Consider the following 72,089-nt stretch of genomic DNA (forward strand, 5'->3'; position numbering starts at 1 on the left):
AAGACGCGGATATATGGGGCTACTACGATACTGCAATCTACTATGATCGTGACGTCATAAAATCATTGATTTGCGAAATCTTCAAAAGAAAAAAATATATCATGTTTCTTTAACCAACGACTCTCTGAATCACGAAGAACATTAAAATATATCATTCTTTTTAATTACTTAATCTACATCTTTCTAAATATTCAAACTTCAGAACGTCTCAATATAAACATAATGTTAATTCAATAAAAGCAGTGACAAAATTAGCAGTCCAAGTTATAATTTCCATTTGTTTTAAATAGCGCCTAGGGCCATTCCATGGTAGCAGCGACCGTGGAAATCTCAGAATATGCAATTCCAAACGGATACTGCAAATCGGTCGATTGTAGTCACGAAACATGTTTTTAAGACTAAAGTAATATCAATCTTGAGAGGGTAATACAACAATAAGAGTTTATCATTTAACATTTCATCACTTTAGACTCGATTTCAAGCGCGACAACGATCATTAAATATTGTAAACTCGTAAATGCTTCTAATATGTTCATTTAAACCAAATTCATGAACCCATACCAAAACTTTGTATTACCTTTAAGTTCCATGAAATCATGAATGTGTATAACAACAATGCATACATTAACATATTTCATATTGTGGTATTAATAAAACCATCTGATACAGCAGGAAGGGGTAAATACACGATGTTGTTTCTTCTAGGATTTTTTTTAGAGGATTAATACAAAATAAAAGATTTGTTTTGAATGGGATTTATTACAAGTAAAAGAAAACAAATAGAAAGAATCAATTTCAAAGTGTTGAATAGCGTATTGCCTGTGGAAGGCAATATATGTAAATGAAGATTGGAATGAGTGAAGATGCAAAATGCAATAGTTGTCAAGCTGATAGATAAAGATATGATACATGCTTTGGTTACGTGTAAATTAAATAAACCTTTTGAGGCATATGTTACCTGGTTGATTAAAAAAAAATTCACAAGCAAATTGTCATTAACATTGATCTTTTGATAAAAAAAAACGAACATAACGAAATAGACGATTTTATTACCATAGCTTTGTAGCCAGTTTATATATCTATTTTGTTACGAAATAATAAGATTGTTGATAATAGAAAATCTAGTTTGAGTTTTTTATTTGCTTCTGAACTACGAAAAAAGACTGGAAGTTAACATAAAAATGTACTGGTAAAACTTTGTTTAGACTTTATCTGATTTTGTTTGATATTTGTATTTGAATGTGAAATGAAAGTCTTCAGTTTATAAATAAATGCTATTGAAAGAAGAATAACAAAAACCATGAGCCTTTGTGTCTTGAGAAATCTTAAAGCATTAAATAAAATTATAATCCAATGTCATGTACTGAATGTCAGATAAAGAAGCTACATTATTTTTTTCCACCATATTCGTCTCTGGGATAGGAAGTAAAGTGACTCTCACACTCTGCCGTGTAGGCCTACCGTGTGCCACCGTGCGCGAAAATGTCTGCGGACGGTGGTTCGTTATCAAAGCGGGCAACACGTTAATAGGGCGTTGGCGCTTATTTACACCCGGTGGGACCCGGCGAAAGTTTTGGGCATGTTCAAAACTTTGGCCGGCTGGCACCGGCCGCAAGTAAGCGGCAATAGGACGGTGTTGAACGGTATGAGGACGGTATGAATACGTTATGAAAACGGTCACACTGTATGAACACGTTCACAACACGCTCATAACCCGTTACAGATTGGTGATGAACGGGCAAAAAAAAAATCCACCGTCTGCAACGGGTTGTAAGCGGGTTGTGAACGTGTCATGAACGTCAGCAGTCCGGGGACTCGCTCACAGGACGCTCCGAGCGGTGAGGGGACGCTAAGTGACTGGTAGGTGGCTGCTACAAACCCGGTGCACACGTTCGAGACCCGGTATGGAAACGGTGAGAACGGTCAGAAGATGGCAACGAAACGGTAAAAAGATTAATTTTATGAATTTTTTTTGCGGCCGGGGACAAGTTCGCTCAAAACCCAACGTTCTAGACTCTGTTGTTTTTTTAATAGCCCGGCAGGTGGACGGTAGGCCTACACGGTAGAGTGTAAGAGCTCCATTAAATAGAGGCCCCGAGTAGAAGAAAGTCCCCACCTTTGCACTTTTCGTATACGAGAAGGGGAGCCCAGGTGTACTGGTCCACCTGCACACCCCTAATCAGTTATACCGGGAGGAGAAACCCGAGGGTGAAGCTATGGTCACAACTCAGAGCGGCGACCGACCAATATGTGTAGCCTGCTCGGTCGCCGCTGGAATTTAGGTCAAAATTGGGCGAAATCTGGGAGCTTTTCCGGGCGGCATCCCGGGAGTGACCGACTGATGACCCATCGATTCCCGAGCGGTATCCCACCGGCAACCGGCTAATTTTAAAGAAACTGCCCGGCGGCCGGCCGGTGATCGGCGGGGCACCAAAATACGCTCGGTGCCCAACAGGTCAGCGCCCGGGCACCGACCTAATCCAGCGTTCGCCGTCGAGCGATCTAGGTAAAAAATCAAAGCCGCTCGGTCAAAGCCAGCCGACCGATTTGGAACTCGCCGCCCAGTGACCAACTGATCTCCCAACGGCGACTGGGCGGCGACTGGGCGGCGACCGCTTGGCAGGCTTTCACCTAGCGGCTTCGATTTTTGACCTATATCGCTCGCTGGCGAACGCTCGATCAGGTCTGTGCCCGGGCGGCGTCCACCAGGGCACCAAGGTTATTTTTTTGGCGGCGAGTGAAAAATGAGCAAGCGCCGCCCGAATTTTAACTTCAGCGGCGATCGAGCAATGCCCTAAAAAAACCGGGCGAAATCGGCTTAAAACTCGCCGCCCGGCCGCCGAGCAGGCTACTTTTTGGTGTTGTGATATTAACTTAAAGCTATGGTCAAAACTCGGAGCGGTGACCGACCGATTTGTAGCCTGCTCGGTCGCCGCTGGAATTTAGGCATCCCCCAACGATTTAGGGAGTCGAGCAGGCTGTAGAGCCCCAGCGATGCCCTGTCAATTTCCCGTCGGTCGCCGGTCGATTTTAGGTAACTAAATCGGCGAATTCGGGGTGCTTATCCGCGCGGCGTACCGGCAGTGACCGACTGATGACCCACTGATTCCCGGGCGTTCTCCCACCGGCCACCAGTTGATGTTAACGAAATTGCCCGTCGGCCGGTCGGCCGGTTATTGGCGGGGCACCATAGCAGCTTCCATTTTTTACCTAAATCGCTCGACGTCGAACGCTCGATTAGGTCGGAGCCCGGGCGGCGACCGCCTGGGCAACGAGCGTATTTTGGGCGGCGAGTGAAAAGTGAGCATGCGCCTCCGAATTTTACCACCGCGCTAAAACTTCAGCGGCGACCGACCGAAGCCCTCAAATCAAGCGGTGCCCGGTCGAAATTGGCTTAAAATTCGCCGCCCGGCCGCCGAGCAGGCTTCTTTTTGAGGTTGTGATCATAGCTTTAGAAAAGAAGAAAAAAAGTTCAAGAATAAATATCTTTATTTTAAAGGTCAATTTTTTTAAAGATGTATTTATTAGCAATTACATACAATAACAAAATCAAATCTTACAGCAACCAATGATTTGAAGAAAAAAAATTAATTTCACCTACATATCCAAATTTCTTATTACTTACACTTTTCAAATAATATTTCACTATATACTTAAATTCAAACCATAAAGAATTTGCGTTGTATTTTTTACCTTTGAATAAACACTTTATATATTTTCGATATACTGCATACTGTGCTATATTGCAAATAAGTTTTAACATTTCATTAGTATCGTTCACTGTATAGCCTATTACTAGAAGTTCTTTACTTATATATATACATTTATCTTGAAAAGGGTGATATAATTTTCCAAAATGTTCTAACGAAATTACAGTGTATTAGAAATGAAAAGTTGCTTCAACTTCCTCACACTGTCTACACTTGCTGCCGTTAAGAACACGCCATATTTGAAAATTTCTTCTGAAGGTAAAATATTGTTCAGAAATTTCAAATTGAATTGCTTATAATCATGCTATCTCTAATTTTACATTTTGAACTATAAAAACTTGTTCCAATTGAAATAGTCTGGTAATGACAAAACATTCGACCAGATATAAATAGTTGACGGTTCTTGAGAAACCCTTGCACTTAATTTTAAATAAACTCTTTTTAAAGTTATAGAACCAAGAGTCATATCTTTTGCTATTTCGATTTATTTGATTTTTTATTTATTTATTTCTGTTTAACTTTCTTTTTCTTTTGCACTTTCACAAATATATATCGAACAAAACATTGCAAATGTTACACATGACAAAAGAATATATATAGAATAAAGTAAGGCGGACTGTAACTAATTGAAAACATTAAACGGAGGGTTGACAAAGTAAGCCAAGCTTGTTAGCATGAATACCCTCAATAGATACATAATAATACAAATATGGAGGGGAAAATATTGGTAAAAGGGGAAAGAGAGAGAGAGAGAAAAAAAAGAAAAAAAAAAGAAAGAGGTGGTGTACATCAAGATTCACAGATGTATGTGGTAGTTGGATTTCAATTTGATATAGGCCTATGTAGATAAAAATTTTAAAAAAGAAGATGCACATTTGAATATTGGGGCCAACTTGGGATATATTATAGAATGAGAAGACTCGCGAGGTTTCTGGACAATATGAATAAGAATGTGAGATCAGCGAGCTGGTTTATAAAGACTGTAAACCTAGGCCTGCAAGTCGGAGCCTTGAGATGTTTGTATACAAGACAGTGTTTAGTCAGTTTCCCAAGTAGGCCACTCTTTATAACCTTTCATGACCTGGTATGAATTAACGTATGAATAATCAACGTTTCAATAAATGGAAGCAAAAAAGTAAGAGTACTGAAAATTATCGACTTTTGTAACGATGGGTATACGAGGGGAACTTATGAAGATTAAAGGTATTTTCTTAAAGCAAATTTTGATTGTGGATTTAAAGATAATGCGCAATAAGAGACGTTTTCACCGCTCTTTTAATAGATAGCATTGTATAATAATCGATTTTTATTTCAGGGGGTAGTGCATTCCAGGTATCAGGGCCAGAATGTTATTGAGTTTTGAGCTGAGGCTGTTTTGGCGTTAAATAGGTGATAGTCATTAGAATGCCTTGTTGGGTAGGAATGAAAATTAGCATTCTGTTGGAATAATATGACTAGTTATGGGGGAGAATGCCGTTATCATGGCAAATAAAGGGTCAGTGCGGTCGCGATAACCTGCATCGGTACAAAGTCGAATTGCTTTTTTTCTGTAACATTAATATACGATTAGTATTATACTTATGAGTAGCCCATATGATATTGTAGTAAGAAATAAATGGTAAAACCAGTGAATTATATAGCATACTTAGCACATGTGTTGGCAACAAGTATTTTAGCTTAAATAGTATACCAATATTGCGAGAAATGGGGGTAGAAATACAGTTCACATGATCATTTCAGTTACATCTTTCATTTATATATACACTTAAGAATTTTGTTGATGACTTTTTTTCTATTAGAACATTTTCAACAAGCAGCTCAAAATTATGAACATTATGATTTCTTGAGTTTCTAAAGTGAATAAATTTTGTCTTCTTTAGGCTTAATGATAATATGTTGCTTTTGAACCATTTCAATATTACTTAGGTAGTTCAATGTTCATGGTTGCGATCAGCGGATTTAAATCAGAATGTGAATAGGATACATTCGTATCATCGGCAAACAATACATTAGAGATTTCATTGACATATATCAAAATAATAGTGGCCCAAGTATGGAACCTTGCGGAATTCCACATTTGATAGACGATAAGTTAGAAGTTACTGAATTGAATGAAGTTTATTGTTTTCTTGATGATAAGTAATTTTCGAACCAATCAAGTGCTTCACCTCGTAAACCGCAATGCTTTAATTTATACGATAATATAATATGATCAAGAGTATCAAATGCCTTGCTGAGATCCATGAAAATGCCTATGACATGTTTATGATCAGCCAAGGCATTTTATACTCTCTCAGATAGTTGGAGTAGTGCTAAATTAGTTAGATGAAACTAAACTGATCTGGGTTTAGCGTTTTTGACTTTAAAATGTATATAATCTGTTATAAACAATTCTTTCAAGGATTTTGGAAAAGCGCGGTAATATGGACATTGGTCGATAGTTCGACATAGAAGAGGGGTCATCTTGTTTATAGATTTGTATGACTTTAGCCGTCTGAAAAGGGACTGGAACAACACCAGAAGATAGCGAAAGATTGCAAATATATTTTAAGCAGATGGGTGCTAACTTCATCATGGCTATAAGAATGGCTTGATTTTAATGAGCGAACAATATTTCATTTTTCAATAAAATCTCTCAGATACAAAAAGAGCGAAGGGTAAGATGATTCTGGGAGAAATTCCTTAAAGTCATGATTATTTCTATCGATTTTGGAAGCCTGATCAGGACCTATATTTACAAAATATTCATTAAACAAATTCGCTATTTTATCTGGCTCATCTACTTTGTAACCATTTATATTAAAGGTTTGTTGAGTAAGTGTACGACTCTTCTTATTAAGCAGTTCATTTATGACATTCCATGTACATGATATATTTCCTTCAGCATTTTAAGTGTAAAAACATCATCTTAGTTTTAATTTATATTAAATGATATTTTCTCTAGATCTCATCTTATTCAAAAAGTAAACGGGAAATAATTATTTTAATTTGGCAAGTTTTACATCAAATAATAACTGAAAGGGACAAATCCAGTTGTTTAGAACACCTTGTTCCTTCCATTTACTGTCTCTAATCACATGTTTTAATCTCACTAGACCAGTTTGATTCCATTTTTTGAATATTATCCTTTGACTATTCAATTTCATATTACTATTGTTCCATATAATTTGATTTTCATTAACTGAAATAGACGAAAGACGTCATGCATGGCTAATTTTAAATGAAGCGGAGTTAAGTTTTTTTGTCAATTCTGCTTGTTGCTACGACAGACGAAAACGAACTTTTTAAGTCAAATTATGGAAATGCAAGCATCACTTTTAAAGAAACAATACTTTGTTATTCTTTGCTTATTTTTCCAGATTGAGGTGTCATATGAAAGGGCAGAAACTGAACTTTCTAGAAATGAGAACTTTTCTTCGAAAATCAGATACCGCCCGCCAAATAACTTTTGGGTTTCCTTCCTTCAAATTGCTCTGAATTACTCATGCGCGAAATATGCATCATATGATCTGCATCAAGTGAAAGAGGAGGATCTAAGATTTACAAATATGTGTCATTTATTAATTATGATAATGAATAAATTATGATAAAACATCGATAATTCTCGGTTTCGTTTTTTTCTGGGTCGCACTGTATCGAATCTTAGAGATCTGTTTCTGTTCTGTCATTAAAGAAGGGTATCATTCGACAATTTATTTAAAGGTGGACCTGTATCAAGAGTACTTTCGAAGTACGTGGAAGCCTGACCTTCAGCAACAGAATCAGTTTTAACCATCGAGATGAACGTGACGTCAGAAGGTCGCTGGGTCATACGTGCTCCACTCGACGATGCCCAAAATTCAGAACTGCGTCTACGGGCAGACGATGCACCATGCAGAAAACGCTTCTTAGTCATCTTCAATTTTTCTCTCAGCTCTGGTTGCCTGATGCCAAATAGAAGGAAGACAAAAACTCCCTGAAGGGAATTAAAGATGGTGAATAAGATGTTAAACAAGTAGCGACCGCCACCAAAAGACAGAAACCCGAAAGCCCATGTCAGACCCATCAGCGTGCCTATCGCGATGGCGTTTTGGGCGCGGCGAATGGCTTCCATGCGCGCTTTAACGATATTCTCTTTCTTTGACTCCAATGTGCTTGACTTGGAGGTTGATATCCTTCCACAGCTCAGTTTGTAGAGTACCATAGCGAAAATGATGCCATTGAATGACAGGATGAGTCCGATGGGAAGGATCAGTCCGAAGTATAACGAATATCCAGGGAGAATGAAACAGCTGGAAATAAAAACAAATTACGGATGTTAAGTCACCAGTTCGAATTCATTCTCCGTCATAAAGTAGATGCCTTTTGCAGTAACATAATATTACCTTCTCGCACACATACACACGTGCGCACATATTACCAGGAGCGGATCTAGTTTTTTGTCATGGGGGGGGGGGGAGGGTCGACCAACAAAAATTCCCCAAATAACGCCATTTTACTTTTTTTTTTTTTTCTTTCTCATTTGGCCGCCCAAGGGGGGGGGGGAGTTAAGTTAAACCGCCGAAATATCCCCCCCCCCCTAGATCCGCCCCTGATTACACGGACACCCACACACATTGCGTAATTTCCATCTGGTTAAACCGTTGGAATTCGACAGGAACATTAATCAGAAACACATTTAATATGAAATATTTTTTAATACAAAATAGCATTAGTAACTCTCGTGGGATTTTTTTTTTAAATTTTATAAACAAATATGCAATTATATATGCAAATTTTCAATAATTGCTTACTATTCATAATTTTGGTAAGCTGTCCACTTGCTGGCAACTGCTATTATGACGACGACCAATGGAATGCCTGTATAAAAATGTAATAGACAGCATAGATGAAAAGAATAGCACATTAAAAGGGGGGATAAGCACAACATTAAAACATGTTAAATGTTAACAGGGTGGGAGAAAACCAGAATGATAGCCTTTAGTTTCAATATTTTTTTAATGATTTTACGTTCAGATGCAACAAATAAAAATGAATAACAAAGCTGTAGCAGTGTTATTAAGTGGCCAGAATTCCCTCCCAAAACTGGGGAACCAGATTTATGATATAGATGAATAACCCCTCCCCCTTTTACTTTGTCTACTAATGATCATCAACAGATTAAACCCTTGTCTATTCAATGAAACCATAGAAAATATAGGAATATCCCGGTGTTCCCCGACCTTTTTGTACATATGACAGCTAGAGACAGAAGAGAATGGAAATGTTATGAGGAAGGCTTCGTCCAACGTCTAGGTGAACTATAGCCTAAAAGATAGATAGATAAAGGTAGGCTGTTGCGGCCTCGTGAGGAATGACATTCATTTCACGGTGTCAACCATCTGTAACATCAATTCTTGTAAATATTAACGTAACAGGTTACTACAGAGAATGTAAAGATGAGGGAACAAAATAGTTTAATAGCAGTTATGACGATCATTGGAAATGAGAAACAGAGAGTTCACTTTTAGAGGCTTTTATTCTGAGATTTATAAATAATAATCGATAGGCGATTTGTTCACGAAATAGTTTTATATAAAAATTTATGATAATTCTTGTACTTTTAAATCCAACAACTTACCCCAACCAATCATAGCGCATTTTAGTAGAAACTTCGGTATGTATGAATTCAGAACCCTAACAAACATCATGTACATGTTGAAGGCTTCTACACCCATCCAAGCAAGCGATGCAAGGCAGAAGTAATGCAATAGTATAGCAACCACAGTACAGCTGATCCTCCAAGTTGGTCGGTCAATACCGATGACGAAAGTGACGTACAGGGCTAGTAGCGCGAAACTGAGATTAATAAGTATCTTCTGTGGCTGTTTCCTGCGCAGTTTCCTGTGAAGTAAAGATGATACCAATGTTGATGAAGAATATTTTTGACAAGATGTAACCTTTTGAAAGTGATAATATAGTTTATTTTCAATAAAACTTGCGTTTGCAGATTTTATGTGTATTTTGCAACTGTTTCACACTTTCTAGATATAAATTATTAATTCCTTGAGAGTTGTATTTTCCCCAACTATTTATTAAGAAGATCTTTGTCTCAACGTTTCAACATCGATCAACTGCGGCTTCTTCGTTATCATCTTTCTAATTTTACAGAAAAATCGAATACGACATCTTCTGGAAATTCTGTCAGTAATTTAGAAGCATCAAAATACAACGATTATTTTAAGATTAAACATGGTACCAAATATTCTCTGTTTGTGATCTTTAGATATCTCTTTATATTTATATTTCTGTTCCTCTAATATCCCCTATGTTTAGAAAATGCATTGTACTGTTTGATGAGGGTAGGGAGTTTGGAATCTTACCTAAAACCTAGCAGAACGCAGAGGGTTATGACGAGACAAACGATCGAAGCTATACAACCGATGCGACTGATTACATCAAGAGCTTTAGATATGATACTTCCTTTGATATCCTATGAAGAATATACATAATAAATACATATGGTATAAGTCTAATCTAGAAACGGACTCAATTCTACCGGCCCAGAATGTTTTTCCCAATAACATAGAAAAGGTATATATATAAATTGTAACTTGTAGACCGTTAAAACGAGAGGATGAAACTATTCGATTATCTTTTAGTATAAAAGGAGCTTTCGCAATAGATCGCTTTTCATTTTCTAGATTCGATGGTTCACCCAAACCGTTAAATTCATGGCCACATTTCCCACTGGCCATGTTAAAATGAATAACTGCAATACCTGGGTGGTTTTTACTATATATGTATATATATATATATATATATATATATCATGTAATAGATATGTTGAAATAGATTATCGATATAGGGAACGCTGCTGATTTCCGAGACTTTTACCATGCTATTTGGAATTAGAATTATTGATGCAGCGTATGCATACCAGCAGAACGGCGAAACTCGTGAGATGAGAGCACCGGCAAGACACCATCCCTTCAAGAGCCATTTTCTCGGTTCTACACCCTTCGTCCGACCATTCTCCTAAGTCGATGTCCCAATACACACAACGTTGAGACACCTCAGCATCATTTTCTTCTCTAATCAATGTCTGAGTTAAAGGTTGATATTTAACCAAAAAAAAAGATTAATTTTTTGCAAAGAATTTTCTAGGAAGGATTTTGCTTTTGTTAGGTATTATCTTATTATTTCATTTATTCAGTTTGCAATGAGAGAAACTTATAAAAGATTGGCATGGAGATTGAATATTTTGACCTCTGAAGTGCATTAATCTGTCTTCTCTTAATATTGTTTGTAGATTCCAACCTTTAACCTTCTGTATTTCAAAATTCGAAATGTATAATGATTACATGATTATTTGTGTTCATCTTGTATATTGCCTTCTTTAGGAATGTATGTCGTGACACCATAGGCCTACCTGATTCACAGGAAACACAAAGACAATTGATTCATTATCAGGGAGGTCTTTGATATCAATTCCCTCAATGGTCACAGTTAAGATAGGAGAAGCGACAACCGACACCGTCTTCGGTTGCTGATTCTGCTCGTCTCCAGACGATGGAGTACTGGATGAGGACGGCCTGTCACCCTGAAACAGCTTGGGCGAGTTTAGTAGAAACACGCTGACGGATATTACCTGGTTAGTACCTGAAATGATTAACAGAAAATCATGTTATTTTAAGATACATGATATAAGTTAATATGGGGCCGTTAGTCTTAGACCGACTTGTCACTCGTGATTATCTTATAAATATAATTTTCACACTTTGGGCTCGAAATTTTGTTTCATCGGTACCTGCATTACCCTGCATTCCCTTTGCAGCATTAGTTCTTATAATAAATTATTTTGCATGTTTGCATTGGTCCAAATTTATTTTACAATTGCAATTTAACATTACTGTATTTTATACATAAAAGTCAATAGTTAGAAGAGGGGAACCTACCAGATACAGAAGGGAGAATTGCTTCCGGTAGAGATACTGACGTTACACCTGCCGCGTTAGACGGAGATCCTTCATTGGCTGAAAAGTCTATGTCGTCATCCATGGCTCCTCCTATCGCCGTCGTGAGGGGAAATTTTCTCCTGTCTACTTTGACAGCTGCCAGTACAATATTTGATCCACTACACAGAAATAAAATTAAAAATGATGTTCATATTGCTCCGATTGTCTCATTTTCGCTCGCGTGAACATTGCCAGCACAAAACACTGACCTCTACCTCCTGGACGGATCATCGCCCATTCCCATTCACTATACGTTACGTACTAAAAGGCTGTATTGTCTGACCGTTCATGAATATTCATGTTTTTGCTAAACTCGGCAAAATGTTTGCTTTTACTAAATGGAAAAATTACGGTGGGGGGGGGGGTTGGATGAAATGGACAGAATGAACATAGCAGAAGTGATAATTGATAATTCATGCTTCTTATCCTTCGTGTGCTTGACCTATAATCTTACAATCACTTGGCAGACTGAGTCCAAAGTTCGACTTGTTTCACATATGTATTATAGGCAATGGCGAGCTTGCAACCTATTTTGAAAAATTACGGTGGGTGAACTTTCAAAAGTCAATGAGACATGAGGGCTCCAATGAAAGAGCTAGTGATAACGTACTTTGGGGTGGATGTGCTTTTCGTTTAAACAAAAAATGAATTTTTAACGATTTAAAAACAAAAACGTCCATAGGCTAACATGTACTCTGACAATAGGGGGCGTTGTGAAATGAGACTAAACGGAGCTATATGCATGTAGATACTTTTGTCTAAAGAACAATAACAGAAGATTGTTACAAGTCGTATAATAAAGAGGATTCTCCGCACGTAAGGCTATGGTCACATTACCCAAAAGTAGCCTGCTCGGCGGCCGAGCGGCAAGTTTTTAACCAATTCTGCCCGGCGGCTGACCGGCCACCGAGCGGCAGCCGCCCAGGCACCGCTCGTTTTTAGGGCATCGCTCGGTCGCCGCTGAAGTTTTAGCGCGGAATTAAAATTTGGGCGGCGCCTGCTCACTTTTCGCTCGCCGCCAAAAATACACTCCGTGCCTGGGCGGTCGCCGCCCGGGCACCGACCTAATTGCTGGGCGATGCCTAAATTCCAGCAGCGACCAAGCAGGCTACTGATCGGTCGGTCGCTGCTCTGATTTGTGACCATAGCTTAAGTCAAGATCACAATTTGTTAATAGTCTTTGGAAAAAATGAATTTCACCTGACCCTTATAAAAAGGGCCATTGTTGTATTAAAGATGTCAGGATAACGGACTTTCCCCCAAACGCCAATAGCAATATCGTTCTAGTGCACGAGCAAGACACAAGCACCCGTTTCCATCGCCAATGATTTAAAATTGCCTTTAGAATCATCAGTGTCATCAAATATAGTAAGAACGTTGATACTCTTAAGACGAAGTAAAACGTTACAAATGTCCCAAATATATTGGTATTTGAGATGGGGGCACCTAAAGGATTCGAAAGTATTGTGCCCATGACTTTTAGAACTAATAATGGCACTATGGTTAATACAAACCTGTAGGTGAAGTTGTTGCTGGATGCCTTTTGAATGTTTTCAGTAAGTGTGGAGATTGTAGTCAATATGTTCTTTGTCTTTGAGACCTGCTGGGAGCTCGCTGTCTCGAAAGTACTCTCTGGGATGTTCAAGATATTATCCACCGCTCCTATCACACTCACAGACACCTTTATTAATGATATTTTGTAGACATCGATTAAAATGACACTCTCATTTTTTAACATTTCTTACATTCATAACCACGCTACCACGGATGACTGAGCAACGGCCTTGTCTAAATTGTCAAAATCTTTTCGTACCAAGTTTGGGCTTAAGCAATAAAATAGGGTCAAAATCCATTATGCATTTATTTCAGTCTGATAACAATTACATACCTTATTGACATTGGTTTAGTGGATATGAATAGAGAAGTGTGTAATGTCAAATCAATCTCTAATAAAGACTTATTGTAAAATTTTCTTTGTTATGATGACGCAACTGAGCTTCATTCGCAACCCTTGAAGTGAGCCATTTTACAGAGTCATTCAAAATGGACAAAGTATATTTGGGATGATACCTTTTTAATCAAAGTCCACAACCAATTTCTTCTTTTCTTTCTTTTCTTCTTTGCATTTACTAACATCTTTGAAGTGAGGAAACTTTTGTGATTTAAGTGCTGTTCGAGACAAATACAATATGCATGATAAATTGAGCAAAGAGATTGTCGATATCAGAAAACAAGAAATTAGTATATCTAGGCTATTTACGAACGATCTATTGTTATCCTACGGGTTGAAACCATGTCCTTTGAAAGCTTGCGTAAAGTGTAACAGTTTAGACACTTCGGCCCGAATTCACAAAGCAAGGTTTGAGCTCAAACCTCCTTTTGTTTCGTCAACCTCCTTTTGTTTCGCCAAACCTCCTTTTGTTCTTTACAAACCAGGTTTGTAAAAAACGCGTAAAACGCGTCATATGACGTGCGAAAACCAAGGTTTGTCGACAAACCTCCTTTGTGAATTCGGGCCTTAAACGCTGAAGCACGAAGCAGAATCTAAATTTTGATATGATTTAAGACATGCGTAAGGCTTGACCAGCATTCATTCCATCATCCCAAACTTGGTACAAGGAGATTTTGACGACACTTGTTAAAGACCCTGGTGTTCAGTCAAACGTGGCAGAAAAATATGAATAGGGTATCAATAAGCAAAAACAAAAATTGTCTTTACCAGATTTCATGGTCACATTGAAATTATAAGCTACCAAAGTTGAGTATACTGTTCAATACGCACTGCAGAATAAACCCGGCGTAGGCCCCCATCCCCTCCCCCATCGCTCACCGCTAAACAAAAATTGATACGACATGTGGTGTCTCAAAGTCAGGCAGTCCTGCCAAAGTACATTCCATTTTCCCCTCTAGAGAACATTCCACCTGTCCGTTTTTCTTTTAATTTACAGATACTCACTGTTAAAAAGGTTATATACCTGTACGATGGCTTCTTCCGTCAGGTTTTGGTTTGACGCAAATTCAACAATTGAACTTAGTTTGTCTGCGACAGACTGAAGATCTTCCACATCAAATTTGTTTGAATCCTCAGTCACGTCCGCCAGTTCAACTGACACGATGTCTAAATTGTCTACCGTGATAGTCTCCTGAAGATAAAATAAAATATCGAAAGGTTGACATCTAATTAGATCATCTTAGATCATCATGACAAAGGGCGGATGGTACGTAACATACATCACTTCATTGAATTAGATCATTAACAATATCTCTTACACTTAATTTGCTCTACAGATTTACAGCGTTTAAAGCCAGGCCCGTAGCCAGCTAGTTTGATGTTTAGGGGGGGGGGGGGGAGACATACATGTAATCGATCGAGGTTTAAAAAAGGGGTTCTAAAAAATTTCAACCGATCCCCCCCCCCCTCCCCCCCCCCCCCCCCCCCCCCGTGGCTACGTGCCTGTTTAAAGCACATTGATGTTATCATGGTCAACGATGACAACTAGAAGGAATGCGTTTAAATAAAAAGGGAAAATGAATATAATTCATCAGTGGTAAAGGAAATAATCTTTGGGGGAAGATAAAGTTAAGAGCAAAGTTTTTTCAATGAAAACTATTTATTCAGGGTATAGCCAGGACATAAGTTGTAGACTATCGTAAATGGTATAATAGCAATCAAAAGGATCGATGTGGTAAAGAGTACCATCGTTAGTGTTTACATAGCGAACCTTGTGGTTGTTGATTGGTGGAAGTTTTAATATATAAATTATGAAATTACATTGCCTGGTCCTAAAATGCATAAGTTCCAGATTTTTTTCTCATAGTAGATTTAACAACAACTTACATCATGTATCTACTTACATTTAATATTTCTTCTATAGCTCCTTTGATTGGTGACAGGGTCGTAGCTGTATAGTGGGTAATCGATCATAAATATTAATAAACATGAAATGCACATATCAAAAGCGTGTCCAGGGGAAGACAAAAATTCAGTCGATTATAGGCCTACCATAATTATGTTATTTGGCCACTGTAAATCTTGATATGCGTGTTCCACAAAGTATAATAATTTCATGACGACATGCCAAAGGCAGTGAACTGCCGTCGACTCCTGAATTCCACAGTTGTGAAAACTATAATGAAATGAAATTATTTTATTTTACTTCTCATGCAAAACATAATACAATGTATAATTTTATTACAAGAATATGCAATGAAACGACAAATAATAATAGAAAAAGCACGAGAAAAGAGGAACTAACTAGAAGCAGAGCTTGTTGAAGTGTTAGTTCCTCAGATACTGTTTTACAATAGAACATGAACAAGGTGTATGCGACTGCGTCTCTAATATGCCTCTGCAATTTATGCTTGTATAATATATATTTACAATAGTTTAGGTGACATCTGATGAATTTTGAAAAGTTATCACACTCATAAGAAAGTTTTCTGGGATTTTTAACATTCATGACCACGTGAGCTTCCACTTTGGATTTCTTACACGTGCATTCTAATAAATTCATTCTTGCATGCTCACAATTCTTCCTCATTCGTTCGAATTGCTTTTTAATGCTTTTCAAGTTATTGTTTTAACAATCTTATTTCTGGTAGTTGTTACACTTTTATGGCTCTGTAACCCATGACCTTTGGCTTGTTACATCGGAGATTAATATGTTCATCTGTGTATGCTCGTACATACTTGATCAAAGTTTGTTTAGAATCTGTTTAATACTTGTAAAGTAAACGCGGTATGCGATAGACAGAAAACACACAATTATGCCTCGTTCCATAACAATATGTGAGTAGACAAGAAGTGGCCCGCACGCAAATACTTTTCCCAAACATATTTGCCAATTACTTATATTTCATACGTACGTGTGTGCAACTTAACTGTGTGCATATCATAGATATATATACTTACTATCTCTGTGGTGAATAAACAGCTATAGACGCACGAGCCATCCGTTTTGAGTAAGTTAAGATTCACATAATTTTAAAGATAAGATATACGCAAGATAGCCAACATAGTGGAAATTGGGGTGTAGATATTTAGCTTAGACCTTTATCTAACAATGTATACTTTCTACTTCAATGGTTTTTATGATAACAGTATGCATGAGACAGCTGTGTTACCATGTTCCTGACGAAAAGCCTATATATATAATGAGACAGTCGTGTGGGCGTTTCCAAGATATATAGTCCATATATCAATATGAGATATCAATGTTGTCAATTCTCCATTACATTACAGTATAAATCAGCGATGTTGCTATTTTCATAAGATACAGCCAACATGTATTGATATTGGTACAGGAACTTGCAAAAGGCCTCTGGAAAAGACATTAAATAATTGAAATCCAATGAATATCATTATTATTATTCGTTGCATTGGAAGTAGAATATAAATAGGAGGCTTTGCCAATTTTGTTGGTCTTCTTAGCACCGTAAAACCTCATTGCCCTTGCTTTTTTTTTTATATCATCAAATATATCAAACGGTCGCACGATAACAAAAGGTCGTTTGTTGGGGAACACCTAGTAAATATTGAAGACAAAAGTAAATGAAGGGAGATATAGAGAGAAGGATAGTGTAAATGCGACAAGGCCACTAACCCGCTTTTGCATTTTATCCATACCCCTGCCCTCTTTAGCCGCCCTTACTACCACTAAAATGACTCATTTCAAGATAGTTTTCAGTGACGTTCTTTTCTTCCGGCTTCATGTTTCAAGAAGTTTGACTATATTTAATAAAGAAATAAAAAGTTTAGTTTGAAATGTTATGACAGAGATAATATACACTGGAGGACTTGGAAAGGGGTGGCGGGAGGGGTTGGCAGTATCGAGAGGGTGGCGGGGGTGGTGAGGTTAGAGGGAACGATAAGGGGGGGTAGTGTATTGGTAAATTACTTTGATTTTTATTGATATTGTATGTAAATTAATATGATTTTTGCTTTTGGACCCCATGGAAGAACAGGACCATTTTAAAAATGGTTCTGAAATGGGCTATCCAACCGTTTGTCTATACTTTACACATTTACTTACTTTCTTATTGTTTGAAATGTGTTTTATATGTATGTTTTTTTTTTAAACTTGTATGTATATATGAATTTCGGAAATAAAAACAAACAAACAAACAATGTTGATTGGTAATAAAGTGTAAATATATCTTTTGTTTTTGGAGTTTAAAAGGTATGTCTACACAAGCTTTCAAAACTTATTTAAATCTCCCATGTTATTCATAATTTGTTTTTAGTCTACCTGTAGCGGTAAACTTTCATCTCCTCATCAAGCCCCTGAAAGACCTTTAAGAAGGGTCGATTCACCGCACCAAGTACCAATGTACCAAACTTACAAGGAGAATGGCTGAATAAAGAGTCGTATCAATTCCTTTTGACCGAGTTTAGTCTGTGGGGTAGATGAAGTGAGACTCATCTGACTTCTGGTCTTTATTCGGAAATTTTGAGGGCTAAACCGGACAGAAACATGTAAACTGACAACCATTTCTTTTGTTTGGTAATGGAAGGTCTCCATGACAGGTTCATGGACAGTTTGAGAATATCACCCTCAAACCCAACGCACTCTTCGCATTCTCACATCCCACATACGAATTCCATTAAATAATATACAATACAGCTAGATACGAGTACTCACTGTGGGTAGAGGCTGAATTCGAGGTCTGGCTAACCGTTGTCGGGTTTGAGGTGGTCGTCTGTCTTACCGTAGTCGGGTCTGAGGTGGTCGTCTGTCTTACCGTTGTCGGGTTTGAGGTGGTCGTCTCTTTTACCGTAGTCGGGTTTGAGGTGGTCGTCTGTCTTACCGTTGTCGGGTTTGAGGTGGTTGTCTGTCTAACCGTTGTCAGCTTTGAGGTGGTCGTCTCTCTAACCGTGGTTGGGTTCAAGGTGGTCGTCTGTCTAACCGTGGTCGGTTTTGAGGTGGTCGTTTGTCTAAATGTTGTCGGGTTTGAGGTGGTTGTCTCTCTAACTGTAGTCGGGTTCGCGGCGGTCGTCTCTCTAACCGTGGTCGGGTTTGCGGCGGTCGTTTGTCTAAATGTTGTCGGGTGTGAGGTGGTCGTCTGTCTAACCTTTGTCAGCTTTGAGGTGGTCGTCTCTCTAACCGTGGTGGGGTTTGAGGTGGTCGTCTCTCTAACCGTGGTGGGGTTTGAGGTGGTCGTCTCTCTAACCGTTGTCGGGTTTAAGGTGGTCGTCTCTTTAACCGTTGTTGGGTTCAAGGTGGTCGTCTGTCTAACCGTGGTCGGTTTTGAGGTGGTCGTTTGTCTAAATGTTGTCGGGTTTGAGGTGGTTGTCTCTCTAACCGTAGTCGGGTTCGCGGCGGTCGTCTCTCTAACCATGGTCGGGTTCGCGGCGGTCGTTTGTCTAAATGTTGTCAGGTGTGAGGTGGTCGTCTGTCTAACCTTTGTCAGCTTTGAGGTGGTCGTCTCTCTAACCGTGGTGGGGTTTGAGGTGGTCGTCTCTCTGACCGTGGTGGGGTTTGAGGTGGTCGTCTCTCTAACCGTTGTCGGGTTTAAGGTGGTCGTCTCTCTAACCGTGGTTGGGTTCAAGGTGGTCGTCTGTCTAACCGTGGTCGGTTTTGAGGTGGTCCTGTGTGTAACCGTTGTTGGGTTTTGAGTCGTTGAAGACCTACGTGACACTGTACTTGCAGTCATCGTTTGAGTAGATATTTTCTGCAGTGGTTCCCTAGTTGTTGTTTCGTAAATGGAGGACGAAGAGTAATCGCTGAAAGAGTCCTCTAAAACAAAGAAAATACTAAAGGTGAAAAGGCAAGTCAAATTATCATAACAACCGTTCCAGAGAGAAAAAATCAAATACTCTAATAAAATTTCAAGTACAATATTATTTCGGGTTGGAATATTTCAGGTTAAAGCATATTGATCTATCCTTTCACTTTTACAAACGTGGACTTTCTATGACATCAAAAACTTTATCCTAGTTCTTATTTATAATTAGTACCGGAGTGTTAGCTCAGTCAGTAGAGCGTCCGCCGCACAACCTGGAGGTCGTGGGTTCGAACCCCGGCCGCGTCATACCAAAAGACGTTAAAAGATGGGAGTTGTTGCTACCTTGTTAGGCGTTCAACAGTAAGGGATAGAGCAACGTCGATCTGGCGCTGCTCAGTGGCTGCCGGGCTCACGATCAATTGGGCAAAAAGAATTTCCGTTTCGATTTAATAAAATTTGGAGTGGACTATTAGGCTATTATTATATTATTATTATTAAGAATAATAATAATAATAATAATAATAATAATAATAATAATAATAGTGTCGTAGTCGAGCCGTTTTAGCACTTTAATTGAAATTCAAAGGTCGTGGTTCGATCCCCGATACGGCACTAATGTCATTTGGCAAGGGATTAATCTTCATTTGCCACACTCCACCCTGATGAGGTAAACGGGTACCTGGTAGGAATTAGTTCCTTGAAATGCTGGAGCGCTGTAATGGTAGCTAGGCTAAAGCCGGGGTAATAATTAATGCGCCTCGGAATAGCATTTCTAGATAAACATCGCCATAGGTATGCCTATAATTATTATTATTATTGTTCTAGTATAGCTCATGTCTGTCAAACTTGACACCCCTGGGACTCTACAATTAATAACCCGGCTTTAGCATGGCTGCCATTATGACTCATTTCAAGGAATTAATTCCTGCCAGGTACCCATTTACCTAACCTGGGCCAAGTGTTAAAAATGTGGAATTTTTGTTTTAAGTCCAGTGATTTAACCACTCGAACCCGATACCTGTACTGTAATCAGGCCATGACATTCTCAATTATTCAGTTGAACTGAAATTGACCAAAATTTTAATGACAGTCTTCATCTTAATACTCACCAAATGATCCTGCACAAAGATTTAGGGGGTCTGTTTGAATGAGAAGGTATCAAAAGAAATATCCCGGATATTGAGAATAAGTAATCGTCCTTTTCAAAAATATTTTATAACAGGAATGCTACTGAGCCTTTATATTAGAACATAATGTATATATCATCAACAATGTAATGCAATGATTAGTAATTTAAAAACAATAATGATATTATGTGTACCACCTGCATCTGACACATCAGGTGTTCTTATCTCTTTCTACAAAGTGCCATGCATATCTCACTTTGATTCCGTTTGGCGGTGCACTGCTCGAAGTATTTACAGTAAAAAGTAATATAATATATTATTTTGAAATAGATGTTATGCGATGATTGATCAAATTCCGTTTGAATAGCGTTTTAAGACATAACACATGGTCTCATAGAGCTTCACCATTTAATAAAAATATCATCTCGTCCCCAAAACCATTCCAGCCCCTCCCCCCCCCCCCCCCCCCCTTGTAAAAAAAGTGATCCCCTAAAAAGAAGAATATCTCACCGCTGCATTTGACTGCTGCGTATTTATTGCAAGTTGCGTTTGGTTCTTGCATGCAATATCGGATATCTGTCTCATTTCCGCCACACCAGGGGTTCTTCAACGTAGCGCTATTCGAAGACACTACAGATGGTAGGACGTACCAGTCTAAGAGTTCCACCAATTGTAACCCGAGCATTTGGCAAACAATGGTTGCGTCCGCTACCGTGAAGATATCATCACATACAGGTCCCCAGGAACCGTGCTGATAAACCTCGACTCTACCTTCTGATTCACAGGTCCCTACGAGCCGTACTGAAGACGAATCACAAGGATATTGGGGATGTTCTCATATAGCACAATAAAATTAGTACACAGTGTGTTTCTTGAAAGAGAGGAAATCAACGTTTGACCAACAATATCTCTTTAAATGAAAATAAATAGTTCCATTATTTTCGTTATTTCAAATGATATTACAATATTGATAAAGTTTTGGATCATCGAACTAGAACAGCATTTAAAAGCAACGATTTAGAAATTAAATTTTGGAACAAGAGAGTGATCGATATTTGTCAGCACAATGAGGGCCAATTATTAAGCCCTTAAATGCTCTAATTTAGTTTTTTAGTCACATAACCCCCCCCCCCCCCCCCCCCACTCCGTGAATGGAGGGATACCATGCGTGTTACCAAAATGTCCGGTAAAGGGGTACTGTTCACGCACCAAAGTCCGGCTGGTAGTACACAAAAATCCGGCCCGTATTGACTTTACGCACGGGACTTAGGGGGTGTTTTCGAAAGGAGGAAACGTGCGTGGGGAGAGGGAGGGGCGGGATTGCCCTGTTCATCATAAAATATTTACTTTGGTTGCATGTACACGTGCAATTACTGACCTTTATTACATGTTTTGTCACGATGAGTGCATGAACGCATTCGGCCATTCACAAGGACAGTTACACTACTGTTTATATTATTGCACACGAAGAACAATATTTAGCAGATAAAAATTTAATTAAAGAAAAAATATAATACTGACATTCGTATTTATTCTCAATATTTTCTTCTTCCTATTAAAACTCTAGAGCCATATGTAAGCCTGTGCATGGATTATACTCTACCTGCGTTTTGACAACGGAGTAGTGCTACTTTGTCGATACCACAAGCAATGTTATGTCCAGCATCGTACATGCATTCTTCAATGCTGGCCTCATTACCGACACAAGTCAGACCGCCAATCGTAATAGGAGTACTGTCACTTGTTGGCACTCCTATTGAGGAGCGTCTTGACATCCCTGGATATCCGAGCATTCTGCAAATAACCTGGCCGTCTTGGTCATCCCAGTCCTGGGCACAAACTAAACCCCAACCGGTCTTGTTGGTGTACATCTCTACATGTCCATATTGACGAAGAGAATAGCCGGACAACCGTACTATACACATGGGATGAACATCATATTAGAGAATTTAAGAATACCTTGTTAATATTATATGGGGTGCCTAAAAATAATGCAATGATATTCTGATTGGCAAGATCTAAGAAAGTCCTCACCAGTCCTCAATGACATCCGGTATGTAATCGTATGGTAGTATCCTGTAATTTTAGAGGAAACTACAAAGATATGATCATTTTGTTTAACATAGCAATCTCCAAATGCTATAAGGAAAGCGCGTTGAATAACATCAGTGCACAATACGCATACATACTTGGTGCCTGAACATTTCGTAGCAACCTCCCAAATGGCTTATGCCGAAAGGACGGGTAGCGTCGCGTTGACTTGGACGCGACCATTCATCAAAAGCCCCCCCCCCCTCCCTGTTTGGCCGAAAGGGTGCGTTGACTAGTCTTCCACATCAGTCGTTTTTAATAGAATTTAAGGAATAGAAATGTAAGTCGTTTATTAAGTTCAAGTTTAAGTTCAGTTTATTCAAATAATCAAAAAAGAAATAGATTAAAAATCAAATAAAACTATTTTTACGTTGGGGGCTTTTCTCGAAAGGGTGCGTTGACTAGTGTTCTACATCAGTCATTTTAACAGAATTTAAGGTCTAGAAATTTTAGTCGTTTAAATTGAAATACCTAAAATAGAAACAAAAATATAATATTAAATAAAGCTTGTTTTTACGTAGTATTGCAGAACAGGCGTTTATAAGAATTAAATCATAAATTCAATAAAGTTTTTAAAATGTCAAATAAAAATAATATACTACGAATAGAATTTTGTTGTTGGTGTTAACTAGACATGCATAACAGTCTTTACAAATGAAATAACAAATAAATGAATAAATAACGGAGTAGGCCTATCGCCTTAATACACCCTTTGTTATTGGGCCGGATAAGCTGGGGGGGGGGGGCTTTCTGAATTCCATACATAGAAAGAAATGGATATTATCTTTTTGTTATTTTGATAAATAAACAACTGATATGCAAGACTAGTTAAACACCTTTATTTGACATTTTTAAATATCAAAGTAAATTATTAGATTTTGTTTCTTCTTATTTATTTATTAAATTCTTATAAACGCCTGATGTGCAAGACTACGTGCAAAACTAGTTTTTATTTAATTTCCAATCTGTTTCTATTTTGATTATTTGAGTTTAAACGACTTAAATTTCTATTCCTTAAATTCTATTAAAACGACTGATGTGGAAGACTAGTCAACGCATCCTTTCGGCCAAACCGACGGGGGGGGGGGCTTTGGACGAATGGTAGCGTCCAAGTCAACGTCACGCGACGCTCCCACCCTTTCGGCATAAGCCCTCTCAATTGAGGTCTTCCGTGTTTTTTGATAACTTAGGATTAATAATTCAGGTCATTCATTTTACACAATCATTAAGATAATTTATTTTTATGAAGGGAAATTGACTCTGTATCTAATAAACTAAACATAATATGTGAAAAACCTAAAACGTGTGTTAGGCATGTTACACTAGATTAAAATAGATTTCATAAAATCAATCTTAAGTGCTATTGAATAACTTTATTGTGTTCATCTAAAGTATTCATCGTCATAATGTTTGACAAATAAATAAGTAGAAGAAAATAATAGTTTTTTTTATTTTTAACATGGTGTTTTGAATACATATTCATGGCATTTTACAAATGATGTATCAATCGAAAAATGTGCCAGTGTGGTTTTCCCCAAGGAATTATGAGTTAGAATGACTTCACAGACAGTTTGTCGCTAAATGGAGAGGCGAAGAGTATACGGTTTGCACAATTGCACTCATAATAAAGCGTTCTCTTCATATCTCTGTAACATTTGCAAAAATGGAAATGGAAATGAGAAATTCACACCGGTGGGGCCGTTGGGAATAAGAACCCAAAAGGGTAATAACATTTCACTAAATCAAAATGATTCAAATGAAACCAAAATTAAATATATAAAGGGATTCCTTTCAACAACATAATGAGGTTAGAAAAATGATATGAAATATACCCTCGTTTGCCAGAAAAAAATTTCATCAATGCAATCACAAGTCTTCAGTTATGCAAATAGCAACATGGCCCTTCCTGCAAGTCGGCGGCAAAAGTCGATAAAAGGTGTTTTTATGTTTAATTTCTGATTTTCGGTGAACTGCTTCTCTGTACCACCTCCTCCTCCCCTCCCCTACCCCCGCCCCCGCCCCACACGTCGGAAGCTTTATGGAGCTGGTGATATAGGCCTATAGACCTATCTAATTATCCTGTTGTGGGTCATAATTTGTCCTCCTCCCCCCTCCCCCCCCCCGATCCAATCGAGTTTCGGAATTGGCTGACAAGAAGATACAAATTATAATCAGAGCCTCTGTAGCACTATGATCTCAGATCCGCTACAAATTTCTTGATCTCAATATTAGTCCACACAGGCGCGTACACAGGGGGGAGGTTTGGGGGGTTAACCCCCCCCCCCCTTTCGTAATTTTCTGTGTGTAAACCCCCCCCCCCCATAACCCCCCTAACCCCCCCCTCCCCCTTTGGATTTTTTCCCCATGACTGACCTAAAAAGGTGACCTTACCCCCCCCCCCCCCCCCAAGAGCAAAATGTCAAATTTTCAAATTTCGAGACCAAAATAAAAAAAAAAGTGTCCTCTTACCCCCCCCCCCCCCCCCACCCGCTTATTCAGCGGTCGGCTGAGTCGTTGCGAAATTTTCGGCTCGATTTATAAATGTTAAACCCCCCCCCCCCCCCCCCACCCTTGAAAAAATCCTGCGTACGCGCCTGAGTCCACATAATTTTGAAGTTCTCTTTCAATGGATGGTTGTCCACACAAAATAAGCGTAACTCACCGATATTGTTTGTGCAAACTACGCCAGCTGCCGTTGTGCATGAAGGATAATTTGTGACTGACGTGCATTCGGAAAGTGTATGCTCCCTTCCACTGCAGATGTAACCATCACGAAGGACTTGCACGGAAATAGGATCAAAAGGGATGGAGGACACAACACGTTGACTGAATGATTCAATCCCAATGAAGCCGAGCATACGACAAGCCACCTCAGCGCTCTGAAGATTCCAAGACTCACCGCATAGAAACCCACTGCTCGAACCATCGTCTTTGAGAACGAAGCCTTCGCCCGGTGCATTACCATGAAGTAACGAGATGATCGGTCCTGCTTCTAGATTTTCTATGGTTAAGATTGAAGAATTTGTTATATTCCCAAAGTTAATTCATGTTTGGAAGAAGTCACAACTATTAATCTGTGGAGTTGTAGAACTAGTCTGGAGAAAATGGATTCAGACAGATTGAGACATTTATACACTTGATAGAGGTGTCGTGGTCGAGTGGTTTCGTCGCCGGACTGACGATCACAAGGTCCGCGGTTTGAGTCCCGCCGCGGCACTACCCAGGTGATGTTAATGGGTACTGCTAGAGCTCCGTAATGGCAGCACAGCTAAAGCCGGGGTAATTAGTTTGGAAGCGCTTAGCGACTTATTTGTAATTCACACTATATAAAAGCTGAGTATTATTATTATTGATTAATGATATAACAAGCACTCTGAAATGAGAGCTTAAGTGGATAAATGTTAGGAAATGTCAAAAATGGGTAAGGACATTATTATAATTATTTTGGTCAATCTGACCCATAGCACCCTTATAACGATGGTGGAGTAGTTTTTATGTGACACCAACCTGGTACCGGTCCTTCTCCATATAGTTCCATTCGTAGCATAACCGCGGAATGATATGTGATTGGTAGCAGACGCACATACCGGCATACTTTAACCGAGGGCAATGTGTTATACACCACCGTATTAGCATCCGTATTGCCCACGAAGACCTTAAAGAAATGCAAAGAAGATACGATACTATTTCGACATATCTGATAACAAACAAATAATTCCGATTTTGTATAAATAAATCTCTACATAAAACAACAATGTACACGACGGGTCGCTGTGGAAGGGGTAAACGAGGATGTGGTATCGATTTAATCTCACGTAATGAAATAAATTGTTTACAACATACATATATACATTATAAAGATATATTCATATAGAGGGGAAAAAGAGGGTGGAGCAGAGGCAGTAAGAAAGAGAGAAGATTTGAAGTGCTGGAACAGAAATACTAAATAAAAACATAAAATCATTCTTCTGTCATTACTTCTTTTCATTAATAAGTGTATAAAACATTGACAAAATTGTCATATTTGGTTGCGATTATTCTTGCTCGTTTGTTTGATACTTTGTTTTGTTTCCTTCTTCTTAGGATACAGGATATTACCCTTTACGGTCAGAGGAAAAGACATTGACACCTACCTTATCGGCAACGGGCTGGTTGAGGGCGTCTTGTACTATATCGAACATAATACCGTCTATGCTGCATGCTACCTTAAAGCTTGTAACCCATTGGGCAACGTCCCAACGACCTTGTGTTGCGACTCCAGTGATACGATAAGTAGTGGACAGATCAACCTTGGAAAGACGAATAATTACATACACTTTTTTCAATATATCAAAATGAACTTGCAACATTAGGACAAAAACAAATAATCAATATAATTTTAATCGGCATTCTGTTTAAATTCCTATTCATTGAGGTTTTTGTCTGCCAATTAATAGGTACCGAGCGACGGGAGAAAAAGGCGGACCGATCTAAAGCCTCGGTCACAAATGCCATTACGAACTGCTACGAACGCCGTACGAACGATTTCCAGACAATGGGGATTCGGGAAGATAACGGAAAAACAGGGAGATTCGTACGAAATTATCGTTCGTACGAACCTTTGTGGCCGTAGCATTACCTGGATCCATGATGATTTAGCGCTAGTACCTCCAAACCAGGCTGAATCTATGTTCAGGCGTCCTCTCTCGGGGCCATAACCCAGATTTACATAAGATGCTGTCACGCTTGAATCTTGGATGGCTCCACTTTCCATACCCAGAGCGACACCGGGAGGAGGAACATTCTGCAACGCTCCTGTTGATAGAATTTGATATCTGATATTTGAAAACTAACCGATCTATTCCGAAGCATTGAAAACTAAACAACGGGACTACTTCACTAAATAATAATAAAAATTAATGCTAATGATATGTCCGAAATGTCAGCTGCAGAACGTATTAACATGTATGTGCACAGCGCTATACTTCAAATATATACAGATGCTTGAAGGTAACACAAAGTTTTGGGAAATTTTTGAAAATTAGGTGGATGGTAATTCTTTACAACTTTGATATATTTGGATGCTCCTGTGGATGTATTATAAGCACTAGAAAATTTAGGACCTAAAACACTTCTGCTTTCGAGAAAAATTGAATATAAAAATGTACCGTTGCTCCCGGTAAATTTTGATAAATTTTAAATGGCGCCTACTGCCGTACAATGATAGCTGCGACCATGAAAATCTTAGAATATGTAGTTGTAATAGATAATATCCAAACGGGAATAGCTAATCGGTCGATTTTAGTTAAGAAACGATGTTTTAGAGCTTAATTAATATCTTGACCTTGAGAGGGAGCTATACAACATAAAGAGTTTATTATTTACAATTTCATAAGTTTAGACTCGATTTTAACGGCGACAACGATCACTGACTATTGTAGGATCGCATATGCTTCCAATATGTTCATTTGAACCAAATTCATGACCCCATACCAAAACTTTGTATCACCTTTACTAGCTTAACTAATAACTGCGTTCATGGCCTCCTAGGGTGATGCTCAAATTAAGGTGCCTGTAAAATAGTAAATCTCACAAGCAGCGTGATAGTACCAAGTCTGATGTGTTTTATTTTCCGTATAACAAATTCAAATACATACCAAAATACAATAGACAAACATAATATGAATCAAGAATTAAAAAACGGCTGGAAAGCTCTATTTAAAGCCCCTATTAAAATGGCTCTGATCTTCCTAAAGGTTTTTTTCACTTCAGTTCAATCTTTATTTTTTCACTCTAAATAAAAGCAACTCAAATGGAATACATATAAAACTGAGCATCATTAACAAAATGATTACAGAGCAATTAATAGACAAAAAAACAATAGAAAGAGGGGGAACCTTTTAGTACGTTGACCCCAAAATTAACAATGCATACATAAATACAACAAACAAACGGACAACTTAGGTCAACAAAATGCAATATATAAAATTTCACATCATGAATACAAACATAAAGGATGGGTTTAATAACAACGTTTGAAAGAATTAAGAGATGGGCTGATTTTTAGTGCACAAGGGAGATTGTTCATAAAACTAACGAAATAAAACAATATGTCTGAAAAAAAGATATTTCATCTTCAATATATATTCCATGCTACACCAAACTTTGACCAAAGTATCTAGGTTACATCATTATGTTAAAGCCCCTGTTAAGCAAGCGCGTAGCCAGGATATTATTTTAGGGGGCGGTAGTGAGCATGCAAAGCGTGTGAAGCGCGCTCCCTAGGGTGGTGGGTGCAGGGAGGGGGAAGTTGCTTTGAAGTTATTATAAGAAAACGAAGACGATTTGTTGTACCTTTCTCGACTCTTAATCCTTGTCTCTATTCAGTTTCTTTTGACGTTTTATTAAATTATTAGAGAAAGAAGACGATTCGTTGTACCGTTCTCGACTCTGAATCCTTGTCTGTATTCAGTTTCCCCCTCCCGCGCGAAGCACGGAAGCTTTGGCGTTTCATAAATAATTAGAGTAAGAAAACGATTCGTTGTACCGGTCTCGACTCTTAATCCTTATCTGAATTCAGTTCCCGCAAATTCAGTTCCCTCGAAGCGCGGAAGCTTCGACGTTTCATTAAATTATTAGAGAAATAAGACGATTCGTTGTACCGTTCTCGACTCTTAATCCCTTTTCTTCCTACGTCCTCTTCCTTTCTTCTTCTCCTTTTTTTGTTTTTGTTTGGCCGGCGTTGTGGGGGCGACCGCCCCAACCGCCCCTGGCTACGCGCTTCCCCCCCCCCCCCTCAAAAAAAAATCCTTGCAGTAGTTTGTTTTAAATGACAACCTCTTTCACATTATAATGGCTATTTAAGTGAAATTTTGCAAAAATTAATTTGTTGGGGCTCCCAACACTTTAAAAGGGCTTGAAGGTAAGATACGAGCCTCGAACCCAAGACATATCAATAACGTCCTTTTACCCGACACTATCCTACATTTACTTACTCTACACGCAGGTGAAGCTTAAAAAGGAACCTGATAGAAAGACAATTATCTATGATGTAGCCCGTTATCGCGGCGACTCGGCTCAATTGGGGATATAACTATACATTGTATTAAAGGGATAGTTGAGTTTTTGTTTAGGACCAAAAATGCGTTCAAAGTACAAGGTTATTGCTCTTATTCTTATTTATGATATTGCTAGTGCCCTGTTAGAACCTAAAATTGCTTTGAAGTTGATTTTAGACCCCAAAATGTGTGAATTTAGATTGAAAACTATCCTTCCAATTCAGCTCCACTTTCAAAATAATACAGTGACCGTTAATTAAATAATAATAACAATACACGGGCCGGCTAGTTGTGCATATTATCACCAACACAAAAAGCCAACAAAAAGCTAATATTGGCATTGGCTGGAATACAACATACGAGGCGCTATCTCGTTTTTCAACGGCTGGTTCTAAACAACAAAATACTTGTAGGGCATCACAAATATAAGAAATGGTTATATTTATGAAGAATTCAGCCGTCTTGAACTAGATGTTAAAATTTTCACAGAGACGAACTAGCTGATCTGCCGCTTTGATCGAGATATAAGGCAGTCATGTAGAAACTCAATGAGAGATTTGGTCTTTAAAAAAAATTACGTCCTCCACTCAAATAACATGTCTATATGTATAAACTCATTTAATAATCAAGGATGCAGAAACAGTAGAAATGATTGTGCTGGCTATTGTTCGTTACAACCCTGATACCAATAAATTAATGACAGCAGTAGGCGCAGGCGAACAAACAACAAAATAACACGTCATCCATTAAGTCGGATCGTATAGAGCAGCAAGAAAAGCGATGTTGACGGTCAAGAATCGTGAGGAAAAATGTGCAGATGAGAATTGTAAGAGTAATAAAAGTATCGATGGAGAATAGTAAGAACCAAGAGGCATTCACCGAACCTTACCATGGGACCAAAAGGCTGGACTTGATGGTTAGATCTTCGACCAAGCAAAGTACAATGTTCTGACGATGGCTTAGTTTGGTCGGTGAAAAAGATAACGAGTAGTAGGAGCGAACTAGTCCTAACCAGAGGACTTGGGGTCAGTGTTTGATTAAAGCATGTGTATCCTAATATGCTTATCAACTAGGAGACCTACGCCCTTATGTCATAAATGACAGTAATGAGGATTAATGCCCCGCAAAAGGGTACTAATATAGCACATCGACGCGGTTTTGATCCTGGGGCCTCACAGTTACGAGGCCATTGCTTTGCCACTGAACCATGACTGTACGCAGCGGGGGGCTAGGGTAGGGGACAGTTCCCACAAATAATAAAGAAAAAAGAAAATGCAATAAATTATCAATAATTCATTGAATTTTACCCCGGTCCCCAACATTAAAACAATCCTCTGTACGGCCATGCATTATGGCTCAAACCACGGGCACACTTTTTGAGGTTAAATTAACATCTATGAGCCAAACTTAGGTAAACAATGGCTACAAGTGATTTCAAATTGCTAAGAATAGTATCAGCAACACAATACAAGTGAAAAAAATACATTCAGTACGAACGGCGCGCGCAAAATTTTGAAAAGCTCAAAAAGGTCTGAAACGTAGAGTAAATTGGTCCTATATGCATTTTGAACAATTTTAAATGTTGACGCACGCGTATGCTTTTGCCGTGACGCGCGCACCGACATTGTTGTGACCTAAAGTTTACCCATGACCTCAAGCTTATGCAAGCAAATTTCATTCAAAATTAACAATGAATGGATGATATATGGTCAATATTAGAAATTAACAAAATGGCGCCTAGATGACGTCACGCATCAGAAATATAACAAATCTTTTCATTAGGATCAATGATCATGCATATGCCACATGCAATTAAAGTTTCATGGTCACTTACCATGCCATTTATGAGATTATATCCACAACACAAAATGTTACAGAAAGAAATACAAAAAAAGGCTGACAATATCAATAGGTGCTTCGCCACGCTTTGCGCCAGATGACCTAACAATGGTTATTGTTACTGTTATTTGGTGATGGTTGTTATTTTACCTGACTGCTAAGAGAGCATAAATTCTTGAAAGTAAGCAACCAGACGGCTGACTGCTTGAGGTCCTCTCCGAGAGACCTGGTAATGAGGATTAAAGCCTTACCAAAGGGCACTAGCGCATCGCCTTGGTTTCGAATCCGGGTCACCGGATTACGAGACCCACTGCTCTACCGACTGAACTATCGCGCTCCTCAATTCTTAGTGCTAGTGTTTTTATTGTTGTAATCACAATGGTTGTAACATACAGATAACCAAACCATATTAACATTAACCGGTTACGAGAAGTGTACGTCATTAATATTGAAGCACACTAGAGATTATTCCTTGATGGGTTATCTGAGCCTAGGTCAATAAACGCTATAATTGAGTTGTTCTATTCTATTATACGCTTGGCATTTCTTTGAACCATTCAGGAGTTTATGAACGCAAGGCCTTTTTAAGTATTAAAACCAATGGCCAACACCATTTAGCAGACTAAATTATTATCACCAATCTGATAATCGTTTAATAAGAAACCATGTGCGTGTTGAGCAAACCTTACACACGATCCCACAGGTTGATTTCAAACAGCTACGGTACAGTTATAGGCATGTAACAGGCACAGGTTTGTGCCTTAAAAAAGTAATAACCTCATCATCGGATCAGCCAAATCAGCATATCAAGTTATGAAGAAAACAAATTGTGCATGTCGATTATTTGAATAACAATTCGAAATGTTGATTAATAAAGAGTAAATATTAGTGTTCTTATGGTCATCATCAAGTAGGCGTTATGGCTCAGTGGTTGAGCAGCGGACTTGGAACCGGGTGGTCCCGGGTTCGAAACCATGTCAATGTGCTCGTGTCCATGCATTGGTAAGGCAGTAATCTTCATTATCAAGGCCCTCGAAGAAGAATTGAAACCGTCGGTCTCCTTGGCTGTTTATTTAAGCATGTACATGCTTTCTTAGCAGTCCGATAAAACAATCATCATCAAACAAACAAATGAGGCATATTTGGTGAAATTTGTATAAAGGAGGAATAAAATGAGAAGTGGAGTGTAATACACCCCCAGAAATGAAATGAGGAAATGCGATGAAAGTAGGAATCCATGCGTGCAGGGTCCATAAACGATGCCAATATCGTTGTTATCATTTCGTTAAGTTCCATAAAGTACAATATTACACTTATATCTAGGTCCCTCATGATTGATAATGCTACATACAGAAACACTCTCCGTGATCTTTTGAACTCGACACTTCCTCAATCGACGCAGTTGTCAACATTAGCAAGTTTAAAGGGAGATATTATTTGGCATTTTACCACATGCAAGCAAGTTGTAACTGATAACCTAACCCATGGTGAAAACTGGTTTCACCATTATCTTTGAAGGTGTACGTAATGTTATTAATTAATGAAATTTTATAAATACAAAATATATAATCCATTTGCGTCAATGAAGAACAAGTTACCGTGCATGACTTCATAACCCATTGATGAACTATCCTCAAAATATTTTTTTTAAAGGATTTCCCCGCCAATTTCGCAATGTTTTTTCAGTCCATTTGATGGAACATTATTTCAGTTTATCGCATGCACCATTTGAAGGTGGAGGCTATCATTCAATTAGGCGTCAGAAATTCATTCCGTCTATAGGCACGTCTGCGAAGATTCACTCGAATTCGTCAGAAATAGCTGAAAGGGGATCTCGGGCATTCAGATTCGCGAATCGGCAGTCAATTATTAATATGATCATTCGAATTAAAGGTAAAGACCAATATGGTCATGCGATTGCATTGTGAAAGAAACGTTGTGGAATCGATCAAAAAAGGTTGATCATCTAGCATATAAGTATTGGTGTGTACTGCAAGGTTCTGGAATCATCAAAATGATAAAAAATTTGGCCCAGTCTTCGTAAAGTTACAAGCACTGTACACAGAAAGATGTATATGGGACTATACGTACACGTGCGCGGCACGTGCGTTTATCTCTCACAGACCATGTAGATAAACTAATTTACCTAATATATAAATTAGTAGGCGGTTTCCCGGCAAAATTTGCATCATCATGTATTAGTCAAAACATATTCTTTCACATGATTGGTAATAAGAGCTTCCATTTCATTTTTTGAAATTGTGGCGTCTCCAATACTGGTCTTTACCTTTAACATGTATGTTGTTTATGTAGACCCCACCTTTTTTGTTTTAATTTCCCGAAACTCTAATGAATTTTAAATAGGCCTATATTCTTTACCATTGTCCTTATCGGAGAAACTGTCTGGTGCTACAATGAAATATTATTATCATTACTACTATCGTCATCAGCATCATTATAAGTATTATTATTGTTATTATATATTAAGCAAATATTAATCGACTACGAGGGTAATGGTGCAAACTATCATCGCCGAGGTGATCTCGGGGCTACTATCCTCCCGAGCCGCAAGGCGAGGGAAGATGGTAGCCCCGAGATCACCGAGGCGATGATAGTTTGTATCCATTGCCCGAGTAAAGGAGGTTAATATTTGTTTTATATCCCAAATCGGCAATAAGGTCTATTTAAAGTGAATTTTACATAATAATAAGAACTGATTCTGCAGACAGTTTAGCTTCAGCTAGATTTTACAAAGCGCAACATGCATTCATGTATTAAATACAGTCGATGCGCGCTCATTTGACATTGACTTTGACATTTAGCGTAACCTACTTTGCTATGCGTATTCAATGGGCAAGCAGCAAAAAATTACTTTACAATAAGTACTATCTCAGGTAGATAGTACTTATCTATATCTTTTTCGTGCTCTGTACAATCGCAATGCAAACAACTATACATGAGGGATATAATATTACATATCATTACATAAAAATAACTATCACTACTATTATTATTATTATTATTATCATCGTCATCATTATTGTCAGAAGATAAAGCGATCGCATCCTACATTCTCCCCTTGATCGATTGCCCATTTTCCTTCTCCTTCGTCCGTTATCTATCTAGTAAGATCCCCCCCCCCCCCCACTCCATGACAACCATGGGCGTAGATCTGTAATTGATACCTATTGTTCAGGGGGGATGATCTATTCATTCACCCCCCCCCTGAACAATAGGTATTACGTAAGGATTGACGCCCATGATGACAACAGTACCCCCCCCCCTCTCCCTCCTCAATATACAATCCCACGTTACGCCACTGTCTTCTCTCCCCAGCATCCGCATTTATAAGGAACCATCTGCGTTGTTATTATGCACGAGCCTTCAAGGTCCCAGTTGTATGTCAATTAATTTCCCTTTCGTCAGACATAACAGTGGAATTGATAATGATACAAACAATACAAGGAAGAGTTCTTAAAGGAAAAATTATAATTTAATTGGACTGTAAACAAGGTAAAGGAGAAGCAGATATCGTGATGGAGGTAACCAGGATTGTTTTTGCTTAACTTGGCGCTTGGATTCATTTCTGCCCGTTGTATTTATAACAGCATAAACGTTTGTGAATTTGATATCACATATCATATACATTTGGAACCTAATTGGAAGGAATCGTCAGCAATATTTTTATTGATGTCTAATTGCTAAAGCAATTTCCCATTGTACTAATAAACTAGTTCTATTCTTTAAGAAGGGAAGCAATGTGTTTTCGAATACCTCCTCCTTGAAAAACACTTTGAAAAACACTTAATTTTCATTGTTCTTTCATCTTTACTCGGAAAGAGTGTCAGATGTGTATCATCGTATCCGGACACCTACCCCCTAGACATCCACCCCCGGATAACCACCCCCAGTCAACTGCCCCCTAGGAAAACTACCCCCTCGGAAAACTACCCCCTAGGAAAACTACCCCCTAGGGCAACCACCCTCTAGGACGACTACCCCCATGACAACTACCCCCGGACAACTACCCCCAAGACAACTACCCCCTAGGATAACTACCCCGGACAACTACCCCCGGAAAGCGACCCCCAGACAACAACCCCCTAGGATAGTTGTCCGAGGGTAGTTGTCCTAGAGGATGGTTGTCGTAGCAGGTAGTTGTATTGGGGTAGTAGTCCTAGAGAATGGTTGTCGTAGGGGGTAGTTGTCTGGGGGTGGTTGTCGGGGGTACTTGACCGGGGGTAGTTATCTGGAGTAGTTGTTCGGGGGTAGTTGTCCTAGGGGGTACTTGTCTGGGGTAGTTGTCCAGGGGGTAATTGTCCTGGGGTAGTTGTCCCAGAGGGTGGTTGCCCTATGGGGTAATTGTTCTAGGGGGTAGATGTCCTAGGGGGTAGTTGATTGGGGGTGGTTATCCGGGGGATGGATGCCCATAGGGGGGGATGTCCTAGAACCGTGTGTCACATGACGAATAATATAACCACGATCAAAGCTGTAACAAAAACTGGGTTAACAGTAAGTTTTTATAATATTATTACAAGACATTTTCTTCCAGACCTGCTTTTCAAAGCTGAATTTTACACTTTCGAATTATCTCTTTTTCTCTGTCTACCTCGTCACCCCCCCCCCCCCCCACTTCTCTCTCTCTCTCTCCCTCTCTCTCTCTCTTTTCATCTCTCTCTATTTCTCACTCTCTCTCTCTCTCTCTCTCTCATTCTCTCTCTGTCTCTCTCACTCTCTTTCACTCTCTCTCACACACTCTCTCTCTCTCTCTCTCTCTTTCTCTCTTGCTCAATCTATCTATATCTTTTCCATCCTCCTCCTCAATTTATCAATCTCTTTTCCTCTCTCCATCTTCTTCTGACCATCAAACTCGATTATTTTATTTCGGTTCTATAAGGCTCTACCGTTCCTATTGTAACTACCATTTCAACGTGTTCCAAATCTGTATTTTCTCTGCGAACTCAAACACTACATTGGTGTCAATTATGAAATTCATATATATCACGAGTATGTTTTTATCATAGCGCCTGTACACAAAGGCACTCTTTAAAAAACTTTTTTAAATTCAATCTCAAGTGAGTTCCATGCAGCTTTGTCTAAATAAAACTGGGGGGTCATCCGAAATATATACTATACTATACTATACTTTAATTTCAATAAATTGTTTAAAAAGGGCGATTTTCCTGGTGATCTTGCAAGCGACAATCCAGCTTCCTTGGAAATTTCACGGACAAAATGCTATAAAATCATAAACAAAGAAACGTGTGAGACGACGTGACAAGATCCCCATTATTAAAATAGTTGGGGTGTTAGATAAACAAAATCCGTGATTTCATTAGATCACAATTTCTCAAATCTACGGTGTGGACCCATGACTACTATTCAGGGAGCATGCTTAAAATCTCGAATAAGTGGTTTACCGTTTAAGTCTAAACTGAGGTCGATATTTTAGTAATATGTGTGTGTGCTACAGAGTGAAAACTCCGTTGAATCAATGCAAAGAAAATAAATGATATCATTGGTAGGTCCACCTTTGAATTATCTTTAACAACCAATCAAAGAAAAGAGGCAACTGTGAAGATCAGTATAAATGATAGAAAATATTTGTTTAATATAAACAAATTACACATCAGAAAAGAAAGTTCCGAGGTATAACTGATCACCAGGTGACTATTTTCCCTTTTTACGTTCTCACAGTTCCTTGGCACGCAAATAATGTCTATAAACATTATGTTGGCTTCAAACTTGGATTTGAAGAATACGCATGATACACCGAAAACAATGTTAATTTGGAATGAGCAAGCAATCTCGAGCTGCTTTTGAACGCGCATTTATCGATTTACTTACCCCTTTGACATAGACAAAGCCACAGAAATAAAATACGGCCTACATTGAAATGTTTGACTTGAATCATCATCTGTTCTGCTTTTCAATTCTAACAACAATCAATGATGAAACAAAGAAAAACTGCTGTAATCAAAATCTTCAGATGACAGTAAGAATGACAATCCAACGAAGTTCGCATCATTGGACGAAAATAGTAGAATGACATGCATTCGCTAAACCAGATTGTTGGAAAGTGGAAATGAAGAAAAAAAACATAGTCCTGGCATGCGTATTCATTGTCGCTAATAATGATGAGGAAGAGCGGTATTCATGGGGAAATCCCTCCAGCTATATTGGCCTTCAATTTCCAATCAATGTGGGGCTATTCTCAGTCGATTTACTCTAGGGGCGTCGATAGACCATTTGACTTGGATGGGGCGGACCAAACGTGCAGATTTAAGTGGCACAGCCATACCCCACCCCCCCCCCCCACACACACACACACACACCCTACTTTGCATAGCTATGGGAGTCACGGGGGGGGGGGCAACAATTGCAACCAAAAACAGGGGAAAGGTGAGAGCGAGGGAGAAAATTAGGAAAAAGAAAAAGAACGTGAGTCAGTAATGATTCAAATAGATTGCTCAAAAATGCTCTTCAAATACTACATTTAATAGTCTTAAATGAAATCTGTTATAAGAGGTGTACACGATCATCGAAATGCTTGAAGGTAAAGACCAGTATTGGAAACGCCCCAATTTCAAAAATGAAATGGAAGCTCTTATTACCAATCATGTGAAAGAATATGTTTTGACTAATACATGATGATAACAATTTTGCAGGAACCGCCTACTAATTGATATATTTGATAAATTAGTTTATATATTGGTGTGTGTGAGAGATAAACGCACGTGTTGCGCACTTGTGCGTAGTCCCATATACATCTTTATGTGTACAGTGCTTGTAACTTTACGAAGACTGGGCCAAATTTCTTATCATTTTGATGATTCCAGAACCTTGCAGTAAACACCAATACTTATATGCTAGATGATCAACATTTTCTAATCGATTACACAACGTTTCTTTCATAATGCAATCGCATGACCATAACTGGTCTTTATCTTTAAGGTTGATTAGATCTGCGTCCTTGATGTAGTGTGCAGCAAAAACGAAAAAAATATGGTAAACAGAGACAGTGACGGAGAAAATTTTAGTTAAATTAAAGATATATTTTAGAATAACGTTAACATAATGGAAATAATGTATCAGAGACCGCAAATTGCCCGTATATTTATCATGTTGGGTACTTTGACGAGGAAATAACATTTCAGAGATAATAAAGTGTGTGTTTCCTCTCTCGCAAAATTTAGAAACGGGATAGTTTCAGGCTGCGAGGTCCATGAATATTCCCCCCAAAATTATGATGATATGACAATGTTCGGGCACCTTCCTGCCCTAATGTCGTCATGACTCGGGCAGCATATAACCCTATTTATTGTATTTCTATATCTACATTGAAATTATACCACATAAAAATAGTCCTTTTTTTTCCTTCTCGTTTGCTTCACTTCTCGCAGAGTTTATAAACTAGGATATTTCCAAACAACGAGATGGCCTATATATAATTTTACATTTCATCTAGTGAATGAAAAAAAAATATACGATAATAACATTGCATTTTGTTTTGCTCGCTCGTAAAATATATCTTGGATCCGGATAGTATTTTGTGCTCGCAAGCGGCCCTCACGGCTCTCATTCGAAAATTTGCCAGTACATCCATGTGTACGAGGGATGAAAAACAATTCCTTTTTGATAAATTTTGGATAGGGGTGACACAAACTTTTTAATTCCTAAAAGGGTGCCGTAACTATAACTATAGCTCCCCCCCCCCCCGCATCAGCCACGCTTTATTCGTATCATTTTTGTGACTTACATGACAATGTGATAGAATAAGGGAGTTCACAGATAGCACATGGTACAAATGACCCCAAATATCCACAGATCTTTTACACATGGAGAAGTTCCACTTTGAGCATCTTAGAATAATAACTGTCTTAGATGTCTTAAAGTCTTAGATGTGCTTCATGAATACCTTTTGTTTGCCCTCTTGAAAAGAATACTTCCACCTGCGTATCTTAGAATGTCCCGTTGGTGCATAAATGAATGATGTTACATAACTTTCATGAGCGCATATCCAGTATTCATCTCTGTGGGTTTTACCTTTTTGGTACAAATGACCTTTATCTGCTCATGCTCAGACTGCAACCGTAAACTGGCTTATTAGTTACACTCTTTCTTACACCGAAAGAAATCAATTAATATTGCCGAGACGTCTTGGTCTAGTCGTCAGCCGTCAGTGGATTACAAGAGATTTATACGGACGTAACATTATCAATGTAATAGTTCATTAAATACGTTATCAAAACTGTATATTCATGGTATTAACCATACATCCCCAAGGTAAACCTTTATTAATATACACTTTCAAGTGCCCCCCCCCCCCATTCCCTTTACCAGGGCTGCTTCCTTGACTTCCCTATTAATTTCCCGTTCTCAAAATCTGTATTATTACTTTATAATCTTAATAGGGAAATGATCAATGTCAGCGGAGGAAACGGAGGATATTTTAAACGAATTTCGTGATATGGTAAATCGGGGTTTCAATGTACAGGCTGTCATGGCTAGGTTTCACTTAGAGCCAAAAGTTATTAATAAACCGGCTTTCGAGACGGGGTTATATTAGCCAAACCAAACAGTATCGTTAATTATATTATGTTTAATTACATTTGATTCTTTAGGATTTGATTATATATGTTCTTTATTACATCCTTCTTTTATAAATGCCTCGGTAGCATTATAATAATTGTTTATTGTGAGCATAAAAATAATGATAATATCTTTTTTCAGTTGCAAGTTTGATGATTAAATCTTGATTCAAAATGAATAACGAGAAACGAGAAATATGCACCCGTATACACGACGTATAAATATATATTGATATAATTCAAAATAATCTAGATTATTTACTGCTCAATGTGCCTGCACTGAGTTTACCTTTAACCACAACCCTTCATAATCTTCATCTGCCGCTCTTCTCCAAGTTCTTCTGAAGGTTCATTTATTTTCCGAATATTCGCATATCGATAAATGGTAGGCCCTACACCGTTTATTTCACAATTGTACTATTCATTATCATTTATCTTATTTGTCATCATTATTATCATTACGACTATTATTATCATTATTGTGATTATTATCATTGTTATCATTGTTGTTATTATTATCAGTATTATAATCATTAATATCATTATTATTATTATCATCATCATTATCATCATCATCGTCATAAGTATCAATATCTTCTTCATTCTCCTTTTTTGAATTAAAGACACGCATATTTGTATTCGGCCGGATCTTTTTTATGGATGTTATAAAATACATAAATTGTTTTGTCAACACACCTTCATACCTTTCTCTTCTTTTTGTTTCATTTTTCCTCTTTTGGGGGATATAACTGTAATCAATTTGTATTATTGCCTGTTCTGTTTTATAGGGTATACACCACACAATGAAAGAAAGTGGGTACACAGTTCCAAAAAAGCATTTCCCTTTGATAATGGCAAAACTTCAGTTGCAGCCCACGAGATCGACAATATTGCCATCATAAGCCTTCTGAAAAGATTTCCGAGGTTACACGGACCAACAGCCCATTAGCCTGACCTATCGGTCTCCATGGCCTTCACACAACTTTTCCGAGGCCGGAACTTTGTGGGTTCACAAACTACCGGTGAACCCGGATATCCCTAAAAATTTAACTTTGCCTTTTTGAGTATATCGTTATCAGTGGCGTAATGAGCAAAAACGTTTGGGGGGCTGACAAAAAAAAAATCTGCAGCACCCCACTCTAACATGCAGACCCCGCTGAACGTTTCGCAAAGTGGGGTCTAGAGGCAAAGCCCCGGCTGGGGTCAAGGGGCGGAGCCCCCGAAGCTCAAGGGGTATAGGCATCAGTGGCGGATCCAGGAATTTCTTTCCGGGGGGGGGCACAAATGGCATGGGGCTAAATATATGTAAAACGATGAAGCGACAGAACGAGGCTTTAGCGGCGAGGGAGCGGAGCGACCAAGCGGGGGTGGGTCTGGGAGGGGGTTCTGACCCCCTCTTAGAGTAAGAAGCATTTGCAATTTTAGAGCCAAATTATACGGATTTTCAGGCACTTCCTGCAGTAATATGACGTAAAATTTCTTTCTCCTACCCCTTCCAAGAGTAGGGATCTTTTGCATTTTGAGAACCACGTTTGGCTAATTAATATCCACCGGCAACACCTGGAAAAAACGAGGCCTTCTGATTGGTTAGAAGTTAGAGAAAAGTGATCTTTCACGTCTTGAGACGGTGTAATATGCTTTGATGCTGCAAAACAATGCACAAAGACGGTGATCCTTTACTTCATTAGTAGTACTTGCAAAAGTTTTCTCGATTGTATAAACTGTGTCGCTAGATATTTGTCAGTGGGGGAGTGGGGAGGGTGTAGAGGCCACCGATTACCGACAAAACGAGCAACCAATTACCGACAAATATATTAATGCCAATGTCCAAATGTCTACAAATTTAACCCTATAAACCCAGGGGCCAGGAACTAAGTTATTTTCAATCTCCCCCCTCCCGCGGGAAATTTTGACACTTCTTTAAATTATTAGAGAAAGAAGACGATCCGTTGTACTGTTCTCGAACTCTTAATTCTTGTTTGGATCCAGTTCCCCCCCCCCCCCCCGCACGCGCAAAGCGTGGCAGTTTTGACGTTTCAATAAATGATTACTCTTAATCCTTGTCTGAATTCATTTTCGCCCATTTCGCGCGAAGCGCGGAAGCTTTGACGTTTCATTAAATCATTTGAGAAAGAAGACGATCTTTTGTACTGTCTTCGAACTCTTAATTCTTGTTTGGATCCAGTTTCTCCCCCCCCCCCGCACGCGCAAAGCGTGGCAGTTTTGACGTTTCAATAAATTATTACTCTTAATCCTTGTCTGAATTCATTTTCGCCCATTTCGCGCGAAGCGCGGAAGCTTTGACGTTTCATTAAATCATTTGAGAAAGAAGACGATTCGTTTCGTGTTCTTGTCTAAAATAAGTTTTTCCCTCCCACGCGAAGCTTGGAAGCTTGGACACTTCATTAAATTATTAGAGAAAGAAGACGATTCATTGTACCGGTTCCGACTCTTAATCCTTGTCTGAATTCATTTGCGCCCATCCCGCGCGAAGCGCAGAAACTCTGACGTTTCATTAAACTATTACTCTTAATCCTTGTCTGAATACATTTTCACCCATCTCGCGCGAAGCGCGGAAACTCTGACGTTTCATTTAACTATGACTCTTAATCCTTGTCTGAATTCATTTTCGCCCATCCCGCGCGAAGCGCTGATGCTTTCACGTTTCATTAAATTATCAGAGAAAGAAGACGATTCGTTGTATCGTGTTCTTGTCTGAATTCAGTTTCCCCCCCCCCTCCCGCGCAAAGCGCGGAAGCTTTGGCACTTCATTATTTTTTTTAAGAAGGAAGACGATTCGTTGTACCGTTCTCGACTCTTAATCCTAGTCTGAATTCAGTTGCCCCCCCCCCCGAAGCGCGGAAGCTTTGCCGTTTCATTAGAGTATTAAAAAAAGCTAACAGAAGATTCGTTGTACCGTTCACTATAACTGAATGTCTGAATTCAATTTCCCCACTGGGCCCCTTAACGGTACATGTGCAGTGTTACATGATGTAAGTATGGAACGCCCGGCAGTGCTTGTCACAGTTGCTTCTGGAAAGGATTTTATTTTACTAGAATCTCTGACTGTTAGTGGCCACGGTCCCTTAGTGACTATAAAATAACATATGCTCTTCCGGTCAATTTAGGAATGTGTCAGTTTGCAACAGAAATGGGGAAACGCGCATTTTGTTGAAAATCATGTGATATCACGAACATTTATACATCAATTGTATATGGAATTGAAAATAAGTCACGGTTCAATTTCATTTGGGAGGGGGCTGGCGCCCCCCCTCCCGAGCCCCCCACCAGTACGCCAGTGATCGTTATTACTGATCCAAATATAAATTGTATGACAATAGGTTGACGTGGCCAAGAATGAAAGGAAAACATTGTGTTTGCCAAATCACTCTTGGCATCGAAACCCCTGTGCAGGAAATAGATAAAAGTATTCGGTACTTTTATAGGGAAGCAATACGATTTTAACCATGCTTAGTTCTACTTAGTAGAAGAAAAGTACAGACATTGACACTTGACAATAGCCTTCATGAAATTATGATATATATATAGTGTTGTAGTTGCTTATGTACATAATTATGAGGGGCAGATATTAATAGACAGTTATGTATACTGGACTGACGCCCTCGCATGCCGACCCACTTGTTTTTGAATTGAATACTTTGCTTGTTGTGATCTTAGCATTCTCCGAAACATACGATCTGAATACGATCTTTTTTTCGAAGAATAAGCAGTTAGCATCCGAAATAAACATTTAAACTGTTAACATATTAATGATCAATGGTTTGAATAGTCATATGATTAATGAAATTAAAATGTCAATGGATTTCAAGCTTCCTCAAAGGGTGAATAGCTAAATCGGCTCCGAATCGTGGTGACGTCATACCAGTACTGCTATCGACATTTCTTTTTATACTTTATATATCTAATATGAGTGTCATTTCTTCAAAAATAAGATCGTAGGAAAATCGAATAGGACAAGCTAAACCACGACGAGACGAGAAGACAATAAATCGAGTCAAGAAGACCAGGCACGTAGCCAGAGTTTGATGTTTGTGGGGGGAGCACATACATGTAATCGATCGAGGTAAAAAAAAAAGGGGGTCTGCCCCCCCCCCCCCGTGCCCCCCTCCCCCCCCCCCCCCCCCTTGGCTACGTGCCTGAAGAAGACAAGGAGTCGAGAAGATAAAAAGACGAGAGCCTAGATTCTCGTCAAATTGACTTGATCGGTTGAAAAATGAGTAGCTGATGCTATATTGGCGACCACTTTTGGTCCATTAATCTAGGTTGTGTTCCTCTGATCAACCAATTTATACATACTTTCAGTCAACCTCCATCAAATTTCATAGAAGAAATGATTAGTTACTCACCTATTTGACAAAACGGAAGTAAAAATATAAGAACACAGGGCCACGAAATAAATCGTTCACGATCCATCTTCTTTTTCCTCTGTACCAAACTGATAGTGATGATGTTGACAATGAGAGAATGTAATGACACAGCCACTAGTTTTTAGGCAATGGGTGGAATAAGTCAAGGTGGTACACACACGCACGCCGATATGAATATGAGGATTTAGTCACACTTATACGTACACGCATTTCCTTAAAAAGGGGAATATATGATGCAAAAGGAAATAAGAGAATAAGGGCTGCGTGGCTTAAATCATAGTTCCTCATTGCTGCCCTCCCTTTTTTAATACCTTATTTGTGACACTGACAGAACAAAAATTGGTGTGGGGTCCAGGGGCGGAACCCCCAGGATCTCAGGGGTTTTAGGCATTAAATTACCGTCAGATGAGCATCCAGGTGCCCTTAGGGCCCTTGGTGGAATCCGGGGGGCAGAGCCCCCGGAAGCTCAGGGGTTTTAGGCATTTAATCAAGGTCAGATGAGCACATTTTGACACCTTACTATTTTGTGACAAAGACAGGTCACAATTTTTTCGTTCTTTCTTTATGAATTTGCCATTTTCCAACAAACGCTTGAAAAAGTATAATTATACTTAACATTGAGGAAAAATCATTTCAACAACATGTGTTTCGAATTAGAAATAAACCGCGTTTGAATTATATATGGGGGCATCTGTCACCCCCCCCCCCCCCCCAACCAACCAAGCCCCCCCCCCCCCCCCCCCCCCCATCAGTACTCCAATCCCCCTCCCCCGGTCTACACCTTTTTTTACCATGATTAATTATTCATTGCATTTTTCCCCGACTCCCAACATAAGCCAAAAAATGCCAAACCGGAACCTGACCGCAATGTTACCAAGGGCAACTACGCTTTACTGGCAGAAATGCCAAGCCCGAAACATTCCAAAACGAAGTGTGATCTTTTAAGGAAGAAGGAAGAAACAAAGACTAACATTAGGAAACACAGAAAGAGGAAGTCATAGAATGATAAAAAAAAAAAAAAAGAATAACATGAGAGAAGGTGATAAAAGTAAGAAACAAAGAATAACATGATGAAACACAAAAAGAGGAAGTGATAGAATGATAAAAAACAAAGAATAACATAATAGAAGGTGATAGAGGAAAGAAACAAAGAATAACATAAGGAAACACAGATAGAGAAAGTGATAGAATGATAAAAAAACAAAGAATAACATAAGAGAAGGTGATAGAAGGAAGAAACAAAGAATAACATAAGAGAAGGTGATAGAAGGAAGAAACAAAGAATAACATAAGAAAACACAGAAAGAGAAAATGATAGAAAGAAGAAAGAACGAATAACATAAGGAATGACAGAAAGAGAAGGTGATAGTAGGGTGATCACACTGCATGTTCACACAGTCTGCCCCATGCACACACACACAACAGCAGACAGTTGGTAGAAATAGCAATTTTCGTAATTTTTTTTTTTTTTTAAGTGAACAATATTTTTAAATTTTTATTTCACATATCTTTCAAGCACACCTTTTACTACAATTCTGTGTAGTTTCATTGTTATAGGCATGTGGAAAATATGTTAAATTGTTAATCAGAATATTGTCTTTTCAGCCATGTGTGACATGGCCCGCTGATCGCCCATTGACTGTTATTCTGCGTGGTAAAATGCACCGCAACGTATAAAACTCCTCTACAAAAATGCAGTATCCTCATATGTTTCACTCATTAAATAAATTTGTCGTTTACACTCAAGATAGCCACAATTGTACTGGGATCACCAAAGTTTGTGTTACTTTACATATCAGTCTTTGTGGAATTTAATGGCTTGTTGAATGGTTTCTCGGAAAATCGTCATAAATCCTCAAATCTGACATTTTTATAAAAAAAAAAATATATACTGTGATGTAGCTGAAAGTCTGCAAATTCTTATCATTTGATCGGTTTTTCTGAATAATTTGTGAAACATATGAGAAAATAGCTGTAACGGTGATCCAAGTAACTTCCGTCGCCATAGTTTATTGGCATTGTTTGGTGTAAATATGATCTATATATATGTATATGATTTTAAAAATGCCAACAAAATGAACAGTTTGACTTTCCCAAATATAATTAGCTGAAATGACCTAATTTGCATATTTGATAAAAATTCATAATTGTTTTTTTTCTTCAAAAAAAAAATATTTCCATACCTGTCTGATAGACATAGGTTTCATTGATGTATCATGTTCGGTTTTGATTTGATTACATATGCGCATATTAATTAGGCGGACTTAGTTATATTCACAACTTTTTCATATCTGCAGATTCGCAAAAATGGCCAAAATGACTTATTTTGTTTGCTTCTGTTTTCCAAACGGTAATAGATATATGAATTTTCTTTTTTGTATTTTTTTTACCACAAAGATGATATTTTAATGTCTGATAATTTAATTTATTATTTGTGTCCAAGAAAGTGATGAATTAAGTTGTCAACTTTATCGAATTTTGCCGTTTTTGCCAATTTGACCATTTCTGGCAGGTTTTTCGGTAATTTTGCGATATCATAAAAATGGTATAAAATCACAACGCATTGACCGATTTCAATTCTGTTTGTTGTTTTTTGAAGCTTTCATGAAGCTTGATCATTTGCAATCATCAAATAACATGTGTTTGTTGTACTTATTTTTGGTTCGCTATACCTAGTGATAGAAGGAAGTGATAAAGAATAACATGAGAGAAGGTGATACAAGGAAAAACAAAGAATAACAAAGGAAAGACAGAAAGAGGGAAGTTTTTGCATCGGAGTGCCGCGCATACGCATTACCAACTAAAACACGCTAAAACATCACTGAGCTTTTTCAGTCGGTGATGTTTCCGCACAAGTGTAAACGAGTGTGCGAAACATCGTGACTTTTCAAAATGAGGTATTTGACAGTATAAAATAATGTGCCTATGTGGGTATGCCTTGAACCATAATGCATGGCCCTACAGAGGCATTTTTCCTGTTGGGGACCGGGGGAAAATGCAATGAAATATTGATAATTTATTGCATTTTCGTTTTGTTTTGTTTTTTGTATTTGTGGGGGCGTCGACGTACCCTAGCCCCCGCTGCGTACAGTCATGATTCATTGGCTAAGCAATGGCCTCATTATTATGAGGCCCCATAATCAAAACCGTGTCGAGGTACTGTATTAGTGCCCTTTTTTGAGGCATTAATCATCATTACTGTCGGTTATGACTTAATGACGTAGGGTCCCTTGTTGATTGACATAGTATCATGCACATGCTTTAGCAGTCACGCAAAACAAACACTCACAAACTATTATTCAATAAAATCTGAGAATGTATACTATTAGCTAGATCTATTAGGAGTAAATCATGGTCAAAATCATTCCATAAATAGGGGTAAAAATCATTATTTCACCTTTATGACCAACAGTGTATAATGATGTACAAATGAAGAAAGAAATTGCCATGAAATAATTTTGACTATGATGTAACAATATATAATATTTATTTTAAAAAAAACATAATATGACTATTCCGTTGCCATGCAACGATCCATTTTTAGCGCAATGCGCTAAGGTGCATTGTTGTAAATACTTTCTTTCTTGCACTTGTAATTCTAAATTCCCTATCTAAAGATATAAAATTGAAACTTGTCACAGTGAATAAGTTAGCTATCAAGAATTTTCATTTCAACTGTTTAAATCATTATATGTATAAATATACATATATGTATACATATATGTATATATAGATATATAACCCGAAATATTACATTAATTGGACATCATAACAACTGGTATATTACCCTAACCCTAACCCTGATTTCAAAACAATATAACTAATGACTAATGATTGAACCTTTTGTTTCTTGGGAGTTTTTTCTTTTTGTTTCCTCTGCCTAAAAACGTAAGTAGAGTGCGCAGTTCTTTGTACAATCGTTAACAGGACTCGGAACTGTCCTGCTAATGACCATGCCTACTTAATGACTCGTTTTTAACTCCAGATGTTCTATGAATGACACTGTATATGTGTATGTATTCAAAATGCTTTAGAGTTAACATATCATGCATAAAAATACCAGTGCCTTTTTTTTGTATTAATGTCTAAACCACCAATTTATCAGGATGTCCTATTTGAGTTCCTCATTCGTCATTAGAAAAGGGGACAATAATATGTCACTAGTTTAGTGTTCAGGCTTCCGTGAATCTTTAAAGGCAATAAACGGAATTTACATGAATGAACCGGTTCACTACAACTTTCAAACACAATATGCTAACATTTCAAGTGTGTATAATACAGTGGTACTCAACAAAAAATAAGAAAACCCTCCTCCTTCAAGCTGCAATATGTCAAGAACTGGTTAAAAGTAAAGAATTAAATTAGGAAACTAAATTAGAGAGATAGGCCTATATATATATATACATATATATATATATATATATATACAGTGCGTCCCAGAAAAAACGAAACCGAGAAGTATCTATGTTTTATCATAACTTAATCACAACCATAATTAATGAATGATACATATTTGGAAAGCTTAGAGTCTCCTCTTTCATGTGATGCTACTCAGACGATGCATATTTCACGCATGAGTGATTAAAAGCAATTTGAAGGAAGGAAACCAAAAAGACATTTGGCGGGCGGTATCTGAATTTCGAAGAAAAATTCACAGTTCTAAAAAGTTGAGTTTCTGCCCTTTCATATGACACCTCAATCAGGAAAAATGAGCGAGGAATAACAAAGTTCTGTTTGTTTAAAGTAGCTCTTACATTTTCATAATTTTAACAAACGAATTCGTTTTCACTGGGTGCCTGCCGTAGCAAAAAGCAGATTTGACAAAAGACTTAACTTCGTTTCGTTGACAATCAGCCATGCATGAAGACCAGGGGCGTACGCAAGGGGGGGGGGGGTTGGGGGTTCAAACCCCCCCCCCCCTTTGGTATTTGTATGTGTGTAAACCCCCCTAAAAAAAACTAAAACCCCCCCCCCCCCCCTTTGTATTTTTTTTTTTTTTTTTTTTTAACTAAAAAAAAAAAAAATAATAATAATTATGCCCACGGCTAACGTAAAGTGACCTTACCCCCCCCCCCCTTGAAAAAATCCTGCGTACGCCCCTGATGAAGACTCTCGTCTATGGCTGATTGTCAACGAAACGGAGTTAAGTCTTTTGTTAATTTTGTTTATTGATACGGCGGGCAGCCAGTGAAAACGAATTCGTTTAATAAAATTATGGAAATGCAAGCACTACTTTAAACAAACAGAACTTTGTCATTCCTCGCTCATTTTTTCTGATTGAGGTATCATATGAAATTTTTCTTCGAAATTCAGATACCACCCGCCAAATGTCTTTTTGGTTTACTTCCTTCAAATTACTTTTAATCACTCATGCATGAAATATGCATCATCTGAGTAGCATCACATGAAAGAGGAGACTCTAAGCTTTCCAAATATGTATCATTCATTAATTATAGTTGTGATTAAGATATGATAGAACATCGATACGCACTGTATATATATATATACATACATACATACACACACATAAATATGTAAACACTCAGCACATACAAAAAAATTGGATACTTTTTACTGTTCAAGATTTTCATATAAACCTTAAATAAGATATAGTAAAATATATATCGAATAAAGGAGAAGTAATACTCTATCAACACCAACAAAGATCAAACATTCACGCTTGGATAGGCATATGCATTAATCCGGTCTGTTTAAGAAAATTGCAAAAATAGCAAGTAGCCATTTCATGTTTACGATATTCTTGCTCACCAATGAAAACAAATAATGAGGGGGATTGAGCTCCCGATGTGAGATTTAGTCTCAGTACTGCATGATTTGATAATCACGGTCAAGCTGCCTCTCCTTTCGGTTTCTTGTTATTTTTTTGTCTTCGTTGTTTTAATTTGACTTGTCAAGATTTGACTCGAACAATATTTGAATGGCCAAATACCCCATCGTTGCACTTTGCAATATTGTAGAACAGCATCTGAGGAACGAACACTTCAACAAGCTCTCCTTCTAGTTAGTTTCTCTTTGCTCGTGCTATTTCTATTATATTTGTCGGTTCATTGTATATTTATTGTGTTATATACTTCTTCATTGTATTATGTTTGCATGAGAAATAAATACTCATTTGAATCAATGGTTTGTTTCCTATTGCATATCATCTTAAAGATGTTTGATATTTGTGTTTATTCTTATATACGGGACTTGAGTTTAAATCCAATATCTATTTAAAATCTCTATTATGCATATTTTATTTTATTTGTTGCTGAGTGGATATAATATGTAAGAAATGTTTTTCTCATACTAGGATCGGCAATTATCGACTTGTAAATTAAATAATACAAAGCGAGCTAATAAAAGAAGAACAATTATTTGCGTCGGATTTGTATTCTTTTACCATTAATGCGGCCTTCCTTTTGTATAAATAACTGCAAAGGATGCACAAACTCCACTGGAAATCAGGGATACACACACACTTTTACATATTTGTTTCCTTTGTTGTTGTTTTTTCTATTTTCCTCAAGCGAGGTTTCTATTTCCATAATTTCAATACATATTTACATTAATTACCTTTATTTTAATAGTTTTATTATGAATTCATTCAATGTCTAGCAATTCAAATAATTCTTCAACAAACAATTCGATTCATCATAATAACATAACCAAAATAAGTTAATACATTTACAATTCCTACATTACGATCTAAACATGAATTAAATCAATTTTAATATAAAACAAATTATAACCCCCTCCCTTACTACCTAACCCTAAACAAAACCACTACCATTTCCTACTCTCTCATCCTCACGCGTACACATGCACACACACACACACGCACACACGCACACACACACACACATGTACACACCACAATAACATAAACTCACACGCAATAACACCCTCACACACCTCCACAATCACCCCCCCCCCTATTCCCACACACACACACAGACACCAAACACATAGCAAGGTTACCTTCTCACTTGTCATTTTCATATTCACTTCTATTTCTAATTATTTCCTGTGTTTTTTTTAGATGAAACGACAACCTGCCTACCTTGATTGCTAAGTACATACACACTCATACTGTATATTTTCCGACATGGTTTGAATCTGAAGTTTACAATGGATTCTTGATCACAAATTGTTTTCCCCCTTTTTCATCTCGAATCGAATTGATAGGTTTATGTGAATACATGAATCAAATTTTCTTATTTACATCACTTGTTACATATTAAAGGCAGTAAGTTTCACAAATATTGAGGCAAATCCAGGATTTTCAGGGATAAGGGGATGTCTTAAATTTCGAAAGCCTACGATCCCTTGCAATTAAAGCAAGCATGGCTATAAATATTTCTTTTCGTTGATTCGTGAGCCTTCCTTTCCCATATGTCCCCTTCACATCAGAGAAACGTAATTCAATTAACTATTTCAATGAATTTAAACCCTATTATCCGAACTAATTTGTAATCAATACAAAAGGCAATGCTCCACGCTAACCTTAATTAGAAGAAGTCTGGACTGTTCTTTTACATTTTGTATGCACGAGCCCTATCATTCAGGGGGTTATTAGTCATCCAACCTACGATAAGTTTTCATAAAAGTACATAAGTTCAGTTTGATTGATGGTGATGTATGAAATGCTGCAGGAAATATTTAATACTTAATGTTAATACTTAAACATTAACATGAAATTAGAAGAAGAAAAAACACAACCACTGAGATAATTAACTCGATCCCACGGTTATAGGAGAATACAACAATATCAACATTCAAGGTGATGTCCTCTTACTAAAAAAGGATTACTAAAACCTTTTTTCCCCATCAACCTTGGAAAGGGTAAGTGTGTGGGTGAAAGTGAGTATCCTGTTTACGCCTATATTGTCACTCACTGGTGGTAGAACTGTTTATTCCATTTCCTTATGGAGTTGGATTCTTATTATCAGGATTAAATTGTTTGATTTATTTCACTGTTGTATCATTATGCTGGTACTATCTATTACATTTCTATTTAATGTCACTGTCTTCTTCACGAGAACAATATGAGAAATATGCTCGTATTAAACCATATTTTGGTTACCGGGACATTTCCCTGTTCTCTCCCTCCCTCTCTCTCCCTCTCTCTCATTCTCTCTCTCTCTCTCTCTCTCTCTCTTTGTTGTCCTTTTCCCTGATGTCTCCCCATCTTTCTAGTTATCGTTTCCTCATCATACTACAGTACTAAACATTTGCAATAATTCGAAAAACATTTAGGACAACCTTTACAGGGGCTGCGGAGCGTCTTTCAAATTAAGTGTGCACTAACCCAAAAATGGCACTTTCTTGACAAATTTGGCACCTACAAAGGTTACTCTTAAAGCAAAAAAATATTATCATTGGGTATGGTATATACCCCTACATTGTAAATAATACATTAAAGGTAAAGACCAGTATTGGTAACGCCCCAATTTCAAAAAATGAAATGGAAGCTCTCATTACCAATCATGTGAAAGAATATGTTTTGACTAATACATGATGATAAAAAATTTGCCGGGAAACCGCCTACTAATTCATATATTTGGTAAATTTATCTCTCTCATGGTCGTGTGAGAGAGATAGGGTAGTCCCATATACATCTTTCTGTGTATAGTGCTTGTAACTTTACGAAGAATGGGCCAAATTTCTTATCATTTTGATGATTCCAGAACCTTGCAGATGCTAGATGCTAGATGATCAACCTTTTCTGATCGATTCCACAACGTTTCTTTCACAATGCAATCGCATGACCATTACTGGTCTTTACCTTTAACACTTATGATCATCAATATTTTATCTTTATGTTGTCCAGGATCCTCCTTGAGCATCAAATCTTGCAGTTCTGTATGATAATGCAAGGGTCATAAAATAAAAGTGATAGTGGTGATTATTTTACCTGACAGCTAAAATCCTCTCCGGAGAACCTGGTAATGAGGATTAATGCCTTACCAAAGGGCACTAGCGCATCGACTTGGCTTCGAATCCGGGTCACCGGATAACGAGACCACTGCTCTACCGACTGAGCTATCGCGCCTATTGAGGTCGCATATGGAGTTAAAGGACTGTGGTAAAATACCTAATAAAATTTCCCTTTAATCTTGCTCATGTTGACAACTGCGTCGATTGAGGAAGTGTCGAGTTCAAAAGATCACGGAGAGTGTTTCTGTATGTACCATTATCAATCATGAGGGACCTAGATATAAGTGTAATATTATACTTTGTATAACTTTTAAAAAATATAACAACGACATTGGCATCGTTTATGGACTCTGCACGCAAGATTGCTACATACATCGCACTTCCTCATAGCACTCATTATTCTCTACTTGTCTTCTTCTTTTTATACAAATTTCACTAAATATACCCCATTTGTTTGTTTGATGATCATTGTTTTACCTGACTGCTATTTAAGGAGGAATATGTACACAGTTGGTCATAATGGTGGAATAATTATTTAAACCCCAATTTATGGAATGATTTTGACAATGATTTATTCATAATAGATCTAACAAGCATTTATTGCTTTCTTAACTGTCAGGTAAAATAACCAACATTATCACTATCACTATCAGACAATAATATACATTCTCAGATTTTTTTGAAAAATATTCTGTGAGTGTTTGTTTTGCGTGACTGCTAAAGTATGTATATGCTACTATGCTAATCAACTAGGGGACCTACGTCCTTCAGTCATAACTGCCAGTAATTAGGTTTTAATGCCAGCTCATAAAAGGGCACTAATATAGCACATCGACACGGTTTTGATCATGGGGGCTCACAGTAACGAGGCCATTGCTTAGCCACTGGATAATGACTGTATACGCAGCAGGGGCTAGGGTACGTCGCCGCCCCCACAAATACACGGTTCGCTCAACACGCACAGGGTTTCTTTTTAAACGATTATCGGATTGGAGATAATAATTTAGTCTGCTAATAAAATGGTATAGGCCATACTTCAATAGGCCTTCGCCTTGCGGTCATAAACTGCCGGATAATTTATACAAATGCCGAGATAATAATATAATAAGACAACTCAATTATAACGTTTTCGTACATAGCTCAGAGAACCCATGAAGGATTAATCGATAATGTGCTTCAATATGTCCTTCATGATGTACGTTTCTCGTCATCAGTTAAGGTTAATATGTTTTTTTTTTGTCTGTATCTTAAAACCATTATGATTATAACACTAACAATTACATTAACACTAACAATAACAGTAACAAACTTCCTTTTTCAAATGCTTTTTTAAAAGCAAATATTTGTAATGAGGTACATTTCTGAGTGAACCAGCTATGTTATTGTTTTACCAGATACTGTTCCCTTTTATCAAAGAGCTGGATCAAAGATCAACAAGAACGAAAACAATTTTAAGCCACGTTACGCACCCTCCTAATAGCGTTACCCCCACTTTCAAAAAGCTCATACCGATAGGCTACAAAGGTATACTCCACGTAAGCTTAATACAATGTATCATTTATATCCCCACTGAACCGAGTCGCCGTGATCAAGCGCTAAAACACAGAGAAATGTCTTCCTATCGGGTACCTATTTATATTTCACCTGGGTGGAGAGAAAGCAAATGTACGATAGTGTCGGGTGAAAGGACGTTAATGATGTGTTATGGGTTCGAGGCTCGTATCCTTCCTGAACTGTACAATTATTATGATGTAACCGAGTTACTTTGGTCAAAGTTTGGTGTACCATGGAATAAGAAATAAAGATGAAATATCTGTTTTCATACATGTCTTTTTACTTCGTATGTTTTATATTCTATTAATTCTTGTAAACGATGTTATTAAACCCATCCTTTAAGGTTGTATTCATAATATGCAATTTAATAGTTTGCATGTCTATTTCCTTATTTATTTATTTTCTGTTTGTTTGTAAAAAATATATATGTGTATTGTTAGTTTTGGGTTCAACGTACTTTAAAGCTATTTGTTCTTTTATTTTGTTACTCTCTTATCCCTCTTTCTCTGTCATCATTTATATTGATGATGCTCTATTGTTTATAAATTTTATGTATGGTTTTATTTATTGAGAGTGAGAAAGAAAGACTGAAATGAACAAAAAAACAAACCCTCCATATCATCAAATATTATTTACAGAGTAGTTATTTCATTTGATTTTATTGAGTTACCGGGATAAAATAATTAAATAAATGAAGTGAAATAAGATTATTATTGTTATTATAATATATCATGATTTCATATTCATAAGCACAAACCTTCTTTATAAAGGTTACGTCAGGGACTTGCCGCACGAGGGAAAATTAGCAAAGGTGTAAAAACACGTTTTGTGTTTACGTTTGCGTTATGCAAGTAGTTGTAGTTTCTGAAGATAACCATGATTGAAATACGCAAAGAGAGAAAATGAGGAGAGCAATAGAGAGATATATATAGAGAGAGAGAAAGGGGAGCTTAGAGAAATACACTATGGTAACATGTCAAATTGCTAATTGGCTACTGGAGGAACAACGTCCTACTCATTTAGATAAATATATAAACAGTGGTGTAGTAAGAACCGTGTTAAAATCAGATATGTTGAAATGGTATTATATGTTTTTTGCCTCGCTAGAAGAGCTGTCGGGGTACGACACCCCCCCCCCCCACCCCCCCCCCCCCCCTCCCCACACCTGTCAGGATATTGTCGGTAAAATTGCACTGCCGTTGGGGAAAATGAGGAAAGGGGGAGGGGAAAATGAGAGGGAAAGGGAAATAAAAAGAACAAATGAAAGGAACAGAAAGGAAAAGAAAGAAAAGAAAGGAAAGAGAAGAGAGGAGAAAAAAGAGAAAAAAGAAAAAGAGGAAGGAGAGGAAAGAAAAGAAAGAAAGGAAAAGAAAGAAAAGAACGAAAGGAAGGGAAGGGGGGAAGGGGGAGGGAAAAGGAAAAAGACATGGGAGTGAAAGAGAGGAGAGAGAGGGGTAAGAGCCTTAAAGAGGAGGGGTGGGAGTAAGAGAGAGAGAGGGGATTGTTGGTTGTGTCGTCTCGTCGAGGGAGCAATTATGATACGCATAGATATGTTGAAGGGTCGGGTCAGCTGTGTCGATATTCTTGCTCGATCCTCGTTTACTATATCAATGTAGAAGTTTGAAGTCGGTGAAATGTATAATGTCGGTCGGCCGGCAATTTTTTTCCCCCTACGAACTGTGACTTTTTATCCGACGTGACGACTTCGAGAGAGACTACAACTACAGGGGGTGGTTCGGGCGATCCCCCCCCCAAAAAAAAAAAAAGAGAGAGAGAGGGAGAGAGAGAGAGGGAGCAGAGAAAAAAGTAAACGGACGTAGGAAGAAAAAGGAGCAGACAAAGAAACATTTTTGAAAATTCAGACAAGGATTAAGAGTCGAGAACGGTACAAGAAATCGTCTTTTTCCGCAAATAGTCTAATGAAAAAATGGCAAAGTTTTCGCGCTTCGCGCGACAGAGGGACACTCAATTCAGAGTCGAGAACGATAAAGGAATTGTCTTCTTTCCGCTAATAATTTGATGAAACATCAAAGCTTTCGCGCTTCGCGCGAGAGAGGGGAAACTAAATTCAGACAAGGTTTAAGAGTCGAGGATGGTAAAATGAATCGTCTTAAAATAATTAAGTCATAACTGACAGTAATGAGATTAATGCCTCATAAAAGGGCACTAATATAGCACATCGACACGGTTTTGATCATGGGTGCTCACAGTAACGAGGCCATTGCTTAGCCTCTGAATCATGACTGTACGCAGCGGGGGCTAGGGTACGTCGCCACCCCCACAAATAAACGGTTCGCTCAACACGCACAGGGTTTCTTATAAAACGATTATCGGATTGGAGATAATAATTTAGTCTGCTAAATGGTATAGGCCATAAGTTTATATACTTCAATGGGCCTTCGCCTTGGGTTCATAAACTGCCGGATAATTTATACAAATGCCACGAGTATAATATGATAAGGGTACGTTTATGCTCATCTTTTTCTGGCCAGAATGAGGCATTTGTTACGCGTTTAGTTCAAAACACGGTTGCGTCCTTTCTCATTTTTGTAGAATCACAGAAAAACGGCGATCGTAATCGCCGATCGTAAACTCACAAAAAGGTGCGTTTTGGGTCGGCGATTCTGGGGAAGCATAAACGCACAATCATTTGTAAACGCGTTTAAATGGGGTCAACGTAGCATGCGCAGTGCAGACTCTGCACTGCACTTCTCTGGCTCCTCCAGGCATGATTCTGGCTCTGAGCCAGAATCATGCTTGGTGGAGCCAGAGAAGTGAGCATAAACAGTACACCGTGGAACTGCGATTACGATGAGCGTTTACGATGAGCGTTTCAAATCGCTCATTCTGCCTTCAAAATTGAGCATAAACGTACCCTCAGTCAACTCAATTACAACGTTTTCATACGTAACTCAGAGAACCCATGAAGGATTAATCGATAATGTGCTTCAATCAGTTAAGGTTAATATGGGGTTTTTGTCTGTATCTTAAAACCATCATGATTACAACAATAACATTAACACTAACAATTACTGTTACAAAATTCCTTTTTCAAATGCTTTTTTTAAAGCAAATATTTGTAATGAGGTAAATTTCTGAGTGAACCAGCTATGTTATTATTGAACCAGACAAAGTTTTATCAAAGAACTGGATCAAAGATCAACAAGAATAAAAACAATTATGCCACGTTACGCATACTCTTAATAGCGTTACCCCCACTTTAAAAAAGCTCATACCGATATGCTACCAAAGTATACTCCACGTGGGCTTAATACAATGTATCATTGTATCTCCACTTAAGCAGAGTCGCCGTGATGAAGCGCTACAACATAGAGAAATGTCTTCCTATCGGGTACCTATTTATAATTCACCTAGGGGGGGGGGGGGAGAGAAAGCAAATGTATGATAGTGTCGGGTGAAAGGACGTCAATGATGTGTTATGGGTTCGAGGCTCGTATCCTTCCTGAACTGTACAATTATTATGATGTAACCGAGTTACTTTGGTCAAAGTTTGGTGTACCATGGAATAAGAAATAAAGATGAAATATCTGTTTTCATACATGTCTTTTTACTTCGTATGTTTTATATTATATTAATTCTTGTAAACGATGTTATTAAACCCATCCTTTAAGGTTGTATTTATAATATGCAATTTAATAGTTTGCATGTCTATTTCCTTATTTATTTATTTTCTGTTTGTTTGTAAAAAAATATATATGTGTATTGTTAGTTTTGGGTTCAACGTACTTTAAAGCTATTTGTTCTTTTATTTTGTTACTCTCTTATCCCTCTTTCTCTGTCATCATTTATATTGATGATGCTCTATTGTTTATAAATTTTATGTATGGTTTTTTTTATTGAGAGTGAGAAAGAAAGACTGAAATGAACAAAAAACAAACCCTCCATATCATCAAATATTATTCACAGAGTAGTTATTTCATTTGATTTTATTGAGTTACCGGGATAAAATAATTAAATAAATGAAGTGAAATAAGATTATTATTGTTATTATAATATATCATGATTTCATATTCATAAGCACAAACCTTCTTTATAAAGGTTACGTCAGGGACTTGCCGCACGAGGGAAAATTAGCAAAGGTGTAAAAACACGTTTTGTGTTTACGTTTGCGTTATGCAAGTAGTTGTAGTTTCTGAAGATAACCATGATTGAAATACGCAAAGGGAGAAAATGAGGAGAGCAATAGAGAGATATATATAGAGAGAGAGAAAGGGGAGCTTAGAGAAATACACTATGGTAACATGTCAAATTGCTAATTGGCTACTGGAGGAACAACGTCCTACTCATTTAGATAAATATATAAACAGTGGTGTAGTAAGAACCGTGTTAAAATCAGATATGTTGAAATGGTATTATATGTTTTTTGCCTCGCTAGAAGAGCTGTCGGGGTACGACACCCCCCCCCCCCCCCCCCCCCCCCCCCCCCCCCTCCCCACACCTGTCAGGATATTGTCGGTAAAATTGCACTGCCGTTGGGGAAAATGAGGAAAGGGGGAGGGGAAAATGAGAGGGAAAGGGAAATAAAAAGAACAAATGAAAGGAACAGAAAGGAAAAGAAAGAAAAGAAAGGAAAGAGAAGAGAGGAGAAAAAAGAGATAAAAGAAAAAGAGGAAGGAGAGGAAAGAAAAGAAAGAAAGGAAAAGAAAGAAAAGAACGAAAGGAAGGGAAGGGGGGAAGGGGGAGGGAAAAGGAAAAAGACATGGGAGTGAAAGAGAGGAGAGAGAAGGGTAAGAGCCTTAAAGAGGAGGGGTGGGAGTAAGAGAGAGAGAGGGGGATTGTTGGTTGTGTCGGGTCGTCGAGGGAGCAATTATGATACACATAGATATGTTGAAGTGTCGGGTCAGCTGTGTCGATATTCTTGCTCGATCCTCGTTTACTATATCAATTTAGAAGTTTGAAGTCGGTGAGATGTATAATGTCGGTTGGCCGGCAAATTTTTTCCCCCTACCAACTGTGACTTTTTATCCGACGTGACGACTTCGAAAGAGACTACAACTACAGGGGTGGTTCGGGCGATGCCCCCCCCCCCCCCAAAAAAAAAAAAAAGAGAGAGAGAGAGAGAGAGGGAGAGAGAGAGAGGGAGCAGAGAAAAAAGTAAACGGACGTAGGAAGAAAAAGGAGCAGACAAAGAAACATTTTTGAAAATTCAGACAAGGATTAAGAGTCGAGAACGGTACAAGAAATCATCTTTTTCCGCTAATAATCTAATGAAAAATGGCAAAGTTTTCGCGCTTCGCGCGAGAGGGGGGGGGGAAACTAAATTCAGACAAGGTTTAAGAGTCGAGAACGGTAAAATGAATCGTCTTCTTTCCGCTAATAATTTAATGAAAATAATGTCGAAGTTTCCGCGCTTCGCGCGAGAGGCGGGAAACTCAATTCAGACAAAAATTAGGAGTCGAGAACGGTATAACGAATCGTCTTCTATCCGCTAATAATTTGATGAAACGTCAAAGCTTCCGCGGAAGGGGGAAAACTGAATTCAGACAAGGATTAAGAATCATGAACGGCACAACGAATCGTCTTCTTAACCCCCCCCCCCCCCCCCCCCCCCCCCCCACCACCCACACCACTCCATGAAGAGAGCGCGCTAAAATAAATTCCTAGCGACGCCCCTGACTATGGGAAAGAGGCTCGCATATTGCATCAAATAAATCTCTCGTTGCAGAATGCTTGTTATACCAAATGTATAAATGTCGCAATCTGTCTGTATCCATTTTATCCAGACTAGTTCCACATTGGGCAAATGATAGGGTGAATTGTTGTGACCTCTTTCAAACATCAATTAACTTTAAGAATATAAAGCCTTCTTAATCTTAATCGCAGAAGATCTAAAAACAGCTCCTATCATCTCGTTACTTCATGGTAATGCACCGGGAGAAGGTCTCGTTCTCATAGACGATGGTTCGCAGACTATACTTCACGTACTGTACAGGATAATACGAAATCCAAAATAAATTAGTTTAATCCAGGAGGACTAAAATAGAATAGTATCTTGGAGTGATGGTAATCGGATGAGGTTGAATGCAGGAAAACAACAAAAGTGTTGAGAATATTTAGTCGAAGAAATGTCCGGAACCCAGGGGGTGACCTATGATTGTAAATCACGCTTTTTGATTAGCCCCTCATTTCCACATGTCACATGGAAATAGTCTTACCTTTAAAGATCCTTTTCTTCCTATTTTATTTGCTCTTTAAGTGGGTCTCTTTTCTCTGTCTTTCTCTCTTTCCCTCTTTCTTACTTCCTCTCTCTCTCTCTCTCTCTCTCTTTCTCTCGCTCCCATTTCCTCATCCAGTTCTACTTGGTTCTTCTAAACCGCGTTCCTTGGACAGCATATAATCTGGGAAAAGGGCAACATCATATAAAAGGATAAACATCTGTTCTTTATGGTATATGATTACGTATAACACAAATTTCCATTACACATTTTGAATAAATATCCCACAATCAAAGAAAGGTATTATTGAAAGCTTAAAATCATTAGAGAAAAATGCGGTATCTAATAAGTAATCACGTGGTCATATAATGCCACAGAATTCTTGAGATTTGCAATTGCAATGATAAACGTAAAAAGTGTAAATTTGAAGGACTTAACTTTATTTTTAATGCACAGAACCTGGAATAGAGAACTTAAATTAAACGATTAAATTGTAAGACCCATATAAGCTTTTATAAAAACGTATTTATAGCATTTAGAGTAGCTTTTTTGTTGGTTCCTTGATTGATTGATTGATTGATTTTTATTCGACAAGCTTCCAACATACAACAATATACAATAATAACAGATCAAAAATAAGTCAGCTTGAACAGGATAACCCGCGAAAGCTCGAGAGCTTATTTCCAGTGGGGTCCCTTACAGACATGTATAAAATTAATAAGTTAAAAATAGTAATATTTACAGACAGATAAGAAAATTAAAAGAACTACTTATTAACGATAATAATAATAATAACAACATTAAACTGATGATAGAAATGATATTAAGTACAAGAAGAAAAAGAAGAAGGAGAAGAAGAAAAAGAGGAGAAGGAAGAAGAGGAAAATAATGATGAATTTGTAGAATTTCTATAACGTACAAAACATAAGTATATACAACATGAAAAAGTATGAACCGACAGAAGAATACAAATTTCAATCATATAACATGTCATTCACTTCTCTTCTCTGACTGTCAAGTATTAGGTATTCCTTTAACTTCCTCTTAAAATGATCATAGTTTCCTATTTCTTTTACACCATTGGGAAGGGAATTCCAATGTTTTACGGCATTGTAATAAAACGAATTTCCAATACTACCTACTCTTTCTGGTAAGTTAAAGTTGAATCGTCTATTTCTTGTATTATAATCATGAACGTCAGTAACAAGATCGAAGTTGGATCGAATATAATGATTCGACCTAGTATGATATATTTTATGCACGTGATGCAATGCGAGTTGTTTTGATCTTTGGTCGACTTCAAGAAAACCAGCTTTAGAAAGTTCGCTGTAGCCAACATGAGTTCTTGGACCAGAACAGTTGATAAATCTCACCATTTTGTTCTGTATAATCTTCAACTTCTTTTGATCTGACTTGTTTATGTTACTATACCATGCAGGGTTAGCATAGTCAAATAAACATTGAATAAGAGCAAAACAGAGTGTACGTCTTGCTTTTAAATCCATACAACTTTGATATCTGTACAAAAATTTCAGACGAGAATTTGCTTTTTTTACAACTGATTCTACTAAAGATGAAAATGAAATTGCGCTAGCCAACTCAATGCCTAAATACTTCACAGACTCTTTTCTCTTGATTGCTTGATTATTGTGTGTCACTTTGAATTCAAATGACTTTTTAGAACTACTTTTAGAACAAAATAAAATGCATTCTGTTTTTCCCTAGTGTAAAGAAAGCTTATTATCAGTCATCCAATCGACACACGTAGACAGCTGTTCACTGAGCTTTTCCTCAATATATTTAGGATCAGGATTTGAATAGAGTAGTACGCTGTCATCTGCGTACGATAATAGTTTGAAGTCTTTTATACAAATACACATATCATTTATATAACTTGAAAATAGAATTGGGCCTAAAATGCTTCCCTGAGGAACACCGCATGTTATAGGCATTAGTTTGGAACGAATATCATGAATGGCCACTACTTGGTGCCGATTAGATAAGTAGGATCTGAACCAATCTAAACTTGCCTTATCAAAACCCATTAGTTGTAACTTCTTCATAATAAGACGCAATGATTAACTGTATCAAAAGCTTTTTGCAGATCAAGGAGCACCATACCAACAAAGCGCCCTTGGGAAGTTTCTCTCCTCAAATAATCAGTCAAATGAATTAGACATGTTTCAGTCGAATAATCATGTCGAAAACCAGATTGAAATTCATAAATTATATCATTTTCTTTGAAGTATCTTTCAATTTGAACACAGACCGATTTTTCTAGAATCTTTGATGCTACGCTTAAAACACTAATAGGTCTATAGTTGCTAACATCAGTTTTATCTTTCTTTTTATAAAGTGGAGTCACTTTTGCTATTTTCATATCTTCTGAAAAAGTACTCGTCATTTGAAACCTTGTACATATATATACAATGTATACAGCCCAGCGCTCAAAATACACGGGGGCAGTGGGCGATTCGCCCCCGTGAGCTACATAATCGCCCCCGTCAGGATGCTCACGGGGGCGATTGCAAAATTAAAAATCGCCCCCGTGGAATTATAAAATAAAGACTATCTTTTCTGTTATAACTTTAACACAATATTGAGTTTCAATTTACAAACCTTAAACCAAGATTTCTCGTTCTATGAGTAGGCCTATTATTGCCGATTCAGCTCGCAGTGCAGTGCCGCCGTCAGCAGTGGTTATAGGCCTACTGCGCCGTTAGTAACGGTACGTGTGCACGCTGCCGCGCCATGTCTGCTGGAGCCACTGTGTAGAGGTCAGTGGCTGGAGCTATGGAGGAGATCGCGCAAGGGCAGAAACATGGTCATGGAGAAGTTTTTCGTTGTGAAAGCGTAAACCCGCTGAAATCTGGTGATTTCAAATGACCAGCAAATAATGAACCTCGACCAGTAAATCAATATTAGGGACTTTTAGATTTGCACGATGAGAACGTGGACTGCAACGTGTGACCTCATTCTAAGGCACTGCATGCCAGTGCTTAAAAGGACGTCACACGTGACTGCCAGTGCCTTAAAAAGACGTAACACGTCCACGTCCACGCAAATCTAAAAGTCCCTATTGAGAAGAAGAGGAAGACCAAGATGTCGTGGAATGATATGGTAACCTGGGCAGATCTACGGGGGGGTTAGGGGGTTTCACCCCCTCCTCCCCCCGGCCTCCTTAGGCTGCCAAGTGAAAATGTGATGTGCATAGAAAAACGCCATAAATGTGTCCAGATCGACCCACACAGTAAGATGTTAGTAGATGCCAGGAAAACAATACGGGGGTTCAAAATAGAAACAAAAAAAAGCTCGTGGACGATGCTTCGCATGTAAGTAGATGCCAGGAAAACATCACTTACGGGGGTCCAAAATCAGGGGCGGATCCAGCCGGCAGCAAGAGGGAGGGGGGGGCCCAAATCTTGAGAAAATATTTAGCGGCGAATCAGCCAGCCGGCGATCGGCGAATGAGCGGAGGGGGGGGGGGGGGGGGGGGCTGGATAAATGCACATACATTTGTTTTTTTGGAGGTCCAGTTTTTGGGGAACATTTTTGCGCCGACTCAACCGGCCTGTGAATATTAAAGCGGGGGAGGGGGGATGCTGGAGAGGAGGACCACTAATTTATTTTATTTTTTTCAGAGGGGAGGTGAAGCGCCGTTTTAGCATGACTTTCTTTTTAACTCTTACTTTCAACTATCTCAGATAACCCTAAGTTTTTGGTTGCTGCTTTATATGTAGTTGATAATGCATGATTAAAATAAAGAGAGATAGAGAGAGAGAGAACCACCATCATTTTGCAATGGTTCAGGGTTTGTGTAATGTACATTTGAAACCATTTCTTAGCGTCTCAACCCTAAAAAAATAGCGAAACTATTTTTGAGGAAAAGCATTATACTGAACTGAATAAAAAAACAATACGTCCACCGACCTTGAATTTGATAATCCTATTTCAGTAAAAGAGTGAATTGCACCCGCCCCCCCCCCCCCCCCCTCCCCCACTCATTGTTATAGGGTACGCATATATGCGTGTTTCCTCCTTTTGAAAACACCCCCTAAGTCCGGTGTGTAAATTTTGTGTATACGAGCCGGACTTTGGTGCGTGAAAAGTACCCCTTTACCGGATATTTTGGTCACGCATGCGGTCATTCCGACCCCGGAGTGGGGGGGGGGGGTGCAATTCACACTTTTACTGAAATAGGATTATCAAATTCAGGGTCGGTGGCTACGTGCCTGCATAGCCCCTAAAAATGTGGGAAGGGGCTTTCCTAAAAAGGGGGGAGGAGGGAAATCCCGTCGTAAAACAACAATAGTATATGACTGTAATCATTTTGCATCGTTGGATAAGCATTAATTATTTTTAGTGCTCTATAATATACTCTAACATTCTAAATCTATTTTGTTTCACTCGGCCGCTACGCTCCGTCGTAATTTTAATACTAGGGCGCTTTAGTAACGAGACGGAAGGCAAAGAGGACGGGAGAATTCACTCAACCGAGATTAAATAATGTATGCAGTTCGGATTCTGTCTATTGAAATTCTATTATTCTTATCAGGTGAATGAAATAATTTGTATTGAGGCACTTCACAAAGACTTATGCATTAAATTTGGTTACATAACGAAAATGACGGAAGGCAAAGACGAGGGTAACCGAGCAAAATAATCAATCTGCGCATGTGCGAACCAGAATTTTCTCCGTCTTGTTGATTTTCACGACCGTTCTCAGCCATTGGCCCGAATTCACAAAGCAAGGTTTGAGCTCAGACCAAGGTTTGAGCTCAAACCTCCTTTTGTTTCGCCAAACCTCCTTTTGTTCTTTACAAACCAGGTTTGTAAAAAACGCGTAAAACGCGCCATATGACGTACATAAACCAAGGTTTGAGCTCAAACCTCCTTTGTAAATTCGGGCCAATAGCGTTCGTTCCCTAAATTCGACGGAATAGTTGTATCGCCGTACAATAGACCATTTTCGTAATGTAACCAAATTTAGTGCATAAGTCTTTGTGAAGTGCCTCAATACAAATTATTTCATTCACCTGATAAGAATAATAGTATTTCAATAGACAGAATCCGTACTGCATACATTATTTGATCTCGGTTGAGTGAATTTTCCCGTCCTCTTTGCCTTCCGTCTCGTTACTAATTAAAGCGCCCTACTGTTTCAAATCACGATACAGACCCTGTCTGATAAAGGCGCCTTAAATGTGGGAGGGCAGAGTTAAGACGCTTCTCTCTCATGAAGGAGACGGGACAAAATCAATTTCGCCGCCCCTGAGCTCTCACAAGACTAAAACAGGCTGATCTATCAAGCTACAAGCCTGGCCTATGCTCGATAAATATGTTGTTTGCCTGAGTGTTTGAAAGTATACTGTGTCTCTTGATTACATTTTCTAAAATTCATGTGAGTAATTTTTTATTTTTCCCTCGCGAAATAAGGTTGATTCAATATACCATTTTCGTAATGTAACCAAATTTAAAGTGCCTCAATTCAAATTATTTCATTCACCTGGTAAGAGTAATAGTAATTCAATAGTCAGAATGCAAACTGCATATTATATCAAGTGTTGCTAGGTAGGTCAATCCATAATGTTTGTTCAACCTGCATGGCAACAACTAATGTATGCAGTTTGGATTATGTCTATTGAAATACTATTATTCTTACCAGGTGAATGGAATAATTTGCATTGAGGCACTTATAACAAAGACTTATGCATTAAATTTGGTTACATTACGAAAAAGGCCTATTCAATGCTACAAAATCCAAATTCTCCCACGCCCGTATAGATATCACAGTTCTGCAATATATCGTGCTTACAGCGGAGACAAACAACTCCCTTCTCTGGTCTATTGATGAGCAATGAGCCATGGATGAAACTGATTGAATGAATGCTTTGGAAGCTTCAGGAATTAATAATTATCATGCATGAAAGCTGAACATGAAAAAATGTGTTTGTTCCCAGTTTGTTCCCTGTGAGGTGCTGCCTCCACGGCGGCTGCCCCACCAAAGCTGTAAAGGTTTCAGTTCGCCAGCATCACAATACCATTCTCGTTGTACCGTGTCTGTATTACCAACAGACTGTTTGCAATGCCTTTGTGAAGCGGCTCGATACGAATTATTTCATTCACCTGTTTATGAATAATGTACCTTAATAGTCATAATTCAAATACATCAATAATAGGACAAACAGGCTTTCCTTACCTAACAACATGTAATGTTATACTATTAAAACATTCTGACTGACATATTGTAATACAGTCTTTCATAACAGGTGAATAATGAATAATAATCCGTATCGAGGGAATAATTATAAATTTGGTTACGTTACGAAAATGGACTATTACTATAGCTTGAATGTTTTGCCTTCTCCTTTGAAATTAGGTCATCCTGCATGTCTAGTTAATAATTGGGTTAACAAAACTCGTTCAATCTCCTCTATATAGTTTTGACCCTCCGTAGTTCAATGTTTGCATTTACATTGGAATAATAGCGTTTCTCTGTACAGAAAAAAAAATATCAAAGGGCATTTCTATGTACAGGAAAATATCAATATCAAATAAAATGGAATTATAACCACATTCTCTCCTTCTCAAGAAGTTTCGAGAAGTCCGGACCGAGAATAACGAGGAATACATTTTACTGGCTTAAGGGGATATTCCATCGTTTTGTTTTATCCCACTCTTATCTTTCGTTCTTTCATTTAGATTTTTCTTTGCCACATTTTCTTCTTTTGTTCTCCCAGCAATTTCCTACTTGGCAATAATTGTTCTCTCTGTCGTGCTATCGAGACACTGTTTCCCTCCCCACCTCTCCATGACAAGAAAGCTCTAATACGACAGAATAATACGAATGAAATTTGTTTACGAAATAGACATTAAGTGTGTAATCACAACGAAAGGATAGTGACGTAGAAGGAAACACACATAAACTTAGGGAGAAAGGAAGGGGAGATGAAACAGAGAACAGAACGAAGGAAAATTACCGATTTTGGAAATGCTTGCCTTGCATGCATAAATTTCTGTTTAAATACACGTGATACATAGACAGTGTTTATACATTAAAAGCAGATAAAAGGCCTAAATTTAACAGATGAGGTAATCATTCAATTTATCACTATGGTTTTCAAAATTGGATATAGGCCTAATTATCTTCAGTATCGTATATTACATCAGTCAACTTGAGGAGGCGCGATGACATTGGAAGAGCAGTGGATCTGGTAACCGGGAGGGTCCGGGTTCGAAACCAAGATGATGCATTTTATAGTACCCTTAGGTATGGCATTAATCCTCAAGTCCCTCGGGGAGGATTTAAGCCCGTCGGTCCCCTAGTTTCTAACTTACAAGCATACACGTGCTTTCTTAGCAGTGCAGGTAAAACAAAAATATAAAAAATTGTATGAAGGTTGTACGTGTAAGTCATTACTGATGATGACTGCACGGACCTGCTTGTGCTTCAGACTTTCGCAAACAATAATCAATCGTGTAAAGACACATTTCGAAAATGATGAGAAGCGTTTGTATGTAAGCTCATAAAGTTATATTTTTTGCTTACCTCTTGTCATTATATACGTGTAATCTATTAATGTATGATTGATAATGTTCGTTTCAGGACTTCATTGATCAATGACCTTCCTCTCCTCCCTTTCTTTCTATCTCTTTTCTCTCCTCCCTTTCTCTCTCTATCTAAAGTCAACATTTACACGTAATTACAGTAATGTTACTATAAATCAATAAAACCTGCTAGCTCTCACAAATTCATGCACGTTCGTCAGATGCACACGATAAAAATATCTACATCTCCAAAAATTAATAAAAATGACACAATCAAAGAAGTAATGTTTGCTGGCATCTTCACAAATATCGTCACATCTTGTGAAAAAGTATTCAAAGAAAAATGCCAAGTTCTTGGCGATTTTTCTTATTCAATTTCAAATTCTTATTCATTCATTTTGCTCACCAATGGTTAAAATTGTCAATAATTTTTTTTTTTTTTAAAGTGCAATTCTTGTATTTATAAGTACTTCATTATTTGTAAGTATATCAATATTTCAAAGAGTAAGAAGCTTTTACTTGAACAGTGTTTGGTTAACTGTAGTAATAATAATAATAATAATATTTAATTTTTATATAGCGCTTAATACAAATGTCTCTAAACGCTTTACAAATATAGTAAAAAATCATAGAACAACCAAAGCTACATGTAGCTTATTAAGGAAAGTAAACATGATACAGAAAATGACAAGAAGTTTCTTCAGACAGAATAGTATGAATGAATAATGAAAATATCAAACATAATCATTTGTTTAAGGGAGACAAGAAGAAAACTGATTTAAATGAAGGAAACTCACACACACACACAGAACAAGAAAGGGGAGAAAATAGAACAGAGAATGGATTTGGTGTCACACATCACATTAACAATCTTATGGAAAGTCTCATTTTGAATATGTAACTGAAATGCTTGCCTTGCAGGCTTGCACTCATAATTAAGATAAAACATGATACATTGTAGGCCATGGTGAAAGATAACGGCCAAATAAAAAGACATAATTATTACATTATTATATCAGGGGTATACGGTAAGAGGTACCTAGAATTTCACTCATGACAGTAACATCCTAACCATTTTTTTCTCTCAGTGTGAACAGGGTGATAATGGGCTGACACCTTGGTGTGAACAGGTCCATACAGTACAAGTCCATTGCAAACTGGTGATGCATATCTCTCCTGCCAGCAAATAAAATAAATATCGCCAAGTGTGGATAAGTGCTTTAAACTTCCAGTGTAAGTGTTCTACAAACTCGGTAAAAGGTCCTTGGCAACAATCAGAGTACAGTATGGCTATCTCTAATACCGTTATACAGTTAATACATGTAAATTTATCATACCCTTACCAAGTTTTGTACATTTCCAAGTACATGTATGTGAAACATTGATTTGTCCCGATTTATGTTTCTTGAGAATGTAATATATAAAAGCTTACATCTAAAAGTATTCAACAAAGGTCCTAATTCAACCAGTCCACCTTTCATTCATGAGTTACGAAAACCACAAAAACATAGAATTTAAAAGGTGTTTGAATAGTTTTGTTGTTAACTGTACTTGTAAGTGCTCTCCATACATAATTTTATATCCTACAAAAATATATTGAACATGTATATGTTCATTCATGTACTGTTTATATAAATGCATCCATATACTGTATGTATAGTACAGCCATGTAGAATATTAAGGCACATGCACATAAAAAAAGGGTAAAAAAAAGTTTAGCCATACCGGTAATAGAGAACTTGTTTCAGTGCCATTTTTATACTCTTGCCTTTTTCCCCATAAATGGAAAAAGCAGTAAACTAAGAGACTGTGTATGAATCAAATATACACTGCACAATTTTGAGGATCTGCTTGGACTGTATGTATTTAAACCTATGGGATAGATGCGACTCAATAGTATTAGAACTTTCAGGGCTACGGCCCCCAGGAAATTAAACCAATTACAGCCACATCAAGTCCATAGATTTAACCAGAGTCTCTAAATGCAGTGTATATTATGTGTATGTTTCCTCAAAATGTGGAAATGAAACTCGAAATCTGCCTGTTACTTACAAGATATATATATATATATATATATATATATATTATGTACATTCACATCTATTTGTGTCCTTATACATTTGTGACTTTAAAACCTTTTTCTACTTCAATATTGAAACAGTTTTGTTACACTTCATAATTTTAATATCTAAAACAAATATAATTCAAGGAATTCGTCATTACATGCTCCTGTACATTGTTATTCAATTTTATTTGTGGTGATATTGTGTAATCATGAATTACATTTACAAATAAAATGTTGTCATCCTTGCCAATATTCAATGATGAAAAAGCAGAGGGCTTTTCTATTTAAACAAATTAATTATTCTGGAGTGGAGGGAGGGAAGTATGAGGCCACAGCAAGGGAGTGTAAACTTATAACATTTTTAATATGCGCATTATCAAGCATTTTTTGGATTAAAGTGAGATACTTTGTTTCCCCTGAAGTATTTGTCAGAACTTTAACATGAATACTGTACAGTGTAAGTATTCCATTTTTATTCAAAAGACCTCTGTGATTAAAGAGAAATGCAAATGAACAATATCTTCAGCAAAATGAACATGTATCAGCATGGCATTAGCAGGGGTTTATATAAGGGGTTGCACGACTTTATTTGGATAGCTGGATTTGATGGATAGGACACTTCAGAAAACTGTATATCTGGGAGAGGGCCCCACCCCCTCTCATCTCTACACATACAGTAAACCTACAAATACTTTAAAATGTTGAAGTCTGTTGGTAAAGCAGTCTGATACGTGGATCAGACAGTAATGCAAACAATTATATGGTATCCAAACTTTGAATATTACTTAGATTTTGAAAAGATGTAGTTTTTCATTCAAAAGATTTTTTTAAATCTTTGTATGTTTACATTGCATGCATGCATAAAAGCAATAGCATGCTGCACAGAGCAGGAGAGTTGGCCAATGTGTCGGTAATGCAAACAATTATGGTATCCAACTTTGACTAATACTTAGATTTTGAAAAGATGTAGCTTTTCATTCAAAAGAGCTATTTATTCATTGTATGTTTACATTGCATGAAAGCAACAGCATACTGCACAAAGCAGGAGAGTTGGCAAGGACATGTACATGCAGGGAAATGTGAGGTTACATGTATGTTCATATAAAAGGCATCCTGAAAGGCATCATCTAACAATGTTAAATCTGATATGCACGGCCCTAATCAGTGTCTGTGATATGGTGTAATATTGAAGCCCTACAAAAAAAAGAGCTTCAAAGTGATCAAGAAGTGTCTCAAAAAAGTAAAATCCTTTGAGTGACCGGTCTTACCATACTCGTTTTCCCCAATAGACTACAGTGTTATGAAAACCGTTGGAAAAACAC

At 37.9% G+C, this 72,089-nt stretch overlaps 3 protein-coding genes across 3 annotated transcripts; all 3 read right to left on the reverse strand.

The window, feature by feature from the left end:
* Positions 1–7,297: 7,297 nt before the first annotated feature.
* Positions 7,298–9,505, reverse strand: LOC115926078 (adhesion G-protein coupled receptor G6-like). Its single transcript, XM_030990454.1, has 3 exons — positions 9,310–9,505; positions 8,483–8,549; positions 7,298–7,981 (listed from the first exon to the last, which is right to left on the reverse strand). The coding sequence occupies exons 1-3, from the start codon at positions 9,404–9,406 to the stop codon at positions 7,378–7,380; spliced, it is 768 nt and encodes a 255-aa protein (XP_030846314.1). The 5' UTR covers positions 9,407–9,505; the 3' UTR covers positions 7,298–7,377.
* Positions 9,476–20,310, reverse strand: LOC115918770 (cell wall protein DAN4-like; the record flags this gene model as incomplete). Its single annotated transcript, XM_030989817.1, has 10 exons — positions 20,289–20,310; positions 18,328–19,422; positions 15,542–15,588; positions 14,662–14,829; positions 13,201–13,367; positions 11,627–11,805; positions 11,101–11,330; positions 10,609–10,773; positions 10,052–10,161; positions 9,476–9,572 (listed from the first exon to the last, which is right to left on the reverse strand). Coding segments are annotated over exons 1-10 (2,280 nt in total), but the record flags the coding sequence as incomplete, so codon positions are not given.
* A 1,820-nt stretch (positions 20,311–22,130) lies between these two features.
* On the reverse strand, positions 22,131–44,599 carry LOC105438519 (lysyl oxidase homolog 3A-like). Its single transcript, XM_030989818.1, has 6 exons — positions 44,464–44,599; positions 27,248–27,423; positions 26,763–26,918; positions 26,137–26,284; positions 25,220–25,630; positions 22,131–22,453 (listed from the first exon to the last, which is right to left on the reverse strand). The coding sequence occupies exons 1-6, from the start codon at positions 44,528–44,530 to the stop codon at positions 22,131–22,133; spliced, it is 1,281 nt and encodes a 426-aa protein (XP_030845678.1). The 5' UTR covers positions 44,531–44,599.
* Positions 44,600–72,089: the final 27,490 nt, after the last annotated feature.

Source organism: Strongylocentrotus purpuratus, unplaced genomic scaffold (genome assembly GCF_000002235.5).
Source record: "Strongylocentrotus purpuratus isolate Spur 01 unplaced genomic scaffold, Spur_5.0 spur5_scaffold_19, whole genome shotgun sequence".
Classification (NCBI taxonomy): Eukaryota; Metazoa; Echinodermata; class Echinoidea; order Camarodonta; family Strongylocentrotidae; genus Strongylocentrotus; species Strongylocentrotus purpuratus.

Bases quoted from the DNA above. Each gene is read 5' to 3' on its own strand.
- LOC115926078 (XM_030990454.1), bottom strand. From the start codon at position 9,406: ATGGGTGTAGAAGCCTTCAACATGTACATGATGTTTGTTAGGGTTCTG. The intron at 8,550-9,309 runs GTAAGTTGTTGG...ATTTTTATACAG, and splicing joins ATGCGCTATGATTGGTTGGG to GCATTCCATTGGTCGTCGTC. The intron at 7,982-8,482 runs GTAAGCAATTAT...TTTTATTTCCAG, and splicing joins GCTTACCAAAATTATGAATA to CTGTTTCATTCTCCCTGGAT.
- LOC105438519 (XM_030989818.1), bottom strand. From the start codon at position 44,530: ATGGATCGTGAACGATTTATTTCGTGGCCCTGTGTTCTTATATTTTTA. The intron at 26,919-27,247 runs GTAATGCTACGG...CGTCTTTCCAAG, and splicing joins CTAAATCATCATGGATCCAG to GTTGATCTGTCCACTACTTA. The intron at 25,631-26,136 runs GTTGGTGTCACA...TCTTAACCATAG, and splicing joins TGGAGAAGGACCGGTACCAG to AAAATCTAGAAGCAGGACCG.